The sequence below is a fragment of the Neoarius graeffei genome, chromosome 20 (genome assembly GCF_027579695.1).
Source record: "Neoarius graeffei isolate fNeoGra1 chromosome 20, fNeoGra1.pri, whole genome shotgun sequence".
NCBI lineage: Eukaryota > Metazoa > Chordata > Actinopteri > Siluriformes > Ariidae > Neoarius > Neoarius graeffei.
Genome location: NC_083588.1, coordinates 63,784,545 through 63,856,633, shown reverse-complemented (window position 1 = coordinate 63,856,633; position 72,089 = coordinate 63,784,545). Strand labels below are relative to the sequence as shown.

The 72,089-nt window shown below is 41.3% G+C and overlaps 2 protein-coding genes and 1 pseudogene across 2 annotated transcripts; all 3 read right to left on the bottom strand.

The window, feature by feature from the left end:
• Positions 1–18,434: 18,434 nt before the first annotated feature.
• Positions 18,435–19,634, bottom strand: LOC132869094 (zona pellucida sperm-binding protein 3-like; annotated as a pseudogene).
• Positions 19,635–21,594: 1,960 nt separating this feature from the next.
• LOC132868912 (aspartate and serine-rich protein-like) lies at positions 21,595–28,316 on the bottom strand. Its single transcript, XM_060902214.1, has 4 exons — positions 28,057–28,316; positions 27,543–27,890; positions 27,334–27,465; positions 21,595–22,306 (listed from the first exon to the last, which is right to left on the bottom strand). The coding sequence occupies exons 1-4, from the start codon at positions 28,241–28,243 to the stop codon at positions 21,879–21,881; spliced, it is 1,095 nt and encodes a 364-aa protein (XP_060758197.1). The 5' UTR covers positions 28,244–28,316; the 3' UTR covers positions 21,595–21,878.
• Positions 28,317–31,150: 2,834 nt separating this feature from the next.
• On the bottom strand, positions 31,151–69,791 carry LOC132868913 (deleted in malignant brain tumors 1 protein-like). The gene is made up of 5 exons (XM_060902215.1): positions 69,656–69,791; positions 47,292–47,321; positions 41,252–41,566; positions 37,264–37,578; positions 31,151–32,696 (listed from the first exon to the last, which is right to left on the bottom strand). Exons 1-5 carry the CDS (start codon positions 69,684–69,686, stop codon positions 32,350–32,352), a joined length of 1,038 nt encoding a protein of 345 aa, XP_060758198.1. The 5' UTR covers positions 69,687–69,791; the 3' UTR covers positions 31,151–32,349.
• Positions 69,792–72,089: the final 2,298 nt, after the last annotated feature.

Sequence of the window (72,089 nt, the reverse complement as noted above, 5' to 3'; positions counted from 1 at the left end):
AGAGCAGCATTCAGAACAGACAGGACGACAGAGAGAAGAGCAGGAGACAGGACAGACAGAAGAGCCGCAACAGACACCATCCCCCCCAGAACAGCAGCCCAGACATGGCCCAAAGGGTCGCGCATTGTCTGGGGCAGCATCATATCGGTGTGCTTTTAAAAATGAGTGGACCTCTACATGGCCATTCATTACCAGAGGGAGCCTCAACACGCATTACTGGTGTGCAGTATGCCGTGTGGAGAACACGTGTTGCCACCAGGGTGTAGCGGATGTAGTGCACCACATAAAAAGCAAAAGCCATCAGGACAAGCAACAGGCTCTTCAGTCCACAGCCTCAATATCCCAATATGCAGTGTCTGCTCCCTTTGTTGGGGGGGATGTCTGACCAAGAGGTTAAGGTATGCTGTGTGTCATGGTCCTGTCAAGGTTAGTTTTTGTGTCAGGTTGATCATGGTATCATCATGATTGATAGTCTTGACTAATTCTGTTTTTTTTTTTTAAAATCTCTGCATTGTTTTACAGTTGAGTTTTCTTAGTTCTATGTCTTAAGAGCTCAATAGGGCACCTGTGCTGTATTTTTTTCTGGTGTCTCTTTAAACTAAACTATGTTCTTTTAGGAGTGCTAATAACTTCTTTTCTTACAGACAAGGAGGGCTGAGGTCAAAATGACTGCAACTTTAGTTGAGCACAATGTCCCACTGGCATTTTCCGACCACCTGGGGCCTGTACTGAGAGTGTTTCAAAGACTCCAAAACAGCTCAAGAATGTGTGCGCGCTCGAACAAAAGCTTCACGTATAGTCAATGAAGCACTGGCCCCATACTTTACAGAGGAGTTAGTGGCAAAAATGAAGGAAGCACCCTACACCTTGATAACAGATGGCTCTAATGACACAGGTATTTCCAAAATTATTGGATATATTTTTTCCTCCATTATGATCTTGCCTGATTTTAGTTTTTAAACATCTATGAAAACGCAAGCATTTTATGCTTTCATGCTGTCATTACAGGAGTAGAGAAGATGAACCCATTAACTGTCCACATTTATGAACAACAAAGTTGTCCATCACTTTCTCAGTATGTGCACAACCAGCGGGAAGAACTGTGGGGCAGCTGACATGATTTTCTCAAAAATAAATGCTACCCTCGAAGAGAAGGATATTCCTTGACGGTACTGTGTGGGTCTGTTGGTAGACAATGCCGCCATGAACATTGGTCCACACAACTCCATCGCCTCCAGAGTCCGAGAGAAGCACCCAGGCATTTACATCCATGGCTGCCCGTGTCATGTAATTCATAACACTGCAAAATCAGCAGGGGCAGGCTTTTTTGACGTGAGTATTGGCCTGATGGAACTTTGGATGTAACTTTATTTCACTGTACTGATGACATGCAATGTTTTTACAGTTTAATTCATGTATTGCAGGTGTCCAGTTTGATCTGGAGGACCTGGTAGTCAATATCGGATACTGGTTCAAGGGTAGTACAAATCAAAAAGGGTACTTGACAGGTGTGCATTTGGTAGTACCAAATTATAAATATTGAAAATACAGGGCATTAGAATACATATGATTTATAATGAAATGTCTATAACAGTTTTGTGAGCTCCGTGAAACAGAGTACAGTGGTGCTTGAAAGTTTGTGAACCCTTTAGAATTTTCAATATTTCTGCATAAATCTGACCTAAAACATCAGATTTTTGCACAAGTCCTAAAAGTAGATAAAGAGAACCCAGTTAAACAAATGAGACAAAAATATTATACTCGGTCATTTATTTATTGAGGAAAATGATCCAATATTACATATCTGTGAGTGGCAAAATTATGTGAACCTTTGCTTTCAGTATCTGGTGTGACCCCCTTGTGCAGCAGTAACTGCAACTAAACGTCTGCGGTAACTGTTGATCAGTCCTGCACACCGGCTTGGAGGAATTTTAGCCCGTTCCTCCATACAGAACAGCTTCAACTCTGGGATGTTGGTGGGTTTCCTCACATGAACTGCTCGCTTCAGGTCCTTCCACAACATTTCCATTGGATTAAGGTCAGGACTTTGACTTGGCCATTCCAAAACATTAACTTTATTTTCTTTAACCATTCTTTGGTAGAACGACTTGTGTGCTTAGGGTCGTTGTCTTGCTGCATGACCCACCTTCTCTTGAGATTCAGTTCATGGACAGATGTCCTGACATTTTCCTTTAGAATTCGCTGGTATAATTCAGAATTCATTGTTCCATCAATGATGGCAAGCCATCCTGGCCCAGATGCAGCCAAACGGCCCAAACCATGATACTACCACCACCATGTTTCACAGAAGGGATAAGGTTCTTGTGCTGGAATGCAGTGTTTTCCTTTCTCCAAGCATAACACTTCTCATTTAAACCAAAAAGTTCTATTTTGATCTCATCCATCCACAAAACATTTTTCCAATAGCCTTCTGGCTTGTCCATGTGATCTTTAGCAAACTGTAGACGAGCAGCAATGTTCTTTGAGAGCAGTGGCTTTCTCCTTGCAACCCTGCCATGCACACCATTGTTGTTCAGTGTTCTTCTGATGGTGGACTCATAAATATTAACATTAGCCAATGTGAGAGAGGCCTTCAGTTGCTTAAAAGTTACCCTGGGGTCCTTTGTCTCCTCGCCGACTATTACACGCCTTGCTCTTGGAGTGATCTTTGTTGGTCGACCATTCCTGGGGAGGGTAACAATCCCAGCTAACAAAATTGTTCTGAGAACGTTCTAAGAACTTTATTCAAATGTTACGGGAACGTTATATGGTAACGTTCTGAGAACGTTATTTAGGAAAGTTTTTATTTAGTTCTTAGAACATTACACAATAACGTTAGTGTGTAACGTTCTAAGAACGTTACATCATAACGTTAGTATAGTGTTAATACAATGTTAGTACAGTAATGTTCTAAGAACGTTGTCAATAACGTTCTAAGAACGTTATTTAGGAAAGTTTTGTAAAAGTTCTTAGAACGTTACACATTAACGTTAGTGTGTAACATTCTAAATGTTACATCATAACGTTAGTTTAATGTTAGTACAGTAATGTTCTAAGAACGTTGTCAATAACGTTCTAAGAACGTTTTTTAGGAAAGTTTTGTAAAGTTCTTAGAACGTTATTTGCTAACCTTCTTTCAATCCATATAAAACAAAAAGAAATGCTACATTCATGCAACTTTTATTGAATGCTGATGAACTTAAGATCCTCATTCTGCAACTGTTTCTCATAAAATACATTATAATTATTTTATCCAGGAAACTATTTGGAAATGTCCGAGCAGTCTGTGTGTGTGTGTGTATATATATATATATATATATATATATATATATATATATAAGTGTGTGTATATGTATGTATGTATGTATATATGTGTGTGTATATGACAAATGAACTTACCTTGACAGTTTTCTTTCCACGATGAGGTGCATATTTTAGTGTTTGAGCTATCAGCTCCTCCACCTCAAACACCTTGACGAGCCGCGTGCAGGCTTCTGTAAGAAAAAAATATAATTTTGTCAGAATTCAATTTATCTGTCAAGGCAATTTCACCAGCTTTCAAGGCAACTTGACAGCATATCTTTATGTAATCTTTTACTTATAAGTTATACTTGTAAGAGGGGTAAAGTTAACAATGAAATATTTGCCCAATGCCAGCCTTCTCCCTGTCCGAACACTTTCTCCCCTCACATTTAAAAAAATCAATGTGACTTCAGTTCACTTACTGATCAGCACGCTGCATATGGCCAGATCTCTGAAGTTCTTTTTCTTCTTCATGCCCTTCATGCTGTAGGCAGCCAGGACTTCATTTGTGGCAATTCGCCTGAGCATGCGACGCACTTGGTCGCCTGCATGAGCACCTCCTAATGAGCTGATGGCAAATCTACACTTCATGTGCGTCCAAATAAACCGTGTTAACAGCATAACTTGAACAACAAATAACACTAAGAATTTCTTTGATGCTTCATTCAAACCGTGATATATAGTTTGTGGATGGTATGATTTAGTTACCTTTTAGGAGTAGATTTTTCCACACCTCTGAAATAGCTTCGACCGTTGACTTCTCGCTTGCACAAACAGGAATGACATCACATCCGCATGACCAACGAGAACAAGATTTGTCTTTTAAAAAGGTAGCGCCATTTTTAGTATGTAGGCTCGCATGCAGTAATAAAACAAAGAGTGGTCCGAGAAAACATCCGAGAAACATGGATATCGGTTTACATATAAAAACATGTCAATAGTGATATAGATTGACAGTGGCAAGTGGGTTATTTAGCCTAGATGTACGGGGTTTTCTTCCCAAGGTTCTTGGGAACTCAATTAAAAAAAAAAAGTGATTAGTTTAAACATTTTTATTTGCAATTGGGAAACAGGCGCATTGCCTATACAAATCTGTGATTACGGGTTAACAGGAAACACTTTTCATCAAAACTTTAGGGATTTTAACCCAGCTTCCAGCCTTGATATGGGATTTTAATGTACCTTAAGGTTGAATGTAGATCTTAAGCACTCGAAAGGCTGAAAATAAATAATGAAACACGCTCAATTTTATATTAAAGCAAGATTTCATAAACGAAAAAGACTTCATACTCCAAACTGGTCAAAATATAACAGAATAAAAACAAAATATAAATGAATAACCTACACACAACGTCCCCAGGACGTTAATAGAACGTTACCTATAACCCTGGGGAAGGGGATGGCGGGGGTTCTTCCCCATAAGCTGGTACCGGGGTGGGGTGGGGGTCGTCATACCCATAAATATACGCTGGTGCTGAGGGGGAGGGGTGGGGATGCCACACAGGAACCTTAGGGCAAGGGGCAATCAGAAGGAAATTTAGCCAGGGGTCAATGAGAGAGGCAGGCACTTAGTGCTTGAGAACAGGAAGAGAAATTTGACTGTGTTGAAGAACATTTGATTTAATCAAATACAGAAAATGACTTCTTGATACTTTAATTCTTAAAACGTTATAACAAATGATTATTGAATCAGTTCACATGACTAACCTACAACGTCCCCCGGACGTTTGTAGAACGTTACCTATAACCTCCACATAACGTTACTAGAACATTCTTAGAACGTTTTATGCAAAACACCCAGACAGTTCAGAGTGACAACAAATTATATATAAAATGAATCAATTTTACGATATTGAAACTACAACTGCTTCACAAGTAGTAATGGTGTTTATATTAACACAAATCAAATTTTATCGTTTCTTTTTACAATTGAGGCTAAACAAATGTCACTAAGGTAAATTTATATGTACTCCATAAACTTTATATTGGGAATAAATAAAGGCTCCTAGTGCTATATTTTGAAGAACATTGGATTCAATTCATGCAGAACTTTATGACTTATTCATACTCCAATGCTGAGAATGTTATAAAAATCCTACAAAGATACTTGGATCAGTTCATGAATTACCTACACACAACGTCCCCAGGACGTTAGTAGAACTTTAAACCTATAACCGCCACATAACGTTACTAGAACGTTCTTAAAACGTTGCAAAACTGGGCCAGTTCAAATTTATCAACTTTAAAAATACTTTCAACTTTAAAATACATAACTGTGAAAGTACACATTTACAAATATAAAGTCTTTAAATAAAAACTTTATACAATCTTCATTGAAATGAAAACATAGATGTCTTTCTTTGGGGTTTTTATGTAAACTATTAACTGATTGAGAATGAGCAAAAACGAGCCATGTTGTTTTGAAAAACATCTGATTTAATGTGGACAATAACTAAGTTCACACTAAAATGCTGAAAACATTATAAAATCATCCTTGGCACGTTGTGCATTAGGTCACATGAATAACCTACATACAACGTTCCCAGAACATTAGAACGTTAACAGAATACTTAGAAAAGAATCATTTAACCTTACAAGAAGTTGGGATACAGTGGAAAAATAATTCCCAAAGGTATTTTGATTAACTTGACTTGGCCACTGGGAAAATTGATTTCCATGAGCCTGAGATTGAAAACATTATAAAAATGTCCTGAGAACCATAACCTAGATATAACGTTATGAGAACGTTAGGTGTTAGCTGGGATGGTATTGAATTTCTTCCATTTGTACACAATCTGTCTGTGGATTGGTGGAGTCCAAACTCTTTAGAGATGGTTTTGTAACCTTTTCCAGCCTGATGAGCATCAACACTTTTTCTGAGGTCCTCAGAAACCTCCTTTGTTCATGCCATGATACACTTCCACAAACATGTTGTGAAGATCAGACTTTGATAGATCCCTGTTCTTTAAATAAAACAGGGTGCCCACTCACACCTGATTGTCATACCAATTGATTGAAAACACCGGACTCTAATTTCACCTTCAAATGAACTGCTAATCCTAGAGGTTCACATACTTTTGCCACTCACAGATATGTAATATTGGATCATTTTCCTCAATAAATAAATGACCAAGTATAATATTTTTGTCTCATTTGTTTAACTGGGTTCTCTTTATCTACTTTTAGGACTTGTGTGAAAATCTGATGATGTTTTAGGTCATATTTATGCAGAAATATAGAAAATTCTAAAGGGTTCACAAACTTTCAAGCACCACTGTACATGGAGATCCTCATGCCCATCTCCGTTCATTGGTTAAGTCTTGAGCACTGTGTAACACGGATCCTGAGACTTTATGAACCACTGGCCAGCTACTTCAAATCTGCTAGTATGGTGCCTTACATTGTTATGCAGTTACAAATGCCACTGAATAGTTAACTGTACACTTGTTACTGACAACCCTGTTTTTTTGTTGCTTGTTCTATTCAAGATGAAAAGCAGGTGAGGTTCAGGAGACTTCAGGCAGTGTTCACTGACCCCATGACTGAGGTATACCTACTGTTCTTCCAGGCCAGCATACCAACATTCACCTCATTTAACCACCTTCTCCAGCGAGAGCAGTCATCAATATTTTTGTTACATGATGAGGTACAATAGGAGAGCGGGATATGATTCTGCTGTCTTTTCCATTCTGGGTTTTGTTGCTGCTATCTGCTGGGAGCTTGTACAGCAGGTTTCACCCAGTGTTTTACAGCTATAAACATCTGTGTTGTAGATGCTAAAATTCATTCGCAAGCTGTGCATGAAGTTCATGGTGTCAACAGCGCTGCAGGGCTATGAACCGTCTCATGAAATTCCCTATAAAGAAAAGGCCAACCATTTACCAGGTCAGTGTTTGAAGATTAAAATCAATCAAATTGAAATTTCTAATATCAAAGTGATGAGGCCAGACTATAGGGGAACCTCATGTGATGCTTTGCCTTGAACCTAACCCTTTTTTTTGCCTCATAAGGAGAAACCTGGTAAGGTTATCCTAGTTCTTGTATTGACAATGAGCTTCTTGCAGATCATCAGCATAACTTAGCATTTCTGTTAACCTGATTTCTTGTATCTTTGGCAGGAAGAAAGCTGAACATGGGCTTCACCACCAGGGCTAAGCTCAACAGGTTACTGGATGATGGAGACATCACACCACAGCAGATGGAGAAATTCCAAGATGCTGCTTTGGCATTTCTGATCAACACTGTGGACTATTCTTTGAAGAAGCTGCCCCTCCAAGAGCCACTGCTCAAGCATGCCAAATTTTTAGATGTCCGACAAAAGTCGGAATGTGACAGATATCCTTTACTTTGTTGAGAGGTTAGGATCTTTCAGCAATTACTACTTATTTTATCTAAAATATCTTGAATTTGTGGCCAAGCTAATGGCAAGGCATTTTAACCATAGAATTTTGCCTCTTAGAATGAGCTGTCCCTAAGTGGCATCTCTTTTTAAGTGTGTGTTTGTACTGCTGTTGGTTGATGACCATATATCGAAAACAAGTAACTTGTAACTGTACTTTCATAAGTTTCCCCACCTGCTCCCATATCATGGACCATGACCTACTGGCAGAGGAGTTTCTGGTGTACCAGACAATGCCATTGCCACCACTCAGGAATTTGAAATCGAAAGCTTCTGGGCTGAAATGGCTACATGGAAAGATAATGTAAAGCTTATTTTTGTACATCAAGAAAACAGGTAGAAACAACCTCTTGAGCATTATTAGTACCAGTACATATAAAGCATCATGGTAGATGTATGTATTTTGTCTATGCATCAACCTATACTCATTTGTCAAAAGAGATAAAAGGAAACATCACATGAGGGCATATTTCCATTGTGGTCTTGACTCATTTGGCACAGGTGACAGGAGTAAGCCAATTTCAGAGGCTTGCTGTGATTTCGAAGCTGGTCCTTTTCCTCCCACATTCCAATGCAGATAGGATGTTTTCTGTGGTGGGCCTTAACAAAACATAAGTTTGGCCCTAAATGGTACCCTTTCCTCAATCATGACTAAAGATGGCAGACTTTAAGCCCTTGTCCATGATCATCAAGGAAGGCAGCCACAGGCCTGTACAATCAAGTGCACAAAACTTAGGACTTCTCTAGCTTTTTGTGAACATGCTGTTGAAACATTGTTCAAATTCAGTTTTTTGCAGCACATCTGCTCACTGTTGACCTGGCTACTTGTCCAGGGTGTACCCCACCTCTTGCCCGTAGTCAGCCTGGATAGGCTCCAGCTTGCCTGCAACCCTGTAGAACAGGATAAAGCAGTTAGAGATAATGAGATCTGCTCACTATTTAAGCACTTGTGTATTGCTGTTTATGTAAATGTTCTGCTAAACCCAGTGCTGTGAAAATGCCTTGAATGAAGATTGGAGGTCTCTGAAAGACTAATCATTTTTTGAAGAAACCTAATGCTCTTCAGAATGCAACAGTTATTCAAAACATCAAGGACAGGATGCAAAAGGCACATAGGCAGTGAAAACGCAAGGGCACACATTTTGGTACAAATAAGTAGCTTAATTCAGCCAGAATTTGACCTTGCATAGTCTTCAAGTCAATCCAAAAAGACTTAAGGTGTCAGTTAAGAAACTGAAGTTTGCACAAATTATGCCACATTCAGTTTGTCCTAAATGGACATATTTGCTAGCCTCTTTCATGAACATGACCAAAAACATGTAGGCTATGATTTAATAACCTATACAAGTCAGTTGTGAATTTAAAAAAAAAAAAAAAAAAAAAAAAAAAAAAAAAAAAAAACACACACACCTGATACAGGGTTTCAAGGAGAGCAAGACAGGTAGAGAAGATTTGTCAGATAACAGGCCCTGATGAATGCTCTATTACTAAGAAATAAATTAATATAGCTTAAGTATGACAAATTTAAGCCCAACTTTGTGTGCACATTCCCACCTATGGCCAAGGTTCAGCTTTGTGTTTCAATACTGTTCAAACTTGATCATTTTAATGTTTCTTGTAGCACATGCACATTTTGCTTACTGTTTAAGAATTGTCCTTTTGCTGATATTTTTCCCCATGCCAGTCTTCTGCTGAACCCAGTGGTGGGGAAAGCCCTTAAATGCATAATGAATGGTCAGTGAGAGACTCTTATTTTTGCAACAGTTATTAAAAACATTGTTTCAATTCAGAAGGTGTTTAGGCTTAGCTGATGAAATATTTTCAAACATGAACTTGCCTTTAAATCTGAAACAGGTCTATAGGGCTACAGGAACATTGGCAGTCATCTGTAGTTTTCTAGCGTGGGGGCTTTTAAGCCAAAACTTGCTTTTGTTGGCCACAAGCTGAAGGCCTGGCAAGTCAGGGTGTCAATGTAGGTATGGTACAGCAGGCCCCTCCAAAAATCCACCAGAATGCAGGAACATCTAAATCCAAAATCTCAACCCCCTTTTCATTGTCCATCTCCAGCTGGATGACCCACAAACAAACACCAGAATGCAGGGGGACAAGTGAAGATCAAACTGAATACAAAATTCCCCACTTACTGCGTGGAAAAATTGCCATCGACCCCCCCCCCCCCAAAAAAAAAAAACCTCACTCCAAGGAATTGAAAAGTTGGCAGCCCTGGATTGGACAGTTATAAATGTTGACTTCAAATTATTAACCCTGAAACAAGTGAACAATGTTCTCCTCAAGTATTTCAAATAAGATCCTGGTTAACTCAGTTTGAATTGGCATCAAAAATCCACCCTTTATGTTCCATAAACAGGGCATCAACATACAACAGACCTGAAAACAGTATAGAACCCCAAGCTGAAGTTTGGTATCAAGTGGCTATAACTTGTGGTTGTTGAGAAAGATGGTGTTTGACAGAGGTAACCCAGTACTGCCTTCCAAACAGGGGTATAATAAAAAGGATCTGGTTTAGCTTTTGTCTGCAAGGGCTAAAAGCTGGAAAGTAAGATGTTAACCTGTGTGGGTGTACCAGGGTTCCTTAGGGAATATCAGCCCCATTAGTTATTCCATCACAGTAAAGCCCCGTTTACACATAGCCAAATATCTATGAAGACATTTATGCGGTTGCACCTCTCATTTACACAAAGAGGTTTCAGCCACTGAAAATGGATATCTTTGAAAACTCTGGGCAAAGTGGAGACTTCTGAAAACTCCATTTTCATGCCTGCTTGTAATTCATGGAAAACAGTTTTAGGTTTTCCCGATATGCATCACAGAACAATATTTGCAGCAGGCACTCAATATTTTGGTTTGATGGTCTCATGGATGCAACACGGGTGGTTGTCCTTTTTACATATTTACAAACACTTTGCTTGCATTTGGAAATAGAACTACAACTGCTTTATGAGGAGCAGAGGAGAAGGACTGAGGAGGGCTGCAGTTTTTCAGGCACTTTTCCTCCCACCAAGACAAAGGCTTGCTACTTACCAACGTTGCCATCATGTCATTTGTATTTTCATGATTCTGATAGGCTAATATGGCTTTATACTTTTCTGCCACCTATGTTTGGCATGCTCATAATAGCACTTGGCTGCATATCTATGCAGATCCATGTAAATGCAGATATTTTGGAGAACAGTCTGGTGCAATTGTGGATATTTTTGAAAACTGAGAGGCAGGGTTCTGTTTCTATACATACCCGGGTATGTGTAAACTAAGCATAAGAGGGCTGGCTTGCATTCTGCCCACAAGACAAGAGATTGTACCCAACCAGCTCAGAAGGGGGAAAAGCCCTCAGATTTGTAACACTAGAAACCTACCCATGTTCAAGCAAAGGATGCTAAAGGTAATAAGGAATCACAAGATGAGCTGCAAGTCAGATAGTCTCCAGAAATTGCGTGAGATCAGGCTGAGAGGCTGCACAGGAGTGGGCCAAGAGTTACCTGCAGGCTGCGTAACAAATGCAATGCCCCTGAAGAGAGCTCCTATGGTTGAGGAGATGGACATCAAAAAAAAAAAAATAATAATCCCTCGACTTTCTGGGTGAGGAAACCTCTGCTGTCAGGATGCAGCAGAAGACCATCTTGGACCTGGTGGAAGAGGTCAAAGTTCTGCGGCTGCAGAACATGGAGAACGCAAAGAGGATCGCCTTTCTCGAGAACAGAGTGGAGGATCGGGAGCAATACACCTGGATAAATAACATCATTGTGACTGGACTGCAGATTAAACCCCGGTCATATGCTGGAGCAGTGGTGAGAGGAGATAGAGGAGCAGAACGAGGAGGATGCCAACTCTGGAGCAACAGGTGACCGCATTCCTGCACTCCAAAGGGATAGAGGTAAAAAGCACAAACATTGAAGCATGTCACCCTCTCCCAAGCAGAAGCAACACAGACAAACCAGCTTTAATAAGATTTGCCAACAGAAAGTATAAAATGCAACTGTTAAAGCAAGGGAGGAAACTGAAAAGCTCAGACATTTTTCTAAATGAGCACTAACCCCCCCCCCCCCCCAAAAAAAAAAAGTGTAGACGCTGCAAGAAAGGTGAGACTCCTGAGGAAACAGGGGAAAATCCAAGACACTGACACAAAACTGCAAAATATTCATAAAGCTGAAGGGATCTCCAGAAGAGGCCAAGATCCTGGTCATCTGAGAAACTGGACAAATTCTGAGGGAGTCAAAGCAACTTACAATCATGACACAAGGATGGGACACTGGACACAAGAACTGGACACTTTCCTTTATACTGAGCATAAAACAAGATATGGAAAATATTGATCCAGAAAATCTTTCAGCATCAATATCAGCTGCTGGTATTACAATGCAACAATCAGAAGGAAATAAGATATCAATTATTCATTTCAATACTAGGAGTCTGTATGCCAGTTTCCATAAAATGAAGGAATCTTAGTGAGTTCAATACTCACTTCAATATAATAGCCATATCAGAAACTGATCAAATGATGAGATGGGAGTAGATTGAGCTAAACGGGTATAAACTATCAAAGAACAAAAGAGGGGGAGTGGCAATACATGATAGTTTGGAATATAAAGTTAAAGTGATGGTAGCTGTTGATTGGATGGAGTGCATTACAGTAGAAATGTGTTGTGAAAAAAATGAACACTAACTGAACACACTAATTTTATATATATATATATATATATATATATATATATATATATACACACACACACCCCACACCCCTCCTGGATCAAGCATAGAAGTTTATAGATTGGATGGAAAGTATGTTTATAAAAACACAGGTGTCATGTACATCTGTGGTGATTTTAACATCGACCTCTTAAATCATAAAATGACAAGAGTTCATTAACTCAATGAACAGTATGGGACTGTATCTAACTATTACTAGACTAAGCAGGATCACTTCTCACAGCACCACTTTAGATATATTTACTAATATCCTGGAAAATATAGAGAGTCCCCTCCTAGAACTGCCACCTTTTTGTGGTGGAGGAGTTTGTGTGCTTGAATGATCCTAGGAGCCATGTTGTCAGGGGCATTATGCCCCTGTCAGGGTTTCCCAAGGCAGACAGGTCCTAGGTGACAGGCCAGACCAAGAGCAGTTCACTAAAACCCTTATGGAGAAACAATTGAGGACCGTGACATCACCTGGTATGGTGCAGCCGGGGCCCCACCCTGGAGCCAGGCCTAGGGCTCGTATGTGAGCGCTCGGTGGCTGGGCCTTTGCCCATGGGGCCTGGCTCAGCCCGAAGAGGTGATGTGGGCCTGACCTCCTGTGGGTTCACCACCCACAGAGGTAGCAGTAGGGGACTGGTGCAGTGTGGATTGGGCAGCAGTCAAAGGCAGGGGCCTTGACAACCCGATCCCTGGACACAGCGGCTAGCTGTTGGGACATGGAATGTCACTTCGCTGGGGGGGAGCCTGAGAGGTACTGGCTGGAGATAGTTGGGCTCACCTCCACACACAGCTTGGGCTCTGGAACCCAGCTCCTTGAGAGGGGCTGGACTCTCCACTTCTCTGGAGTTGCCCATGGTGAGCAGTGGCAGGCTGGTGTGGGCTTGCTTATAGCTCCCCAGCTCAGCTGCCATGTGTTGGAGTTTACCCCAGTGAACGAGAGAGTTGCCTCTCTGTGCCTTTGGATTGGGGAGAGGGCTCTTGCTGTTTGTGCCTACGGGCCAAATAGCAGTAGAGTATCTGGCCTTCTTGGAGTCCCTGGGAGAGGTATTGAGGGGTGCTCAGACTGGGGACTCCATTGTGCTACTAGGGGACTTCAATGCTCATGTGGGTGACGACAGTGGCACCTGGAAGGGCGTGGTTGGGAGGAACGGCCTCCCCAATCTGAACCCGAGTGGGTTTTTTTTATTGGACTTCTGTGCGAGTCAGTTTGTCCATAACAAACACCATGTTTGAGCATAGGGGTGTCCATAAGTGCAGTTGGCACCAGGACACCTTAGGGTGGAGGTCGATGATAGACTTTGTCGTCATTTCATCTGATCTCTGGCCCCAAGTCTTGGACACTCAGGTGAAGAGAGGGGCTGAGCTGTCAACTGATCACCACCTGGTGGTGAGTTGGATCCACTGGCAGAGGAAGAAGCTGGACAGACCTGGCAGGCCCAAACATATGGTGAGGGTCTGCTGGCGGAACACTGTCAGGGAGGTCTTTAACTCCCACCTCCAGGAGAGCTTTTCCCAGCTTCCGAGGGAGGTGGGGACATTTGAGTCTGAGTGGACCATGTTTTCTACCTCCATTGTGGCCGCAATGGTTTGGAGCTGTGGCTGCAAGGTCTCTGGTGCCCGTCGTGGTGGCAATTCCCAAACCTGGTGGTGGACACCAGAAGGGATGCCATCAAGCTGAAGGAGTCCTATCAGGCCATGTTGACCTCTGGGACTCCTGAGGCAGCTGATGGGTATCGGCAGGCCAGGCATGCTGCAGCTCTGGCAGTTGTGGAGGCAAAAAACTCAGAACTGGGAGGAGTTTGGGGAGGCCATGGAAAAGGACTACCGGTCGGCCTCAAAGAAATTCTGGCAAACCGTCCGGTGCCTCGGGGGGGGGGGGGGGGGGGGGGAAGCAGTACTCTGCCAATACTGTTTACAGTGTGGGGCTGTTGACCTCAACTGGGGACATTGTCAGGCAGTGGAAGGAATACTTTGAGGATCTCAATCCCACCGTCATGTCTTCCATTGAGGAGACTGAGGCTAATGACTCAGAGGTAGGCTCATCCATTACCCAAGCCGAAGTCACTGAGGTGGTTTGCAAGCTCCTCGGTGGCAAGGCACCAGGGTGGATGAGATCCGCCCTGAGTATCTCAAGTCTCTGGCTGTTGTGGGGCTGTCTTGGTTGACACGCCTCTGCAACATTGCGTGGCGGTCAGGGACAGTGCCTCTGGAGTGGCAGACTGGGGTGGTGGTCCCTCTTTTTAAGAAAGGGGACCGGAAAGTGTGTTCCAATTATAAGGGGGGGGGGAACCCACCACACTTCTCAGCCTCCCAGGGAAGGTTTTCTCCAGTACCCTGGAATGGAGAATTCGACCAATAGTTGAACCTCAGCTCCATAGGAAGAATGCAGTTTTCGTCCTGGTCATGGAACACTGGACCAGCTCTATACCCTTCATAGGGTGCTTGAGGGGTCATGGGAGTTGGCCCAACCAGTCCACATGTGCTTTGTGGACCTGGAGAAGGCATTCAACCATGTCCCCTGTGGTATTCTGTGGGGGGTGCTTTGGGAGTATGGGGCTCTTTGCTAAGGGCTGTCTGGTCCCTGTACGAATGGAGCAGGAGTCTGGTTTGCATTGCCAGCAGTAAGTCAGACCTGTTCCCAGTGCATGTTGGACTCTGGCAGGGCTGCCCTTTGTCACCGGTTCTGTTCATAATTTTTAGGTGCAGCCAGGGGCCGGAAGGAATCCTGTTTGGGAACCACAGGATTTCATCTGCAAAAAGCAGAGATGTCCTGTTGGCTTCTTCAAACCAGGACCTTCAGCATGCACTGGGGCAGTTTGCAGTTGAGTGTGAAGCAGCTGGGATGAGAATCAACACCTCCAAGTCTGAGGCCATGGTTCTCAACCAGAAAAGGGTGGCTTGCCCTCTCCAGGTTGGTGGAGAAGTCCTGCCTCAAGTGGAGGAGTTCAAGTATCTCGGGATCTTGTTCACGAGTGAGGGAAGGATGGAGCATGAGCTTGACAGGTGGATTGGTGCAGCCTCTGCAGTGATGCGGTCACTTTACCGGTCTGTTGTGGTGAAAGAGCTGAGCCAAAAGGCGAAGCTCTCAATTTACCAGTCAATCTACGTTCTGACTGTACCCAAAGCTCATGACCATAGGTGAATGACCAAAAGAACAAGATCACAGATACAAGCGGCCAAAATGAGTTTCCTTCGCAGGGTGACTGGGCATTCCCTTAGAGATAGGGTGAGAAGCAGAGTCACTCGGGCGGAGCTCGGAGTAGAGCTACTGCTCCTCCACATTGAGAGGAATCAGCTAAGGTGGCTCGGGCATCTTTTTCGGATGCCTCCTGGACGCCTCCCTGGGGAGGTGTTCCAGGCATGTCCCCCTGGGAAGAGGCCCCAGGGAAGACCCAGGACATGCTGGAGGGACTATGTCTCTCGGCTGGCCTGGGAACGCCTCGATGTTCTTCCTGAGGAGCTGGCCGAGGTGTCTGGGGAAAGGGAAGTTTGGGTCTCCATGCTTAGACTGCTGCCTCTGCAACCCGGTCCCAGATAAAGCAGATGAGACAATAGAGTGGACTACTATTAACAGACATCAGTGACCACCTACCTATTTTTAATGTACATTACTGTAATTATAGCAAGAAAAAGGATACTAAAAATAAGGGTGAAAACCATGATTGCACTAAAAAATGACTTGATACAGGACTGGAATGCAGTTTATAAAGAAAAATAGATGATAAAGCATGAGGAATTTAATATTCAATTAACTATAAATTGTCATAGAAATACAGTAATATACATAAATATACTAGTAGTCCGTGGGTCACCAAGGGGCTACAAAATGCCTGCAAAAAGAATACATTATACAGACAATTCTTAAAGCATCAAACTAGAGGCAGAGGAACAAAAAAAAAATAAGTTAACTAATTATGAGGATATGTAAGAAAGACTTAATAAATTAGTGGAGAAAAATTAATGGTATATGGACTGTACTAAAAATGGTATTGTGAGAAATGGATCCAAAACTACAAATTACCCGGAGTACTACACTGAAAGTGATAAGACCATAAATATGGAGGATGTGGTGAACGGTTTTTGTAAATGTGGGACCAGATTTAGCAGCAAAAATAAAGGAACCCGAGACAACACAATGTGGGGACATAGATATGGGGGACAGAAATCCAAGTACAATTTTTCTAACTGCAACAGATGAAGAAATTATGCAAATTGTAAGAAAATGTAAGAACAAAACCTCTGCAGACTGGAATGACAGACATGTTAACAGTAAAGACAGTTATTGAGGGAATTGTGAAACCACTCACCCACATCTGCAATTTCTCTCATCAGGTACATTTCCAGACAAAATGAAAATTGCAAAAGTGATACCATTGTTTAAAACTGGAGATAGACACCATTTCACAAACTACAGGCCCGTTTCTTTACTCCCCCAATTCTCCAAAATACTTAACTTTCAGATAGACTGGACAAATTCATTGAAAAACAACCTCCTTACAGACAGTCAATATGGATTCAGAACAGACAGATCAACATCGATGGCACTAATGAAACTAGAGGAAATAAACTGTACAGACAATAAAAAATAGCAATTGGAGTATTTGTGAACGTAAAAAAAAAAAAGCATTCGATACCATTGATCATAGTATATTAAGTAAACTAGAAAAGTGTGGTGTTAGGGGAGTTGGGTGGAGCTGGCTGTCGAGCTATCTAAGAAACAGGCAACAGTTTGTGCAGATAGGTGACCATAAATCTGATTCCATGAACATTACATGCAGGGTACCACAGGGGTCAATATTAGGTCTGAAATTATTCATGTTATGCATCAATGACATGTAGAATTTTGCAAGTACTGAAATTTGTTTTGTCTGCAGACACCAATATTTGTGTTCTGGTGAGAATTTGCAGCAGACTTGAGACAATCACAACTGAAATAAAGGTTTGACAAAAATCATTAAATCTAAGCAAAACAAAGATCATGTTTGGGAGACAAAATAGATTGTAATGTAGAATTGATAGACAATACTAAGATAGAAATGGTACAGGAAATTAAATTCCTTGGTGTGATTTTGGATCATAAAGTCTGCTGGAAACCTCATGTAGGATACATACAAGCAAAACTGGCAAAGTGCTCAGCGATTCTGTGGAAAACATTCTTGATTGCAAATCTTTGCATACTCTTATTTTTGCCTATCTGACTTACTGTGTTGAAGTCTGGGGAAACACCTACAAAACCACTCTGCAGCCAATATGTACAATACAGAAAAGAGCAATAAGGACAATAAACAAAACAGGATACAGAGATCACACAAACCCACTATTCATAAAAAACCCCACATGTTGAAGTTTATGGATCTGGTCAAATTCAGAACAGCACAAATAATCCATTGCCAAAAAATATACAAGGAATGTTTAGTGAGAGAGAGGGATATAATCTAAGGGGAGACCTAAATTTTAAAAAACCAAAGGTTCGAAGCAAATATGAAAAGCATGTGCATATCGAGCTGTGGGGTGACTTCATGGAATAGACTGGAGACAGAAATAAAACAAAGCGCAAATATAAATCTGTTTAAAAAAAAAAAGGCTACAAAATATCTTTAAACAAGTATATAGAAGAGGAAGTATGTTAACAGAGGACGATGAGGGATAAATAGAATAGGGTTGATTGTTATATTAGAACTTAGTATATAGTATATTTATGGGGATAGTTTATTTTCATATTTACAGGGATAGGTATGTAGTAGATATTTATTTTTGTAATTATATTAGATATTCATGAAGTGTATATGGTATACATTTGTGCATTAATGTAGTTTGGATTTCGGGGTAGTTAAAAAGGGGTGGGAAATTAAAAAGTATTGTACTTCCCACTCCTTTTTCAAACAATGTGCAGTGTTTTGTAATGTCAGCTCTTTGCCATCTTTTGTCAATTTCTCATTTTCTCTCTTTTGTATATACAAATAGTTATACATTTTTTATATACATGTTGAAAAAAATAAATTCATTCAAGTTGTGCTTTTTATATTATAGAGACACTGAGAACCACAATTGGGCCCAGGCTAACTTTTCTCCAGCTGCAAGCCTGAAAATAGACAAGCTGTATGGTCCAAAATCAAAAGCCACACCACAAGATGTCTATGGTACCTATTCAGGTCTGAAGAGTACAGAGAGCCAAGTTACATGAAGGCCAACATGGTTCCCCCACATACCTTGTTCTAGTGACAGATCACATCCCTTCCTCATGCTTCCACACCTACTGCTGCAACAACTGCACACCTGGTCAGCACCATATGCAGCAGTCCACCTAGGACAACACAGTAATGCTTTAGTGGTCACAGCTCTGTAGCACTGAGCAAATCATTGTCATCGCAATATACCTATTCTCAGAGAATGAACAAGCCTTATGCTCAGCATCAACAGATGCTGTTGCCTTCAACCTGCAGGCAATACAAACCTGGCACAAAACAGTATACATCAAAATCTGACAGCTGAACAGGCCAGTCAACCCTGGTACACCATGCATTACCTTCCAAGCTACTGTTCCCTTGTTGAAATCAAAGCTTCCAGCTGAAACCTCAGCTTAGTTGCTTGAGTGTTAGACATGAAGTGGGAACTGGACTGGGTAAGCTTGGCATCAATCAGGCACCTGGAAGGAGTCAGTTAAGACAGTTCAAGTCAGCTTACAGAGGCTCCAAAGAAGCTCACACCCATGGTTATCAATGAAGTAATATCTTGGGACAGCATTCATGTCAGGGACAGGCATGGCCACACAGCTGTCTACAAGGACATGCAGGGGCACATGGTGGAACTGCAGTACTGAAGCCTCAATATTTATAAGCTCACCCAGATACTGGTTGGAGGGCCTTTGGAATAGCCAGTCCTCTACAACAAGAGAGATCTCATTAGTAGATTCCTCAAACAAACTACAACCTAACCAGGACACAAACCAATCATGATCCTCAAGGAAAAAAGACAAGGGGCTCCTCAGCAGCTGGGGCTGAAGCATGTGGGATCCAAGCAGGCATGAGACCACTACTACTCACATTGTGGAGCCTGGAAAGCAGTGGAACAAGGCCATCACAACCAAGTACAGCCTCCCAAGGAAGTCCAAGCAGATTTTTGTATGGGGCCACACTTACCTTGGATAGAGACACTCCATGAGGACCTGAGCACCAGCACTTCTCAGAAGTGAAGAGCCACTTGGAGGCACTAGAGCCATACATGGAGCAACATATAGACCATCTCATTTGCAGTCACCTGAAAGAGGTAAATGTGTAAAGCCATCCAGAAAAGCTGAAGAAAAACTAAAAGGTACTTATGCAAAAGAAGACTTGATCAACTTGCTGTTGCAGTCATGCATTGCTGATTCATAGATGAGGAATCAGGAAGCATCCATCCCTTTAGCAGCACAACCTCCCAGTGTGTTAAGAGCTACATCAAAGGATGCATCAGCCCCAAGTAGATCTTTCAATCACCTCAACATACACTGCATTCTCACTGCACCTTGTTATTACCCTCCGAGAGAACAGGACAAGGTAGTCTTATAAAATACATTGGGGTTGGGATTTGTGGTGCTACTAGAAAACACCAAGTCAGTTGTCTCACCAGTTACCAAGTTACTTGCTGGCCTTCAGCAGCTGAAGGATTTTGAAGTTGCAGTCCAAGTGGGGCTACTGCAGAGCTTCCAGCTTGAAAGCTACCTTGAGTCTATTGAGAAGGCAACCCAGCATTAATTTACACTGAAAGATGCTCTAAAACATCAGTGTCAAGTCTAGCAAGAGCTTGGCTATTCCCCAAACTTTGCCACTATGCTGCTGATAAACCAACTACAAAGACTACCAGCACACCTACTCTTACTTGTTTATAATCCATTCCTATTAACAAATGATTGCAAGGACACCACTACTGCCAGAGCACTTCCTATTTATGCAGTAATTCAGGCTTCTAGGCCTGTTGAGTTACTAATTAGACTACCTAACAGATGACAGCAATTAGAAGTTTACTACCCCCTACTTTTGATTGGACCAATTATTGTCCACAATTGTCTTAATTATCTAGGACACATGACCTCGCAAAGCAATTTGGTAAACACAGAAATAAAATATAATTATAGTCCTTGTTTGAGGACTTTTTTCTTTTTTCCTTTGATACCTTATTGAACACCTGACCTTTCTGGCTTTTTTTTTTCTTTTCTGGCCCTCAATATTGTCTCTTGTTTTGGGCCTGTCTGTTTGTGCAGCTTTTAACAAAAACTTTAACCTGCATTTGTATCCTGCAGTCTGTTTTTATAACATGTATCTTGGTTTCATTTCTCACATCAGAAAACATGCAATTTTCACAAGGATGGGTAGAATTTTTTATATCCACTGTAGAGTGAATGTATATTAATACAAAACAAATTATAAGTCATAGAGCAAGCATGAATAGAAAATAATACAACAAAATGCAATTTGTGGCAAGGCTATAAAGAGATCTTATGAGAAACATTGTGCATAATGGTGAATAAAGAACATTGCACTGTGTTGCATTTTATTCACTGGTTGTAATTAAAAAAAAATCATGCAACTCACATTAATTCATCTATCTATCTATCTATCTATCTATCTATCTATCTATCTATCTATCTTCAGGAACTGGTTAACTTTGAATGGGGAATTCCAGGTTTTTTAGTGAATCAGATCATTATACTTTTATTTATATAAATCTTCAATGCTTTGTTGTCACAAACATACAAATGATTAATTTAAAAAATCATACATGCTCTTCATAGCAAAAGGAGCATATACATACCACCACAAGTTCTTTAACATACATTTCTAACAATTTTAAATAGGTAATAAAACTAATTGCATTTTTATCACAAATAAATACTTGTATAATTATTTGCACCAAAATTTCAATTTTTGATCCAAAATCTACAAAATCTCAATGTGCTATTCATAATACTGATTATTTATGACAGAAATGTAAGAGAGTCAATAGATTAAACAGAATGTAATAAAACCCAATAATAATTTGACTATACAAAAATAGTTTATTAAATTAAAATTTTAATTATATTTTTTAAAAGATTGGCCCAAATCCACTAAAAAAAAAAATTTATATATATAAACAGGTTCTGTATGGCTGTAAAACATCTAAACACTGTACAATGCTGACTGTTGATTTTAATCTTCAATATTTAACATTAAAATAACCAATTTATTTGCTCTCTAAATTATTTCAATGTTAAGGAGTCGTAACATAAATGTGTATGAAACCGGTAAGAAAATTAAATTAAAAGTTTTTAATCTTGTTACATCTGAAAAGATTAATGAGTAAAGAACAAACTGATTCTGAAGTGTGTGTAATTTAAACCATGTATAATTAACAATAATGATATCTTAACGATGGAAAATTACCTCATTTAACCATGTTATTGTTTCTGGACTGTGAATATTGGACAATTTTTTAGTTCTTCACACTATGCTACACAGTTTGCATAAATTTCTTCATCCTCATAGTCATTGTCCACGTTACTTCTATGCTCATCAGCATCAACATTGAGGTAGTCATTATCCGAGTCCTCTTCATCCTCATAGTCATTGTTCATGTCCATTCTTTGTTCATCAGCATCAACATTGAGGTAGTCATTATCTGAATCCTCTTCATCCTCATAGTCATTGTTCATGTCCATTCTTTGTTCATCAGCATCAACATTGAGGTAGTCATTATCTGAATCCTCTTCATCCTCATAGTCATTGTTCATGTCCATTCTTTGTTCATCAGCATCAACATTGTGGTAGTCATTATCCGAATCCTCTGAATCTTCCTTCCGGTAGAAAGTGGTTTCATAAACACCATCATCCATCTCAATCTCTCCTTGGGGACTCTCGTATGTGTTTTTGGGCCCTACAAGTTGATTAAGTCAAAATACACAAACATTTCCAGGTCATTTTTCAATATCAAGATATATTCAATTTAAACAAGAATAATACATGTAACCCACGACCCTGCACAGGATAAGCGGTTACAGACAATGGATGGATGGATAATACAAGTCATAAATAAAACTGTCATGCTGTTACAAGAAAATAATCAACAATGATGATTCCCTTCTTGTGCCTAAGAAATTTGCCATTGATTAATTTTTTCCATGAATGAAATATAGATTGCATGGCCAAAAAAAAAAAAGTCTCACACACTAATATTTCTGTGGACCACCTTTAGATTTGATTATGGTGCAATTTCACCATGGCATTGTTTCAACAATCTTATGCAACATTGCGAAATTTATTTCCATCCAGAGTTGCATTAATTGTTTGTCATGATCTTGTCTTGACAACAGGAGAGTTGAACCTCTCTGTAAAGTCTTCTCCAGCATCCCAAAGACATTCAGTGGGGTCAAGGTTGGGACTCTGTGGTGGTTAATTCACGTGTGAAAATGATTCCTCATGCTTCCTGAACCACTCTGGAAAATACCACCTGTGAGTTCTCATTGCATTGTGAATGTGGAAATGCTCTTACATTCACTATTAAACATAGCCATGAGTTCTGCTGTTGATTTTTATGATTCAGCTTCACTAAGTGATTAAGTGATCTCCGATCATGGTCAGTCAGGAGTTTTTTCTGACCACATTCCTTCTGCAAAGTTGATGGTTCACCACTATCCTTCCAGGTTTTAATAATGCGTTGGACAACATTGGACTTAACCCAATTCCAGACACTTCAGCAATCTCCTAAACTGTTTTCTTTGCTTAATGCAGGGCAGCATGGTGGTGTAGTGGTTAGCACGGTCACCTCACAGCAAGAAGGTTCTGGGTTCAAGCCCAGTGGCTGACAGGGGCCTTTCTGTGCAAAGTTTGCATGTTCTCCCTGTGTTTGCATGGGTTTTCCCTGGGTGCTCCGGTTTCCCCCACAGTCCAAAGACATGCAGGTTAGGTCAATTGTTGGCTCTAAATTGACTGTAGGTGTGAATGAGTGTGTGAATGGTTGGTTGTCTCCATGTGCCAGCCCTGTGATGACCTGGTGACTTGTCCAGGGTGAACCCCGCCCCTTGCCCATAGTCAGCTTGAATAGGCTCCAGCTTGCCCGCAACCCTGCACAAGATAAGCCATTACGGATAATGGATGTTTGCTGCAGGTCAATAATTTGACCTTCTGAAACACAGTCACATCTTTTCCATGGCCATGGGATGCATCTTCCGATATGTTTGTTTGTTTAAGAAATGAGAAGCTACTGACTGCTTCAGTTAAAAGAATTGTTGCAGCTGAAATATTAATCGCTGCAGTAATTATCCAATCAAAGGCTCTTATGTGTTTATTTAAATCCAAATGACAAGGTTTTTTTGGCCAGGCAGTGTACTTTTTATCCATTTATATTGACTTGTTTTGCAAGGTCTGCAACACAAGTTAGTTCCTGCTCTCACTTATGTTATAGCAGCCATAAACAGCTGTTCCCTCACCAGCCTCTTTTTTCTCTTTCTTGAAGTGAAAAAAACAAATACAGCAGCAGCTTGTCATGTAACTGAGAAACTACAAAGTGTTTCTCTGCAAACTCTTCTGCGGTGAAGGCATTCCCTTGTTGAAAAAATTATAGCTTTACCTCTGACTTTTTAAAAGTGCTGACACTAAAAACTCCTTCCAGAAATACTTAAAGCTCATAGGCAAAGGTTTTAATTTTATGCACATTTGAAACTTTATACAATCAATCTACGTTCCGACTTTCACCTATGGTTATGAGCTTTGGGTAATGACCAAAAGAACAAGACTGCGGATAAAAGCGGCCGAAATGAGTTTCCTTCGCAGGGTGGCTGGGCACTCCCTTAGAGATAGGGTGAGAAGCACAGTCACTCGGGAGGAGCTCGGAGTAGAGCCGCTGCTCCTCCACACCGAGAGGAATCACTTGAGGTGGCTTGGGCATCTCTTTTGGATGCCTCCTGGACGCCTCCCTGGGGAGATGTTCCAGGCATGTCCCCCCAGGAGGAGGCCCCAGGGAAGACCCAGGACATGCTGGAGGGACCATGTCTCTCGGCTAGCCTGGGAATGCCTCGATGTTCTTCCCGAGGTGTCTGGGGAGAGGGAAGTTTGGGCTTCCATGCTCAGACTGCTGCCTCCGCGACCTGGCCCCGGATAAGCGGATGAAAATGAGATGAGTGAGTGAAACTTTATATGTTAAAAAACCCTCTGTAATTTTCTTCTGGTCCCAAGAAGTATTTTAATTATTACTTATTAACAATAAGTTAGTGCGAGGGTGGCACGGTGGTCTAGTGGTTAGCACTGTCGCCTCACAGCAAGAAGGTCTGAGTTCGAGCCCCGTGGTCGACGAGGGCCTTTCTGTGCAGAGTTTGCATGTTCTCCCCGTGTCCGCGTGGGTTTCCTCCGGGTGCTCCGGTTTCCCCCACAGTCCAAAGACATGCAGGTTAGGTTAACTGGTGACTCTAAATTGACCGTAGGTGTGAATGTGAGTGTGAATGGTTGTCTGTGTCTATGTGTCAGCCCTGCGATGACCTGGCGACTTGTCCAGGGTTTACCCCGCCTTTCGCCCGTAGTCAGCTGGGATAGGCTCCAGCTTGCCTGCGACCCTGTAGAACAGGATAAAGTGGCTAGAGATAATGAGATGAGATGAAGTTAGCGCGGATCGCGGTTAATTTCTGTTCGGCTATTTTCGTGACCACTCGGTGCGTGATGTCATTTAAGACAAACAAACAGCTTGAGTTGAGTCCACTTCTGTTTACTTACATTGCCATTCGGCTTGAGTGCAGATGTGCGTTCAGGAATTTCCAAAGAAAAAACATGCCTTATTGTTGTGCAGTGAGCTGTAACAATGGGACCGGTTCAGGAAGAAGTTTTTACCTTTTTCCGAGAGAGGAGAAGAGGCAGAGAGAGTGGCTTGGCTTTTTCCGAAAAAGGAAAAAGAGGCGGAGCGAGAGGGTTGGCTTTTTCCAAAAAAGGAGAAGAGGCGGAGTGAGTGGATTGGCTTTTTCCGAAAAAGGAGAAGAGGCAGAGCGAGTAGGTTGGCTTTTTCCGAAAGAGGAGACGAAGAAAAATCATGCCTTATTGTTGTGCAGTGAACTGTCGCAATAGGACCAGTTCAGGAAGAAGTTTTTCCAAGAGAGAAGAGGCAGAGAGAGTGGATTGTGCACGTGAAGCCAGAGGGTTGTTTTTTTCTGGAAGAGGAGGAGATGAGGTGGAGAGAGTGGATTGTGCACGTGAAACAAAATCAAGCAGTCAAAGAAGAAACAGAGCAGCAACGCTCAAGCAAAAATAAGATTGGAGGTAAACATTTTTACTTTTGCTTGCAATTGACAGTCAAGAATCCTGAGGGATCCTGTACAAATCGTTGTGGAATTTCCAAAGGAATTTCCAAAGAAAAAACATGCCTTATTGTTGTGCAGTGAACTGTAACAATGGGACCGGTTCAGGAAGAAGTTTACATTTTTCTGAGAGAGTGGATTGTGCACGTGAAGCCAGAGGGTTTTTTTTTTTTTTTCCGGAAGAGGAGACAAGATGGAGAGTGGATTGTGCGTGTGAAACAAAATCAAGCAGTCAAAGAAGAAATGGAGCAGCAATGCTCAAGCAAAAAGGAGAAGATTGGAGGTAAACATTTTTTACTTTTGCTTGCAATTGACAGTCAAGAATCCTGAGGGATCCTGTACAATCATTGTGGAAACGAGACAAAGGGATATTTCCTCGTTTAGAGTCGGCTATAAATAGTATAATGCCGTGGATGGCAGGCTAATGTGGCCTACCGGCGCACTGTCCAGTAATCGTTCCCTATATCCACTAGGGAGGGCGGTTTAATTACTCTTCAAAAGGGCTCTTATTTAGTATTACGACAAAAGTAGGAATTTATCATAACTACCAGGATAAATCGTTTGGGCGCGAGTCTTGTTGAGGTCTGGGGTCACCGCGATCAGAGTCGGCCGAGTCGCTGTCCGATTCCAAGGCCGCACGGTCAAACCAGTGAGACACATTCACCGATTGCTTCCGGCCATAGGTTCATACATATATGGTTTCACCTCTCAATATTCAATTTGGAGAGTTCCTACTTCAAAATCGCTATCGCTTTCAGACATTTTACACAACCTCTCACAACCAAAGTCCGTACACGTGTGCTCGGTTCGCAAGTAAACACAGAACTGCTCCCAGTCTGTTTGGCTTAAATGACGTCACAACGATGGTCACCTGGTGGTGAAAGTGTGGAAATTGGGCAAAACAGTATATTTTAACCGTTTTATTCAATTTTAGGGTACAAATTAGACACTAAGGAAACTGAATTCCCTTTTTGGGTTGTTCTTCTAGACAATAAAGTTGATATTCTACATTTCACCTCTGACCATTGCCTATGACCTTTAAGAAACATGTCCTTGTAGAAACTTACACCATGTCAGCAATACATCCATCCATCTATTATCCGTAACCACTTATCCTGTGCAGGGTCACAGGCAAGCTGGAGCCTATCCTAGCCGACTATGGGTGAGAGGCGGGGTACACCCTGGACAAGTTGCCATAATCATTGCAGGGCTGACACATACACATAAACAACAATTCACAGCCACATCTACAGTTGATTTAGAGCCACCAATTATCCTAACCTGCATGTCTTTGGACTGTGAGGTAAACCGGAGCACCTGGAGGAAACCCACACAGACATGGGGAGAACATGCAAACTCCACACAGAAAGGCCCCCGTTGATTGCTGGGCTCGAACCCAGAACCTTCTTGTTGTGAAGCGACAGTGCTAACCACTATGTCGCCGCTTGTAAATATAAACCTGTGATCTGTAGCTGCACTACTGTCAGAACTGTTGTTCAAGAAAATTAATCAGATTTACAGATGCAACAGGGCTGTGATATAAACCAAAGTGATATTAGTTCCATCTTCAATGGGACTTTTTTTAAAAATATATAATTAAATGTTTGTGACTTTCGCAACTCACGCTGTGAATCCTTCTTCTTATCCAGCTGAAATTTCCATCCTTTCTGTGTCTTTACAAAGCAAATGATGACTGGAACTAAGATGAGAAGCAATCCTGCCGTCACTCCAACACCAATGTAGGGAGCCAGAGATGCTGAGAGAAACCATCATCAAGCTTTTGAAATATTAAACCGCAGAACACAAAAACAGAGCTAGTTTATTTTACTATACCTTTCACAACAATGACCAAGGGTTCAGTGGCAGTGGAGGTAAAGATGCGTGTAGACACGTTCACTTCATAAGTACAGCTGTAATTTCCCTGATGGACAAAATCTGATTCAGGAAAAAGGAAGACGGCTGAGTGGTTAACAGATGTCTGAGTCCAGGTGATGTTGGATTCACTGAACTCCAAGTGGAAGGAACCTCCTGGATACTGAGGTTCAGTGGAGCAGATGATGGAGAAGCCATAGCCCTTTGTCACTTCTGGTCCATCAGACTCCCTATGGAACCATCTGTTTAACCCCCGATGGAAGCCTTCATCATCAGCATGGAAGGAGATATTGGGCTGCTGCAAGTTCACTAGAAAACAACAGTGAGGTTTTTTTTTTTTTTTTTGAATTTCAAATATAAAAGCCAGTTAGTGTGAGTCTTACTGAAAATGAAGAAATTAACAAAACTAGACTGCAATCAGAGCTTGAAAATGTGTCTGGTACTGGTTAAAAAAAGTCCAGAAAATGTTACTTACCCACAGTGATGGGAATGGAGCTGCTCCTGGGTGATATGGAGTTACTTTCCCTGTATGAGTAGTCACAGGTGTACTGACCCTGATGTGAGGCATCTACAGTCAGCGAAAATGTTGCTGTGGACTCTGCAGTTTGCTTCTTTATTAATGTCCCAGTTTTATATAAACTGAAGGCTACAGAGATGCGCATTGGGCTGGGTGTGGTACATCTGAACTGAAGGACTTCTCCAGGTGAGACCCCAGAGCTTGGGGAGATCCGAGTCAATGTGGGAGCCTGCAAGTCTAATCATAAAGAAATATATTAAACCATAAGATGAGAAAAAAAATCCAAAGTGCTCAGGAATTGATGAAAAAAGAAATAATTTCGTGCTCATATGGACTTAACCTAAGGGATATTGCCATCTAGTGGCTTTTTCTTGAGCAGCATATCTGTGAATTCATTACCAGTTTGCATTCAGGTGTTTAAAATTAGTTTACCTCTTAAGAGGAAATTGTTTGTTGGAGCAGCATGCCCTGAAGAAGGCTGTCTGTGCCGCTACGCGTGGGTTGCTGCTTAGCTCATGTTTTCTGGATGAAATAGCCATGTAAAATAAAGGCTTTTTATCTAGTTGGATACGAAGAGTGCCTTGGATTCCTTCTTTTTTCATATATTAAACCATGCTTGTGCAGAATACAAAGTGATGCCAATACTGACAGGGCATGCCTACCTGGCAGAACCAGAACCCAATCTGGAGTCACAAATGGACAGGGATGACAATGGAATAAAACCAGAGTAAAAGGAAAGTGCTTGGATGACTTAGATATGGCAAAACAGGAAGCTATGATACTAAAGCAGAAGCCACAGACAGAATAATCCCATGACTGCTGGAGGACAAGGAAGCTGTAGTGGCTGCATATGGAAGGCTCTTTAGGTTCAACAGGGAATTGTCAACTGAGTCACAGTCATCATCCACATCTCTGCCAAAAACCACAAGCAAAAAATCTCTAAATAAACTATATTATTAATATAAGCACAGGGCACTTTGTCCATGGAATAAAACATGTATTCTGTTCCCTTCTAGTGGATTTATTGATAGCATGCAATATTGTTAGCATATCGCTTATCCTCCATGTATTACTCCACTCTACCCAATGGCGAATGAGCGTGCAATATTCATACACTATTGCACGTTGTCAAGACAACACGACGTCACGCATCGGAGACGTACAACTTCTGCATTAGCGAGTGGCAGTGGCAATTTGTAAACAAACATGGCCGCCAGGTTTGCTTTGTTAAAAAAGAAAGATTTTGAGAGAATTTTGGTTGCCAGGTCACTCTGTTGTGTGTAGCTGTCAATGTTGATTTTAAAAGTAACTAAATAAATTACACAGGGAAAATAATAATAATAATATTCAGCTTGACTGTGCTAGCTTTGGCCTACACTACACTGGCTGGAAGGTAACTGGACTGCCACACTAACAGCACCAAATCGCAGGTCAGCTAGCGTTAGCCTTTGAGAATGCTGATATGAAGAGTGTGAATGTATTATAATAATAATAATAATAATGGCTTTTTTCTAGGTCTATGAGATATATTCCATTAAGCTACTAGTCTTTGACTTGTTCAATATCATGCTAGATGAATGGAATATATCTGATATACCACTCAATACCAGCCAATATTATTCAATATTATTAAAATAGCTAATCTAAAGATGGCAGTAACCCATACAAATCAATGTCAGCTAGCTGGCCAGGCAGCTGATGAGCAATACAGTCAGTACCAGTCAAAAGTTTGGACACACCTTCTAATTCAATGCTTTTTCTTTATTTTTATTAATTTAAAGTCACTTCATGTCTTAAAGTAATGATGGATGTCATTTCTCTTTAATTAGCTGAGCGGTTCTTGGCATAATATGGATTACTACAGTTGTGTTCTAGGGTTATTTATCTATGATTTACTGTTTGATCTTAAATGCATTAAGAAGGCAAGAAACTCGTCTACAAATTACCCGTTGACGAGACACACCTGTTAACTGAAATACATTCCAGGTGACTCCCTCATGAAGCTGGTTAAGAGGATGCCAATAATGTGCAAAGCATTATCAAGGTAAATGCTGGATATGCTGAAGAATCTAAAATAAACATTTTCAGGAAGGAAAATGTTATGTTAGGTTAACCTGGTTAACCTAACCAGGTTAGGTTAACTGGTGGCTCTAAATTGACCGTAGGTGTGAATGGTTGTCTGTGTCTAAGTGTCAGCCATGCGATGACCTGGCGACTTGTCCAGGGTGTACCCCGCCTTTCACCCGTAGTCAGCTGGGATAGGCTCCAGCTTGCCTGCGACCCTGTAGAACAGGATAAAGCGGCTAGAGATAATGAGATGAGAAAAACCTATGAATGAGTAGGGGTGCCAAAACTTTTGACTAGTACTGGAGGCACAGGTTTGGTTACCTGATTGGCCTGCTTGGACCATAAAAGAGCTACTTAGCTGATGTATGGTATTCTCTCCCTCTTTCTTTTCCAGCTTGCATTGTACGTTGTTCTTTGTTCTCTCACCCTTCCACTTACCCTGATATTAGTTCATCTCTGTGAGCACTCTTATTTCCTTCAAAAAAATTAGTTTCTTGAAAGATGTCTATGCATGGTCTCCTGTTCATGTTGTCTCACCAAGCAAGCCTTGTGGGTGTAACAGTAGTCAATGGCAATTATTTGAACAGCATGAATAAATAATTAATGACTTAATGCTGTTCAGTATACAACCCTGATTCCAAAAAAGTTGGGACAAAGTACAAATTGTAAATAAAAACGGAATACAATGATGTGGACGTTTCAAAATTCCATATTTTATTCAGAATAGAACATAGATGACATATCAAATGTTTAAACTGAGAAAATGTATCATTTAAAGAGAAAAATTAGGTGATTTTAAATATCATGACAACAACACATCTCAAAAAAGTTGGGACAAGGCCATGTTTCCCACTGTGAGACATCCCCTTTTCTCTTTACAACAGTCTGTAAACGTCTGGGGACTGAGGAGACAAGTTGCTCAAGTTTAGGGATAGGAATGTTAACCCATTCTTGTCTAATGTAGGATTCTAGTTGCTCAACTGTCTTAAAGGTCTTTTTTGTCATCTTCCGTTTTATGATGTGCCAAATGTTTTCTATGGGTGAAAGATCTGGACTGCAGGCTGGCCAGTTCAGTACCCGGACCCTTCTTCTACGCAGCCGTGATGCTGTAATTGCTGCAGTATGTGGTTTGGCATTGTCATGTTGGAAAATGCAAGGTCTTCCCTGAAAGAGACGTCGTCTGGATGGGAGCATATGTTGCTCTAGAACCTGGATATACCTTTCAGCATTGATGGTGTCTTTCCAGATGTGTAAGCTGCCCATGCCACACGCACTAATGCAACCCCATACCATCAGAGATGCAGGCTTCTGAACTGATTGCTGATAACAACTTGGGTCGTCCTTCTCCTCTTTAGTCTGAATGACACGGGGTCCCTGATTTCCATAAAGAACTTCAAATTTTGATTCGTCTGACCACAGAACAGTTTTCCACTTTGCCTACAGTCCATTTTAAATGAGCGTTGGCCCAGAGAAGACGTCTGCGCTTCTGGATCATGTTTAGATACGGCTTCTTCTTTGAACTATAGAGTTTTAGCTGGCAACGGCGGATGGCACGGTGAATTGTGTTCACAGATAATGTTCTCTGGAAATATTCCTGAGCCCATTTTGTGATTTCCAATACAGAAGCATGCCTGTATGTGATGCAGTGCCGTCTAAGGGCCCGAAGATCACGGGCACCCGGTATGGTTTTCCAGCCTTGACCCTTACGCACAAAGATTCTTCCAGATTCTCTGAATCTTTTGATGATATTATGCACTGTAGATGATGATATGTTCAAACTTTTTGCAATTTTACACTGTCGAACTCCTTTCTGATATTGCTCCACTATTTGTCGGCGCAGAATTAGGGGGATTGGTGATTCTCTTCCCATCTTTACTTCTGAGAGCCGCTGCCACTCCAAGATGCTCTTTTTATACCCAGTCATGTTAATGACCTATTGCCAATTGACCTAATGAGTTGCAATTTGGTCCTCCAGCTGTCCTTTTTTGTACCTTTAACTTTTCCAGCCTCTTATTGCCCCTGTCCCAACTTTTTTGAGATGTGTTGCTGTCCTGAAATTTCAAATGAGCCAATATTTGGCATGAAATTTCAAAATGTCTCACTTTCGACATTTGATATGTTGTCTATGTTCTATTGTGAATACAATATCAGTTTTTGAGATTTGTAAATTATTGCATTACGTTTTTATTTACAATTTGTACTTTGTCCCAACTTTTTTGGAATCGGGGTTGTAATATCCTCTCTGAACTTACCCACAGTGATGGGAATGGAGCTGCTCCTGGATGATATGGAGTTACTTTCCCTGTATGAGTAGTCACAGGTGTACTGACCCTGATGTGAGGCATCTACAGTCAGTCTAAATGTTGCTGTGGACTCTGCAGTTTGGTTTTTTATTAATGTCCCGGTTTTATATAGACTGAAGTCTACAGAGATGCGCATTGGGCTGGGTGTGGTACATCTGAACTGAAGGACTTCTCCAGGTGAGACCACAGAGTTTGGGGAGATCCGAGTCAATGTGGGAGCCTGCAAGTCTAATCATAAAGAAATATATTAAACCATAAGATGAGAAAAAAATCCAAAGTGCTCAGGAATTGATGAAAAAAGAAATTATTTCAAGCTCTTATGAACTTAACCTAAGGGGTATTGCCATCTAGTGGCTTTTTCTTGAACTGCATACCTGTGAATTCATTACCAGTTGGCATTCATTCTCATCTCATTATCTGTAGCAGCTTTATCCTGTTCTACAGGGTCGCAGGCAAGCTGGAGCCTATCCCAGTTGACTACGGGCGAAAGGCGGGGTTCACCCTGGACAAGTCGCCAGGTCATCACAGGGCTGACACATAGACACAGACAACCATTCACACTCACATTCACACCTATGGTCAAATTAGAGTCACCAGTTAACCTAACCTGCATGTCTTTGGACTGTGGGGGAAACCGGAGCACCCGGAGGAAACCCACGCGGACAACATGCAAACTCCACACAGAAAGGCCCTCGTCGGCCACGGGGCTCGAACCCGGACCTTCTTGCTGTGAGACGACAGTGATAACCACTACACCACCATGCCGCCCCAGTTTGCATTCAGGTATTTAAAATTAGTTTATCTCTTAAGAGGAAATTGTTTGTTGGAGCAGCATGCCCTGAAGAAGGCTGTCTGTGCCGCTACGCGTGGATTGCTGCTCAGCTCATGTTTTCTGGATGAAATAGCCATGTAAAATAAAGGCTTTTTAAACAGTTGGACATGAAGAGTGCCATGGATTCCATCTTTTTTCATATATTAAACCATGCTTGTGCAGAATACAAAGTGATGCCAATACTGACAGGGCATGCCTACCTGGCAGAACCAGAACCCAATCTGGAGTCACAAATGGACAGGGATGACAATGGAATAAAGCCAGAGTAAAAGGAAAGTACTTGGATGACTTAGATATGGCAAAACAGGAAGCTATGATACTAAAGCAGAAGCCACAGACAGAATAATCCCATGACTGCTGGAGGACAAGGAAGCTGTAGTGGCTGCATATGGAAGGATCTTTAGGTTCAACAGGGAATTGTCAACTGAGTCACAGTCATCATCCACATCTCTGCCAAAAACCACAAGCAAAAATCATCCACATCTCTGCCAAAAACCACAAGCAAATAATCTCTAAATAAACTATATTATTAATATAAGCACAGGGCACTTTGTCCATGGAATAAAACATGTATTCTGTTCCCTTCTAGTGGATTTATTGATAGCATGCAATATTGTTAGCATATCGCTTATCCTCCATGTATTACTCCACTCTACCCAATGGCGAATGAGCGTGCAATATTCTTACATTATTGCACGTTGTCAAGACAACACGATGTCACACATCGGAGATGTACAACTTCTGCATTAGCGAGTGGCAGTGACAATTTGTAAAGAAACATGGCCGCCAGGTTTGCTTTGTTAAAAAGGAAAGATTTTGAGAGAATTTTGGTTGCCAGGTCATTCTGTTGTGTGTAGCTGTCAATGTTGATTTTAAAAGTAATTAAATAAATTACACAGGGAAAATAATAATAATAATAATAATAATAATAATAATAATAATAATGGCTTTTTTCTAGGTCTATGAGATATATTCCATTCAGCTACTCGTCTTTGACTTGTTCAATATCATGCTAGCTGAATGGAATATATCTGATATACCACTCAATACCAGCCAATATTATTAAAATAGCTAATCTAAAGATGGCAGTAACCCATACAAATCAATGTCAGCTAGCTGGCCAGGCAGCTGATGAGCAATACAGTCAGTACCAGTCAAAAGTTTGGACACACCTTCTAATTCAATGCTTTTTCTTTATTTTTATTAATTTAAAGTCACTTAATGTCTTAAAGTAATGATGGATGTCATTTCTCTTTACTTAGCTGAGCGGTTCTTGGCATAATATGGATTACTACAGTTGTGTTCTAGGGTTATTTATCTATGATTTATTGTTTGATCTTAAATGCATTAAGAAGGCAAGAAACTCATCTACGAATTACCCGTTGACGAGACACACCTGTTAACTGAAATGCATTCCAGGTGAGTCCCTCATGAAGCTGGTTAAGAGGATGCCAATAATGTGCAAAGCATTATCAAGGTAAATGCTGGATATGCTGAAGAGTCTAAAATATCAAACATTTTCAAACACTTTTTTTGTTACCACGTAATTCCATCCATGTTCCAGATGCTATTTCATAGTTTTGATGTTTTCAGTTTTGTTCTACAATGAAGAAAATACAAAATACAGAAAAACCTGGGCGGCACAGTGGCGTAGTGGTAGCGCTGTCGCCTCACAGCAAGAAGGTCCTGGGTTCAAGCCCCGTGGCCGGCGAGGGCCTTTCTGTGCAGAGTTTGCGTGTTCTCCCCATGTCCGCGTGGGTTTCCTCCGGGTGCTCCGGTTTCCCCCACAGTCCAAAGACATGCAGGTTAGGTTAACTGGTGACTCTAAATTGACCGTAGGTGTGAATGTGAATGGTTGTCTGTGTCTACGTGTCAGCCCTGTGATGACCTGGTGACTTGTCCAGGGTGTACCCCGCCTTTCGCCCGTAGTCAGCTGGGATAGGCTCCAGCTTGCCTGCGACCCTGTAGAACAGGATAAAGCAGCTAGAGATAATGAGATGAGAAAAACCTATGAATTAGTAGGGATGCCAAAACTTGACTAGTACTGGAGGCACAGGTAGTTTACCCAATTGGCCTGCTTGGACCATAAAAGAGCTACCTAGCTGATGTATGGTATTCTCTCTCTCTTTCTTTTCCAGCTTGCACTGTACGTTGTTCTTTGTTCTCTCACCCTTCCACTTACCCTGATATTAGTTCATCTCTGTGAGCACTCTTATTTCCTTCAAAAAAAATTACTTTCTTGAAAGATGTCTATGCATGGTCTCCAAGGCCAGATTAACTACATGGGCCTGCGGCACAGTGCCCAGGGGCACTAACCACTCACAGCCAGTGGGGGGGCACCACATGACAGAAATTTTAAAAATATTTTTCGTGAATGTTTGTACACTTAAAATGGTTATACACTTGACATTGTTAAATAGTCATATATAATTAATTATGAACACTAATTTCATAAGAACAACAATAATCATAATTCTGAGCAAGAGTGGCCTATGTGACCATTAACCCCCCTTTCTTCAACCTGTCAGTTGAGCCAGTCCACCTACGGTGAAATGTATCAATTTTTTAAAAACCGCGGTAGAAATGAAAAATGGACAGACATCATTTGAGTGGTTGTGCGAAGAGAAAATTAAAAAAAGAGAAAGACTTCAGGCGTGTAGCTGCAATTAAAAATGTTCCAGTGTTAGATCGTTTTTTTTTATAAAAACATCGACAACTGCCGTCACTACCAGCGCTGAAGCCGAAGCTAGTGAAATCAGCGATGCTAGTCAGGGAGATGGCCCTGCTAGCACTAGCCGGGGAGATGCTACAACCACAGCCAGTGTTAGCCGAGGGGTCGGCGACGACGAAGATCCCCTTGAGGAAGATGGGAACGAGGGAGACCCCGGGGAGGAGGATATGTGAGAAGCCACTTTAAGCCAGGTAGAGATCAGTTCACTTAATAAATAACTTAATACATTTTCAATGAGGAATAATGACCTTGTTTAAGCCTAGGTCACAACCGGACGTACGATTTTTTGGCCGTGTGATTTTTGGCATTTCCCCAAATCGCTGCGTTTTTTTTTTTGTTCATGGAGAAAGATGCGTGTTGGCCGCAAGTTTGTCTTGCAACCTGAAAAAAAATGTAAGCGCCCGTAGAGTTTGTTGGACATGACAAAGAACCTCTGCGGCCAGTCTGCAGCTCGAAAATCAGCACGTCACACGCGCGCTCTCGTGCGTTTCACACGCGCCCTCCATGCGTTTCTTGCGTTTTTTGCATGTAGACCGGCCGTAAGAGCACGTACGGCCGGTTGTGACCGAGGCTTTATGTGTACTATTGTTTATGTATATGCTACTATTTTTGACAGCAAAGGGCAAGGTTTGTGAGTGTGTGCAGGAGGTTACTGAACGCGTGCCCGCAGAGTGGGGGGGGGGGGCACTTGACGTATAGTGCCCAGGGGCACCGCATTGGCTTAATACAGCACTGATGGTCTCCTGTTCATGTTGTCTCACCAAGCAAGCCTTGTGGGTGTAACAGTAGTCAATGGCAATTATTTGAACAGCATGAATAAATAATTAATGACTTAATGCTATTCAGTATAATATCCTCTCTGAACTTACCGACAGTGATGGGAATGGAGCTGCTCCTGGATGATATGGAGTTACTTTCCCTGTATGAGTAGTCACAGGTGTACTGACCCTGATGTGAGGCATCTACAGTCAGCGAAAATGTTGCTGTGGACTCTGCAGTTTGGTTCTTTATTAATGTCCCGGTTTTATATAAACTGAAGTCTACAGAGGTGCACGTTGGGCTGGGTGTGGTACATCTGAACTGAAGGACTTCTCCAGGTGAGACCACAGAGTTTAGGGAGATCCGAGTCAATGTGGGAGCCTGCAAGTCTGATCATAAAGAAATATATTTCATAATTTTGCAGTTGTGTTCATTGTAAACAGGATACGGTTCCAAAAACAATAACAACTTACTTGAGCATACGACTCCAGCATCTTCCCCATGTCCACAGTTCTCCTTTCCAAATCCACGGTGTGAGCAGCGATCTATGTAGCTCTCAGTTCCAGTACACTGAACATCATCCAGCCAGGTCGGTTCACGTCCCTGACCAAAGCGTGCACCACGAGGAGCGCTGACGGCTTTACCACATCCAAGCTGTCTACACACCACCTCTGCATCCTTTAAGTCCCAGTAATCATCACACACTGTTCCCCAACGCCTATTGTGCTGGATCTCCACTCGACCACAACAGATACTCGGTCCATTCACCAGCCTGACTGGATTACCTCCTGATTTGTTATACAAAAGGTAGAAGGTTTTACTAATGATGTACTATCAGCCACTAATAATGACTGATTTTTTTCTATCACTTTTACTCAGGAGCCATAAAATAAAATAATATTTAAAAAAACAGTTGAGGTTGAAGAAAAGCTTGAACTTTGAATTCTGAGAATTCTCAATTTGTTTTGACACCTAAAAGTCCATTTCATATCTGAAACACAAGAATCTCAGATGAACAAATATCAGAGTATTGAAGTTTTGCCCATTTTTCCTCAAAAAGATTGCCGTCAAATAAAGAGAAATAATATTAGAAATAAAATCAGTTGAGAAAACTTTGAAATACCCCGTTTTCAATCCTTATATGCTGAACAATATTGAATTTGTCTAATCTTGTAAATAACCAATTTTTTTTAATCCAAACTATATTCAAAACTTTATATTTTGCATGCTTTTTTCCCCTTAAAATGATTGTGGTTAATACAAAATATTTAAGCTTGATACAGTAAATTCAGGCCACAAAAGGATTGATGGAAAAATGGCAGTTCATTTTGCCTTGACTAAAGGGTACATGCACAATGAGGCATTTACATTCATGAAATGAACAGATATTAATCTGAACAATCTGCTACCATCCATTGGATTAAACAGCAGCTCATCGGAAAAGACTAAAATATAGTAATGTGTCTGTTCTAATGTGATCATTTCTATAGTTGTGAACAACACCTAGACCGTCAGCAATGTGCCAAACAAACTGCACGATGGTGATGGAACCACTGTGTAAAGCTACTATAACATATAGCATGATAACAGAAGCTAATTTCACAGACATTCCACAACATTAATTAAATGCCACTATAAATAGATGAAATGTATGAGGTGTTTTCCTTTAATTAATCAAAAAATAATAATTGCTGCCAAATCATTATAGTAGAAAACAGGCCTGGCGCATTAAGGAGGCAAGAGAAGGGTTTTAGTTGAAGGCCCTCAGTTGTTTTTTCTTCCCACCCCGACCCATTTAAGTTTTATGCAACCTTTGGAAAAAAAATAACAAAAACAACAAAAATATTACCTGAGATGCAAGTAACAGTAATGAAACACTGAGGAAAGATAAAACTGAATTTAGCTGGTTCTTTTACTTAAAGATCCTGACATTGTTGGCTATTATTTTGTTGATTTTATGAGTCATGTCTCAGTGGTTAGAATCGTCCCCAAATTCTATTATTTTGCATCATGTAGACCTACATTCCAAGTTTTCTGATTCTCTAAATTGTGCGAGAACGCTAAGGTTTAAAGCTAGACGGCCTTTCAATTTCATAAAATCAGTGAAATTTAGTTCCCTCTGAAATCTGGTCATTGTGATATATGTTTATTTCTGGAATATCTCAAAAAAAAATATCAGGCCATTCTGTGGCTGGGAAGTTATTTAATTTGAGGGGAGTAAAGCAAATAATGTGCATGAAATCACTCGCTTTGCGCAGTCAAGCAGACAGAGGAAGTCCGTGTGCGCACGCACAGGTTTACCTTCTTCTTCTTCTTTTGGGTTTTACGGCAGCTGGCATCCACAGTGTTGCATTACTGCCATCTACTAGCCTAGTAAACTAGACCCACCAGCCTAGCGGCCAAAAACATTTTTGCCTACGAGTGGGTCTAGCCTCGCACCATATCAACAACACACCCCGGGCATCAAATCGTGCCCGCCAATCACAACGCAAGGTTTTTGTTTGGATTCTTTGGGCGGGCTTTTGCAGGTGTGGCGACAAGGCTGCGCGACGCTGGAGAAAGCACAACAGGAAAGATGGCTACGGCTAGTGAACAGCGCTAGTTTGACACCGCTTTGGAATCAGTTTTAGAAGAATTAGACTTGGAGTTTTCGTTGAAACATGAGCAGGAAGAGGCTCTCCGCTCATTCCTTTTCAAGAAGGACGTTTTCGCTGTTTTGCCGACCGGCTATGGCAAAAGTCTGATCTACCAGCTGGCTCCGCTCGTAGCCAAAAGGATGGGGCTAGTTTGTGCAGTACGAAGAATTAATAAACAGCTTTGAAACATTACTTTTTGATTGTTTCTTATTTTCCCGTTATTTTAAATTTAAGGGAAATTATTTCACCAAACACCACTAAATAAAAACTCTCAAAAACAGTTTAAGCAAACCCTTGAAAAACACTTGAAAAATAAATGAGTGTATGTTAAGTATGTGGTACAGACTCCAAACTTGTGGTCATTATCTCCAAACTTGTTAAGATCTAGAACCTGTTTCAAGGCCTCCCCCACTGCTTTCTGTCGCTCTGACTACGTCACAGTCACTGTTGCGCTGATTGGTCAGAGCGTTGGCCTATACGCACAGAGACAGTTTGAAAGACAACGGGTTGTTCCTACCCACCCCCTTCGGAAATGTCTACGACCGAGACCAGACTAAATATTCACATTTAGTCTGGCTTGCCAGGCTAGCCATCTACAGGTTTCCCTTTGAGCGTGCACTGACAGTTCCATCATTCTGTCGCTAAACAAACAGCTGATCACACCGAGGTGCTCGCTGAGCACCCATATTTATTAGCTTGGTCCTGCGTTTCCTTTCCTTTATACATAACAAAACGTCTTTTCTTCTCGCTTTCTTTCCGTTACTATAGTCGCTCTTTCACGTTTCATTCGCACACTCACATCCTCCATTTTTCTCTGTTTCAAATTTGTATCCCACAATGCCTTGCGTGAACGGGGAAAGCCCACCACATGATGCATGATGTAGTATCTTGAATTGGGTCATGGTGAAGCAGGAAAACATAGCAGAGAATTTATGACCATGTGGAGATAAATTCATTAATTGTTCTGTTTAAAAAAAAACTAACAAAATTAGAAGTCTGTGATTCGAATTCAGCAACTTTCGGTCACTAAACAAAAATAATTGGGTGTTGGGAAAATTCTTTTATGAGCTACACTTGAAAAATCTTAAAGGCAATACAGCTTTAATATCGGCTTCACCACTGCTGTGAAATAAATGTACAGTGTATTTTATTTTGAAACAGTTGTCTTGTGTTATTGTTACTGAGCCTTTCAGAGGCTACTGCATGGTTAAATCAATTAATTTTATTAAACCTACAACCAGAACAATTGTAAGTGTTGACCTGGCAAACTGCCCCAAATATTCTTATTTCAGATTATAGGCATGGTGCATAAATGAATTGAAAGGGAATTGTTCGCATCTTGTCAAAATGCTGCTATATTGCTGCCCACAGGATGAAAAAAAAGCAGAAATAGGTATCGAAGGATGACAACGTACTGTTTTACTATGTAAAAAGATTCACCCTTCGCATTTTCAACTGCCCAGTCAGTCACTTTATCCTGTTGCCTATCTACAGAGGTTGGCAAGCAAAACAAACCAGTGGGTTTTTTTTTTTGGCATAACATGTAAAATATATTAGCTCACGTAATCTATCCAGATGCCAAAATGATAGCCAGCGACTTCAACACGGTGGAATTTGTAGCTCTTGTTCCCCAGTTCTGAAACTCTGTATCCACTTAAGTTGATTGACATTTATTAAACTCTCTAAGGTGTCAACAAAATAATTGCACTAGACTTCTAAGGGTTTTTGTTTGTTTGTTTGTTTTACTAAGTGATAAAAGTTAATCAGTGCAAAAAGAAATATAATTCATAACACATTCATGACAAGGTGATGAGTTTTTCTGTACCTGAGCAAGTAACACCAGCATCTTCACCATGGTTACAGTTGTGTGATCCGAATCCATTATGAGGGCACTGTGTGATGCTGCTTTCACTTCCAGAACACTGAACATTATCCAGCCATATTGGGCCACTTCCCTGACCAAAGTGTGCACCTTGATGAGCAGTGACAGCATTACCACATCCAAACTGTCGACACACCACCCGCGCATCATTCATGTCCCAGTCGTCATCACACACTGTTCCCCACTGGCTATTATAATATACTTCCACTCTACCAGAGCAGGAGTGACTGCCACCAGTGAGTCGTGTGTTAGCGCCATCTAAGACAAACAACAAAACACGTTAGTGTTAATTAATCATGATGAATCTCATTACTATATTACAGCACTTGAACTACTATGTGTTAAGCTAACATTTCTGTCTTTCCTAATCGTTTCTCAAAAAAAAAAAAGTCAGATCTTTTACAGAATAAACTAGAAAGGCACTCGGTAGAGTTCATACCTCCACCAAGCCACATATTTGGATTTGCATCAAAATCTGATCAATTGTTCCTTGGCCCATGGCTCACCTTTCTTCAAAATTTCATCAAAATCTGTTCACTACTTTGAGTTACATTGGGAAATGACAAACAAAACAGAGGCGAAAACGTAATCTCATCCAACAAAGTTGCCGTTGATAATAATGACTATTATTTGAATTAAGTAATTAAATGTTATACTGCATGTTAACACATTTTAAATCCAATTTCTTACTATTTTAACCCACCACCTCCAGATTTGGATCAGGATTTTCTTAGCAATATATTATAAAAAAATTCATTTTTATGGACAATTAAAGCTACTTGAAAGAGGGAAAAGGAAAGTAAAGGGAGAGAAAGAAAGAAAAATATACAGATTAGAAAATTAATAAAATACATTTGCATTCAAAATAAAATACAAAAGAGAACTAAATAACAGCACAAATAAAAACAAAACAAAACAGGACAAAACATGAGAGACAAAAACTAAGAGGAGGAAGAATGGAATGAAAAGAATTAAAAACATTTTCAAAGAACAAAAACAAATCAGAAAACAGGTAAATCAGTGAATACAGTATAAACCTTCCATTAAAGCAAAATGCAAAGTAAAATAAAAATTTCCAGCAGATTTTTACAAAAATGTTTAGCTGCCTGTAAAGTTGATTTCATCTAGTCTGAAATATTACATTGAATATTCCAGCTTTTTATAACCTTTTTAAAAATTATTTTAGCTTCTGCTCGCTCTTTTTTTCTACAGCTGGATGAGTCGACATCCCCATAGAGGAGATGAGTGAATAAATTAAATCAATAAGATTAGTCTATGCAAGACTTAAAGGTAGACTGCCTTTAAGATTTTAAGTGTGGGTCATTAAAAGAATTTTCCCAACACCCAATTATTTTTGTTTAGTGGACTGAAAGTTCCTGAATTTGAATCACAGACTTCCAATTTTATTAGTTTTTTTTAAACAGAACACTTAATGAATTTATCTCCACGTTGCCCTAAATTATCCGCTATTTTTCCTGCTTCACCATGACCCAATTCAAGATACTACATCATGCATCACGTGGTGGGCTTTCCCCGTTCATGCAAGGCATTGTAGGATACAAATTTGAAACAGGAGAGAAAAATGGAGGACGTGAGTGTGCGAATGAAATGTGAAAGAGCGACTACAGTAACGGAAAGTGAGAAGAAAAGACGTTATGTTATATACGAAGGAAAGGAAATGCAGGACCAAACTAATAAATATCAGCTGCTCAGCGAGCACCTCGGTGTGATCAGCTGTTCGTTTAGCGACAGAATGATGGAACTGTCAGTGCACGCTCAAAGGGAAACCTGTAGATGGCAGTAATGCAACACTGTGGATGCCAGCTGCCGTAAAACCCAAAAGAAGAAGAAGGTAAACCTGCACATGTGCACACGGACTTCCTCTGTCTGCTTGACTGCGTGAAGCGAGCGATTTCATGCACATTATTTGCTTTAATCCCCTCAAATTAAATAACTTCCCAGCCACAGAATTGCCTGATATTTTTAGATATTCCAGAAATAAACATCTCACAATGACCACATTTCAGAGAGAACTAAATTTCACTGATTTTATGAAATCGAAAGGCTGCCTAGCTTTAATATGCATAAAAAATATAAAGTTGTAAAAAAAAATATCAGTAAGCTGTTCCCCAAAGTATTGTAACCCCATTTAAAGAGTTCAGACAGTCAGGGTCTGTCACTAGTTGTAGATAAACTGTATATAAACAGACAGCTCTTTAAATATTCCAGCATTACTGCATGGCTTTTTGAAAGGGAAATTCAGCAGAGATGGATCAACTTGAATGAAATCCATGTCCATGTTTATGCCCAAGCCCATGCCAAGGTCAGAGTCTAAGTCAGAGTACAAACCCACATCCACGCCTGAGTCCATGCCCATGCTCAAGCCCATGTCTAGGCCTGAGTCCATGTCTGAGTCTATGCCTGAGCCTATGTTTAATGCCACACTCAAGCCCATATCTATGTCAGAGTCCACGCTCATGTCTATGCCTGAGCCCCTAGCCATCCTCTTGTCCATTTCCAAATTCAAGCCTGAAGCAAAGCCTCTACCTGTGTCCATACTCCCATTCAAAGCCCGATCAGAACCCAAGCCTTCGCCTAAGCCCAGTTTCCGGTGCCATGTCCATCCCGAGCTAGAGTGGAGCTCTGAGGGAACCTCGTCCAGCACCAGGTCCTCATTCCCAGGGCCAACCAAGGACGATTTTAACTCTGGGAGGAAGCTCCTTAGGGGGAGGTTCTGTCACATCCACGTGCATTTGTGGTCTGAACTTGCAGAGTGCGCCTCAAGGACTAATTACTATGCACCTGTTCCTGATCAGAGCACAATCACAGCGTGCACTTATAAGGACTCTCTAAGCACACAGACTTTGTGAAGTATATGCGTTGTAACCGGCATCTCTTGGTTACCAAGCCTTGTATTGTTTTTGCTTCTCTGGCTATCAGCTCTATTTTCTGTTTACCTCGAATCTGATTTATGATTGCCTCCATTACTCTGTTTGCACCTCAAAGGACCCTTGCTTGCTTCACAACCCTGCCCTTTTCTTATGGCTTTGTATTGTTTGCATGCCTATAAATAAACTCTTCTTCCACTTACATCTGTCTAACCACACCATTACTGACCAAAAAAAAAAAACCTTTTATCAATGAGTAGGTGTGTTCAAACTTTTGACTGGTACTGTATACGCATCACTGAATTCAGATTATATTTCATTCTCTTCTTCACTGTGTAAAGATTTTCGAGCCATAACTGGTCACAGTTTTGGGATCTGCTGCATTCTACAGGTTTATACCACTTGTACTCCAGGCCTGGAGGATTACAAACGAAGATGATGACGATGATAGTGGTGAAGAACAGTCAGTCAATCTATTTGATATTTTTGTGTTACTGTATTGCACAACATTTGTGTGTCTTGCTTTTTATTATACCATGTGCTTGCACAGTGTGTCAAAGTTAAAAATAGTTTTATCATAAAAGAAGATCTGAAAATGTCTTACTACAGCGTGATGTGCTTTGAGCACAGGAACTCATCTGTTTCCTGAAGGGAAGACCATTTATACACACTTTCATTCTGACTATTCTATTTGTATTCTCTAAACCAGGAGGTGTCTCCATCTGGTAAGAAGAGTTGAGACAAAGTGTGTCCAGATTTTCACTCTTTTCATGGGTTAAGAATTTTTTTTTTCCTTGAATGAGGAGACATGGCCAAAACTATTGGTTCTCTTTCATTTTAAGTATTTGAAAAACATTTGAAATTATTCTGAAATGTTTTTCCATCCAAATAAAAAACTTGAATCAGTAGGGAAGAAGTTAGATGCTGCCCCTTACAGTAACCTCCTTCCTTTGGAGCCATGAAGCTGAACACTCCAGTAAGGTTTGTGTAGTTCAATATTTTATTCAACCAAAACTTGTATTTTCTCCTTCGCCTCCACCTCCATTTTATGGTGTAATGTACGCTGGGGAATTGGCGATTTGTTAGGAATTAAAGTCTGTAGGCTCAAGTTACCATATTGAATTCATCTCATCATCTCATCATCTCAAGCCGCTTTATCCTTCTACAGGGTCGCAGGCGAGCTGGAGCCTATCCCAGCTGACTACAGGCGAAAGGCGGGGTACACCCTGGACAAGTCGCCACGTCATCACAGGGCTGACACATAGACACAGACAACCATTCACACTCACATTCACACCTACGCTCAATTTAGAGTCACCAGTTAACCTAACCTGCATGTCTTTGGACTGTGGGGGAAACCGGAGCACCCGGAGGAAACCCACGCGGACACGGGGAGAACATGCAAACTCCACACAGAAAGGCCCTCGCCGGCCACGGGGCTTGAACCCAGGACCTTCTTGCTGTGAGGCGACAGCGCTAACCACTACACCACCGTGCCGCCCCCATATTGAATTATTTATTCAAATTAAATTCTGAAGAAAAAACATTTAAGGATTTTTTTTTCCAAAATGTCCAGATGGGGAGAGTTGGGACAGTTCATCATGTTCTGGGTTTTTTCTTACGGTTTACAAATATAAAATAGTTTTAAAATGTTTGAGGATGGAACTGTTTTGTGGAGTCAGGTTTCGGGTAAACTGACATTTTCTATTGCTGTACCAGCATTGTGTGTTCATACAGTTCATACGGGACAAGTTTACAAGATAATAAATAAAAATTAAACATGTAGAATCAAGCTAGGTATTTTATTTTTGTCCCAAGTCTCCCAAAATAATGTCCCATATCTCCCCTCAATGTCTAAAAAATAATGAGAGAAAAAATGAAGCCTGAAGGCCAATATATGTGACACTCTGAGAAACTATCTTGTGGTAAGAGGGTAGAGTAAATCCTGTCTAATGCAATATGAATGTGATGCAACCTGCAAAGAATTTCGCACAATCTACAAAAGCTGAAAACTCATCCCAAGTCTCCTCACCTGCCCTATAATAAATGTTAATCATTCCAGTGTACTGCTGAATAATTTCTCTATACAAATTCCTTTTCCTGGATTCATCCTATTTTAATTTCTTAATTTAAGCCTTGGTTATTGGTGTCAATTAACAGGATAAATAATAATACTTTAAAAAATTAAAGCTAGTCATGTTGAAGTAGCCGTTTAAACCTTAGCCTAAGCACAAGTGTATTATATGGCTGAGAAAATCCATGTGTTATGGTCCAGAATGTCTGTTTGTGTTTACATGGAGCTCCTATCCGTCATTTAATAGACACTCCACTTCCCAAAATCCCATCATCTGCCTGACAATAAAAACAGCAGGGCTGAATCCGGTAAGTGCCCAGCACAGCAAGATAATTCTCCTGTGAGCCAAAAACATAATGATAAGAAATGCAGTCAAGCTAGAATAAACAATGGCAGTGCCTTTCCAAGATGGAGTATTTTACTCCCTCCCGGTGAAGGAGATGAAGCTGGAAGTAGAACGAACAACATTTACAGATACATCCGTAAACACAATCTACGGTATATGAAGCTCTGAAGTGTTCAAATGACTTGCTTTACACATAGAATCAAGTAAATATGTTTTTATACCTTAGAGAGCCAGGTGAGACAATGCTTCATATGAACTACCTTCAATGACATGTATGTAATGCTACCTAACTCACATGCAGCTAATAATGTTCACACATAAGCATAAAAACACATTAGAGATCATTACAAAGAAAAACAACACAGCAGTGGCATTCTGATAAATCAGTATAAGATGAATTTATTGTATTTATAGTGTTGTAACGTGGTTTTTAAGCAGTTGCATGGCCAAGCGTACTTAATAAGGATGTCATGACTGGGATTGTTAATGCTAACTGTAGTTGAACTATGGAGGTTCTGGAGGTGTGGCTTTGCATGCACTTGCTTAAGGAGTGGAAAAAAAAAGCATTTAAATGTTGCTGGACCCAACGACTTTACTGTTAGAGACCTAATCCTGAATAATTTTGAAGAATTTATTCAAATGCAAAAAAAAAAAAAAGAAAGAAAATGCACTTACCAGCCAGCAGTGAAGCGCTAAGAAGACTGACTATGGAGAGAAAACAAAGAGGAGGAATTTGATTAAACCGGTGATGCAAAATCTCAAAGCCGTCTTAAACTGAAATATAAATAAACCTCAGCTATATTTGAATATAATATATAGATTTAGGCACTGCCTAAAAGCAGAGCTCCCATCTGTTTCTGGGTTGTAGAATTTTCTTATATCATAGCCAGCCTCTTTTGTTTTATTTTTCTACCGTTATAGTTACTATACTGTTTCCTTATGTTGCACAAAATGTCGGGCGACAACAGTGACAAGTTACTCACTACTATACTGCCCAGACTACTACTCTACTTCACTAGTTGTTGGGTTTCCTGGGGTGGCAGGCACACACACACACATTACCGAAACCATCAGAACACAACTCGATGGGTCAGTGCTTACAATAAGTCGCAGCCGATTGGCCCTGGCCGCCATATCGGCCGCGACACCATATTGTCAGGGCCTTGAAATCGTCACGGCCGATTATAATGTCCAATTTTCAGAAAATCGGCAAGAATTTTAATATAAATAACTATCTATTTGGTGAAAAGGGCCATCACAACTATTTTCGTTCAATTCCGTATGTAATTTTATGAGTGATGATGTCATTTCCTCTGCCGGGCTAACCGGTGGTGCTCGAAAAAAAAACCAACCGGCAGTTCGAGGTGCACATTGATTTTGGGTAGATTTTGCGGAAGTTCACGGGGTTTACGTATGTGTGATTCATCCTAAGACTGATACATTCCCCAAGAAGCATAAATCGAACAAAAGTTTGGAAATTCAGGAACAGTCGACTACCAAATAGCCGGTCATTTTTTCTAGGCACCGCTTGTACATAGCAGAAATGAAATCTCAGGTAACGAAAATGAAACTAAAATAAACATGTCCAAATTCGGCAGTTCAAAGACAAGCACGCTCGCTACATTCAAAAAGTTCACGTTTTCTGACAACTTTTGATGCTGATACGAGGGAAGTTGACGGCAAAGTGCTTCTGGAGAGAGTTTCCTGCAAGTTATGCAAGGCACATGCCGATTTTACGAAGAAATCTTTGCCAAGTGGAAAGGTGAGAGAGTCAGCAATGAGGTTCATAGATGGCATTACAGGAAGCATTAGCAAGCACCACCTACTGAGACATTTGGATTCAGATATACACAAACGTGCTATTCAAGCTGAGACAATTGACCCATCAGGAGTTCAGTCTGAGTCAGCTGACTGTCAAGCTGGGCCATCGAGTTTGTCAACCCAACCCAAAATAAACAAATGCTTCGATACATACACAAAAGAATGTTATATGAAACTATTCAAGGCAGCATACAGATTAATCAATGAGAGAATGCCTTTCAAAAAGTACTATGTTCTTGTGAAGTGTATGAAGGATTCCAGTGCTAAGTTAGCTGAAGGAAAGAATATTGAGGACAGGAGGAATGCAAGGGAATTCAGTTCATACAGTACAACCCCGATTCCAAAAAAGTTAGGACAAAGTACAAATTGTAAATAAAAACGGAATGCAATAATTTACAAATCTCAAAAACTGATATTGTATTCACAATAGAACATAGACAACATATCAAATGTTGAAAGTGAGACATTTTGAAATTTCATGCCAAATATTGGCTCATTTGAAATCTCATTACAGCAACACATCTCAAAAAAGTTGGGACAGGGGCAATAAGAGGCTGGAAAAGTTAAAGGTACAAAAAAGGAACAGCTGAAGGACCAAATTGCAACTCATTAGGTCAATTGGCAATAGGTCATTAACATGACTGGGTATAAAAAGAGCATCTTGGAGTGGCAGCGGCTCTCAGAAGTAAAGATGGGAAGAGGATCACCGATCCCCCTAATTCTGCGCCGACAAATAGTGGAGCAATATCAGAAAGGAGTTCGACAGTGTAAAATTGCAAAGAGTTTGAACACATCATCATCTACAGTGCATAATATCATCAAAAGATTCAGAGAATCTGGAAGAATCTCTGTGCGTAAGGGTCAAGGCCAGAAAACCATACCGGGTGCCCGTGATCTTCGGGCCCTTAGACGGCACTGCATCACATACAGGCATGCTTCTGTATTGGAAATCACAAAATGGGCTCAGGAATATTTCCAGAGAACATTATCTGTGAACACAATTCACCGTGCCATCCGCCATTGCCAGCTAAAACTCTATAGTTCAAAGAAGAAGCCGTATCTAAACATGATCCAGAAGCGCAGACATCATCTCTGGGCCGAGGCTCATTTAAAATGGACTGTGGCAAAGTGGAAAACTGTTCTGTGGTCAGACGAATCAAAATTTGAAGTTCTTTATGGAAATCAGGGACGCCGTGTCATTCAGACTAAAGAGGAGAAGTACGACCCAAGTTGTTATCAGCGCTCAGTTCAGAAGCCTGCATCTCTGATGGTATGGGGTTGCATTAGTGTGTGTGGCATGGGCAGCTTACACATCTGGAAAGACACCATCAATGCTGAAAGGTATATCCAGGTTCTAGAGCAACATATGCTCCCATCCAGACGACGTCTCTTTCAGGGAAGACCTTGCGTTTTCCAGCATGACAATGCCAAACCACATACTGCATCAGTTACAGCACCATGGCTGCGTAGAAGAAGGGTCCGGGTACTGAACTGGCCAGCCTGCAGTCCAGATCTTTCACCCATAGAAAACATTTGGCGCATCATAAAACGGAAGATACGACAAAAAAGACCTAAGACAGTTGAGCAACTAGAATCCTACATTAGACAAGAATGGGTTAACATTCCTATCCCTAAACTTGAGCAACTTGTCTCCTCAGTCCCCAGACATTTACAGACTGTTGTAAAGAGAAAAGGGGATGTCTCACAGTGGTAAACATGGCCTTGTCCCAACTTTTTTGAAATGTGTTGTCATGAAATTTAAAATCACCTAATTTTTCTCTTTAAATGATACATTTTCTCAGTTTAAACATTTGATATGTCATCTATGTTCTATTCTGAATAAAATATGGAATTTTGAAACTTCCACATCATTGCATTCCGTTTTTATTTACAATTTGTACTTTGTCCCAACTTTTTTGGAATCGGGGTTGTACATAGCTGATGCTATTCGAGAGAAAATAGCAGTATTATTGTGCACAGAGGGGACTTTCGGCATTTTGACAGATGGTAGTGAGCCCAAAAAAACAGGTTCCGAGAAAGAATTGGTGTTTGTGAGGACTGTTAAAGATGGCTTGCTGGTATATTATTGTGTTGGACTTGAAAATGTCAAGGACCATGGTGGGGCAGATGCAGAAGGGCTAAAATCTTGTCTCGATCAATCATTCCACGACCTGGGCATCTCCAATACAGATTAACTGAAATGTATGGTCTCAGCTACATCAGATGGAGCGAGTATAAATACTGGCATACACACCGGTCTTCTCACCAGATTGAAAAATGAAAGATCATGGATATTGACAATTCATTGTGTTAACCATCGGGCAGAATTGGCTTTGAAAGATGTTCTACTTGCTAACAGTCAAATCAAGGCGGTGGACGATTTTATGATACAAATATATAAACTGCACAAGAAGTCAGGAAAACTCCGCAGAATGTATAGCAATGCATGTCAATCATTAGACATTGATTCTTATACATTTCCTAGAACGTATGGGACAAGATTCATTAGCCACCGTCTCCGAGGACTAAGGATTCTACTACATGGATGGATACCCCTGACTCAAAGTCTATGTGAGGGATTGGAGATGAAAACTATAAAAGGGGCTGGTCTACAAGGGAAAGTTCAAGGCTTCATTAAGAAGCTCAAATCATATCAGTTCTTGAAAACAGTTGCTGTTTACAAAGATTTCATTCAGGCACCTGCAGCAATTTCTCTGGCTTTTGAGAAAGAACATGTATTGGCTTGGACAGTCGTCGATACGTTGAATACTGCTATCAATAAGTTGTCTGAGTTTGGCGATACACCGGATATACATTCTTCTGCTGACTGTTATAAACTGGAGAAAGATAATGATGAATCTGCCACTGGATTTTCTATAAAATGTGATTATACACAGAAGAGGTCATCGACTTCGAAAAGCACACAACAGAGAGTATGTAACACCCAGTCTGGATCACATTACGGACTGTGAGAAAAACCCTGCAGAGACTATAAAATCTCAAATCATCCCTTCATTGGTGTCCAAAATGACTGAACGATTTAGATCATTCAATGAAGATATCTTCTCCCACATGCAGACGTTCATGGACAGCCGGGACTGGATCTCATCTCATCTCATTATCTCTAGCCGCTTTATCCTTCTACAGGGTCGCAGGCAAGCTGGAGCCTATCCCAGCTGACTACGGGCGAAAGGCGGGGTACACCCTGGACAAGTCGCCAGGTCATCACAGGGCTGACACATAGACACAGACAACCATTCACACTCACATTCACACCTACGGTCAATTTAGAGTCACCAGTTAACCTAACCTGCATGTCTTTGGACTGTGGGGGAAACCGGAGCACCCGGAGGAAACCCACGCGGACACGGGGAGAACATGCAAACTCCGCACAGAAAGGCCCTCGCCGGCCACGGGGCTCGAACCCGGACCTTCTTGCTGTGAGGCGACAGCGCTAACCACTACACCACCGTGCCGCCTGCCGGGACTGGATTTCATCAGATAAAACATTTGGCACCGATGCAATCACGTGGTTGTCAGAACATTTCAAGGAGACATTGGAACACCAGAACTTCAATGCAAAAAGAGTTTTCATAGAGTGGACAGAGTTGAAGAGACTTAAAAAATCCAAATATGTCGGAGTGGAAGCCCTTGAGTTCTGGAGCAATATCTTAACTGACAGGAAGAAGGAGTTTAGTAATTTGTGTATGCTAGCCAAGATTTGCCTGAGTATTCCAGTCTCCAATAGCACCACAGAAAGAGGTTTTTCAATCCTTCTGAACATTCTAACTGATAAAAGGCTTGCTATGGGACACAAAGTGCTCCAAAATCAGATGCTTATTGCTGTGAACTATCATGTGTGGAGCCAAAAGGAACTTGCAGAAATTTTGAATACTGCAGTTGGTAAATACTTATCTACAAGACGCCGAAAAAGCAAGGGGACAGAAAAAGACTCAGATGAAAAATCGTCTGGGATACCAAAGAAGAGAACCAGAAGACTGTTCATACTAGACGAAGAACTACAAATTGAAAAACCTGGAAGACCATCTCAAGATGACGAAAGTGAATTGAACTTCAGCTATGTTTCAGGGTCCGATGATTCTGATGAACATTGACAGTGACTGCCACTCAGAACTTAGTCTATCGGATGATTCTGACTAAATACCAGTAATGCTCTGCCTTGATGTTGATCCTATCCTGCCATTGACTTTAGCTACTTAGTTCAGGGACGAGAACTAGTTTCATTTTCAAAAAAGTTTATTTTACAAAATTTTTATACATTTTAAATTTGCCTTGATGTTGATTCTATCCTACCATTGACATTGTTCAGGGATGAGAACTAGTCTTTTTTTCCGAAAAAGTTTATTTTTACAAAGTTCTTATACAGTCTTTTAGTTTGCCTTGATGTTGATTCTATCCTACCATTGACATTGTTCAGGGATGAGAACTAGTTTTATTTTCAAAAAAGTTTATTTTTACCATGTCTTTATATATTTTAGTTTATGTTTACTGTTGAGACATTCCAATAAATATTCATTATATAGAGTCATTATTGTCAGGTAGGGCTCGGCGGTATGACCCAAAATTCATATCACAGTATAAACTGAATCTATTCACGGTAACAGTATATATCGCGGTATAAATGTTGCGGTGTAAAACTTATAATGGAAGTGTTTCTGAATGGGTTTTGTAGTCCCTTAGCAAAGCTAAATTGATTTAAACAACAACAAAAAAGCAAAGATATAATGTAATTTTTTGAGCATTTATTGTGCAGAACAACAGAAGTAAGGATAGCGCCTCAGAAGTACAAAATTCTTACAAAAATAAAGTGGATATTGTAAACAGTACTTCAAGTAAGAGAGGTTTTCTATCAGGCAAATGGCAAAAACAGTGAAAAGGTTCTGCAATCCAAAATAGTGCAAAAGACACCAAACATTAAATTTTCCACATCTTAAAGAACACAAAAAATAAATAGATATTCTAATAACACTACTTCAAGTACACAGACAGAACAGGCTTTTGTTCTCTTGTGCAAAAACTGTCACTGAACATCTGGTTTCATATCTCAAATTACAATCAAGCTACAAACACTGAACTTTGGTTGCCAACAATAGAGTAGAGTGGGGGAAAAGCCCCCCTTAAGGAAAATTCAGTTTTTCTCCAAGTTGAAATGAACCATGTGTTTAGTTTTAATCATAGTTGACAACAGTGACATGAACAATAATGCCACCTAAAGTTTGCCTAAAGTTAATACTTAATTTTTTTTTTATAACAAAAACAAACATTGTGCCAAGGGGGCCTTTTACACCCCCCCCCCCCCCCCCCCCCAGTGGGGCAATAGGCCTCCTCACTCAAAAAAAGCTGTTTGGATAGCAAAAGTGTTTACTTAAGCCTATAATGTGAAAGAAACAAGAAAATATACCTGAATTAATGAATAGATGCATTATTTTATTATATTTCGCATTTTAATTTCAATTTTTTTAAATTTCAATTATTTTTAATATTAAGTTCAAATTACTTGCTTTACTCAACCAGGTAAGCGAGATGTTATTAAAAACTATGTATCTGCTATTTAGAAATGTATGAAATACAGTAATTATGATAAAAGGAAACGATGCCCCCTGGGGGCCATTTACCCCGCCATTAAGGGGGCGTTTTACCCCACAGACTACACTTTTACAAAAAAGGATCTTACTTTCAAAATGTGATTCAACTTTTTATACCTAATGTATTTTAACGTACTGACTTGTCTACTCATACCACATACACAGCTGTGATATCTGCCGAAATAGCAGCTATCTAAATACAGTTTTACTGATATCTGAAAATTATATCACCATGAAATTTGATTTCTCTCCGCTGCGTTGCTGATATGCGATCCACAGTGGATATTTGTATATCCCCGTTGTCAAGCCAGTCCATAGCAACAATAGAAATGTAACTTTGCGCCATCTGGTGGTTATTTTGGGTAAAACAGGCCGGGGGCGTATTACCCCACGGGGGCTTTTTCCCCCACTCTACTCTAAGGTTTTCTTCTCTAATCCAAAATAGTGCAAAAGTTACCAAACAAATTTTCCACATCTTAAAGAACACAAAAATACAATTCTAAATAACACTACTTCAAGTACACAGAACAGACTTTTATTTTGTTTTGTCTGTTGTGCAAAAGTGTCACTGACTAATTGAACAATATATTTTTAAGAGAGTAGCACTTACAGTACACTTAGCATCTTTTCAGTAAAAAACAACAATAACAAAAAGCAGCATATTTCAAATTAAAATCACAAGCTGCAACACTGAACTTTAGACCCTGTCCACACGTAGCCGGGTATCTGCTAAATCGAAGATATTTTTCTACGTTTTGGCCTGTCATCCACATGAAAACACATCAAAAACGAATATTTAAAAAAAACTCCGGGCAAAGTGAAGATTTTTGAAAACTCCGTGTATGCCTTTTCGTGTAGACAGAGATAACCGGAGTTTTGCGTTTTAGAACGTCACAATCTGCGCCAAAAAAAATGACAACAAATCTGCCCTGACGTCAAACGTGCGACCTTTGTTTACTGCAGAAGCCAGATTAAGCATGGACAAAGAGTAATGGATCGGAGTAGTGCCTTGAAAGTGTTAATTATTGTGCAGGTACTATTTACATGTTTAATTTTAGAAGCCCAACTACTGATAAGATTCCCAATCAACGTTTTCTTGCGTCTTTTGAAGTTTATACTCCAAAATTGTGTTTAGAAGCAATTCTGTCTCCGAGTCTGTCCAGACGAACGAGCTTGGCGCCATGTTTTATGTTTAGGCGGAAGTGACGCCAACAGAGGGCTATTCTGATGTGATTAGGGGGTAGGATTTGGGGAAATAATGCCATCTACAGGTTTGGAATGCTTATGAATGTGATTGAAAATGCAGATGTTCGGTTATGTGTGGAAGGGATTTTTTTCGAAGACGAGGTGGTGTGGATAAAACATTTTTATAAACGGAGGGGGGGGGGAAATGTTCGGTTTTAAAAATACCCGGCTACGTGTGTACATGGCCTTAGTGTTTACTCCAGTTCACTTGCTTCCCAAGTTCCCAAACTCTTTTATAGGTTGTTAACCAGAAACACAAGCTTGTCCACAGTCTCTGGCTTTAATGCAGACCAGTGGCATGTGACAATGTTGCCACCAGTGCTAAATGCCCTCTCTGAAGGGGCACTGGTGGCAGGAATGCAAAGATATTTTTTTGCGAGGTTTGCCACCCTTGGGAAATTAGCCTGGTGCAGCTTCCACCACTCTAGTGGGTTAGCTTCTCCGTCAACTTCCACTGACTGCAGGTAGCTTTTTATCTCCACTTCAATGGCATCTCTATCAGAGAGAGCAGCTGGGCCAGGCTGAGTGGATGCTTTTTTGAAAAAAACTGCCCAGACTTCGTTTCACCTTCTTTGCCTCTCTCTCCACAGCTCCACCAGCACCTCCACCAGTGCTTGTTTGTGGGGGTGACTCTGTGGCAGGTATAGCTTCAGCTTGCTTCTCAAGCAGTGCTTGAATTTCTGCTGCTGCTCTGGTCTTGATGTAGTGCTTTCTGTCATCAGCTATGTAGGAGTCTTTAAAGCGTGGATCAGCAAAGGACACCATGTCCAGCAGGTCATTGGCAGCAGGGTCAGAGTATTTATCATTAAGATACTGGAGGATGGCCGTCGTCATTTGTTTTGTCAGGTCTGTCTCATCATCAGAGTGAGGAAGAACTGTATTGTTCAGTAGATGGAGCACAGGTTTGAGGTATGACACACTGACGTACTCCTCCCCAGACAGTGCATCGGTGAACTCCATCAGAGGGCTGAGGGTCTTGTTCACAGATTCCCAAACATCAATGTCCTGCCAAGTAGGTACCAGATGTCTGGTCTTTTTATCTGTTTTCAGGACCTGTGATATGGCCGCCTCCTGTTCAAGAACCCGCTCTATCATTTGTTCTCGTGACCCCCACCTTGTTGGTGTTCTGATGATGAGCCTGTGAGGAGGCAGGTGTAGGTCAGCCTGGGCAGCAGCCAATTCTCTCTTCCTTTTCCATGTATATGAAAAAGCACTCACGATCTTTTTACACACGCCAACAGCTCGCTCCACACGGGGATCTTTCACACTTTTCTCTGTTAACAAAGATAAAGGTTATTCATTTAGTTTCACCTACAGAGCATCAGACATCTCTTCAACAAAACATAAAAATACTATACAGTTATCTAATAACAGATTAAATTAATGAATCTGAATAATTTTACATCATGGAGGTGTGAAACTTAAAATTATCTTTATCAGTGTCCACATTGTGAATCACCCTAGGAGGCTGACTGACACACACACACACACACACACACACACACACACACACACACACACACACACACTATTGAAAATTGGAAATGCAAATTATAGTATATAATGTTACACTTTAACCTACCAATGGCGAGATGCAGCCTGTGGCCGAAGCATTGCAGTCTTCTCCAGTCATTTAGCGTCACTGCCTTCACCACATTTGCGCCGTTGTCAGTGGTAATACAGACTTGGGATTCTTCCCTGAGGCCCCATGACTCCTCCAGCGCATCCTTTAATCCTTCTGCTATTGCCTCACCCGTATGGTCATTAGGGAAATACGAAGTCTGCAAGCACCTGCTGGCCAGTTTCCACTCATCTGTTATGTAATGAATCGTGAGGCTGATATAAGGCTTCATTGTGCGACTCGACCACAGGTCGACAAAAGGTCTTTTGTCCTCATTGCTTGGGCCAGATCAAACCATTAAACAAGCTTAAATTATTCTTACTCTTGCCACATACAGGATTTTTTTTCAAAACTGACGATATTCAGTTCAAACACCATTAAAAGTAATTTCAGGAATAGATCTCTTGTGTGATGTGTAATTCACCCTCTCATTTAAATATGGCGGAAATGTTTCGGCGAGTGCTTTGCGCATCACGGACCTCGGTGATTTTAAAATGCTGCTCCGGCCCTGATCATCTCTGCCCCTTTTCCCCTGAGCAGCAGGGTTTGAAACTCCAGCTATATGCCACCACATAGTGCACTTGTCAGTCGTCAGCAACTTTGTTGCTTCGTTCATTAACCGCAGGTTACCGTATCACTGATTTTATCTGAGACGTTAACGAACGTTCTAAACAATTCTAAAATGTTGTCAGAATGTTTATGCAGGTGCTCATGGGAGTTGTAGGCACGTAATATTACATTGCAATTAGGGCTGTGTGATATGGGAAAAAAATGAACATCCCGATACATTTTCTCCATTTCACGATATATATCTCGATATATTGAAATCTCCTCTAAAAGACCCCATGAAATCTAACTTTTACTCTCTACTGTTTTCACTACAATCCCTGCAGATTAAATAACATTCTTGGTTAACTTTACAGGTGGTTTTCAACAACACATTTTAAATTTTCATGTTATTGATTAATCACAGGGCGGCATGGTGGTGTAGTGGTTAGCGCTGTCGCCTCACAGCAAGAAGTTCCTGGGTTCGAGCCCCAGGGCCGGCAAGGGCCTTTCTGTGTGGAGTTTGCATGTTCTCCCCGTGTCCGCGTGGGTTTCCTCCGGGTGCTCCGGTTTCCCCCACAGTCCAAAGACATGCAGGTTAGGTTAACTGGTGACTCTAAATTGAGCGTAGGTGTGAATGTGAGTGTGAATGGTTGTCTGTGTCTATGTGTCAGCCCTGTGATGACCTGGCGACTTGTCCAGGGTGAACCCCGCCTTTTGCCCGTAGTCAGCTGGGATAGGCTCCAGCTTGCCTGCGACCCTGTAGAAGGATAAAGCGGCTAGAGATAATGAGATGAGATGATTAATCACAATTGAATTGAAATAAGACTATTTTTATTCAACAAAGATGTGGCACAAACTGAAAAAACAAACAATCTTGAAAATTGCAACAAAGGGGCAACACAATACAGAGCTGCTCAGAGCTCAAATCAATAAAGTGCAAGCTCAACACTGAGAAAGACATTTAGCCTAAATAAGAAAAGTGCTCATTCATTAAATTATTTTAAAAAAATAGATCTCCAAGCTATTAACCTGACTACTGAGAACCACTGGAACATTCACAATAGAGAGAGAGATTGAGAGAGAGAGAAGAGAGAGATCTGCAAAACATTTTTCTCTTTGCACACTTTTGAACTGAATGTTTTCTGGCTCTGCCTCTCAGATGTGTATAATTCTGGTATTGCCTTCTCTGTAAAATGTCTGCGACCAGGCAACTCATATTTGGGATCGAGTGTGTTTAGTAATTTTTGGAAGCCTGGTTTTTCCACTATACTAATCGGGATCATGTCTTCGGCAATGACGTTAGTGATTGCATCCGTTATAGCTCTCCATCTCTGACTCGTTTTCTCATATGGGGGGGGCTTTGGAGAACGAGGCCGCTATGGTCATTTGTTTAGCTCGTGGGGGGTTTAGCTTGTGGGCAAGTAGTTCGGAGTTTAAGAGACTCTGCATACTGTACCGGGTGAGTTTTCAGGTGATGGAACATATTTGTAGTGCTGCTGTCTTTCGTGATGACAGGTTTTTTTTGCACACTTTACAAATTGGCATTTACTCTTCCACGTCCTCCTCACGATATCCAAAAAAAACGCCAGATGACTGACCCCTTACTAGTTCTTTTAGGAACATAGGCGGTTTTAAACGGGGGCCGGGGGGGCCAGTGCCCCTGTAAAATTGCTCCTGGCCCCTGTTGTGGCCCCTGTGCTGAACAGATAATAAGCTTTATTAATTTTGACGTGCGCTGGCTCGAAGATCGGAACTGACATGACGGAGTGTTCTACACGGACTCCTTAAAGCGCTACACGCACACTGTTACCTGCAGCAGAAAGACCAGCAGCAGCGCGAATTGTAAACTTCGGATGTGAGAGATAACAGCTGCAGCCCTGCAAGGACTAGGCTATTGCGAAGGTAAGGAAAATTATTCAATTTTGTAACATCAGTGTTTGCACATATCCGTGTTTTACTGTTGTTGTTCACTACAATAATAAATCCGTTTTATTGCGCTTTCTTAAAAGTGCGTTGCACAGCAATAAGTAGCCTAACTTTTAATATTTTTGGGAAATGGGTAAAATAACCGACAGTGTTTAACCTTCTTGTAAAACTCGAATGGCCTTGTGATATGTAGAGGCTACATTCCTCTCCGTTTACTTTTTAGTATAGACCTACTGTAGGCTATCATCATGAAAAGGAGCAAGAAGGACATTATGTCCTTTTTTGTCCCTGTTGGCAAAAAGCAACATAGAGAGAGTAAGGAAGATGAAGATTATGAAAGAGGAGAGAGAGCCAGAGGTGGAGAGAGAGCCAGAGGTGGTGGTTGGAGAGGTGGAAAGTGAGGCATCTGAAAGGCAATCTGAGAGTGAGGATGAAGACATTCAGGATCAGATTGAGGGACAGAATGAGGGACAACCCAACGAGTCATTGGGACAACCAGATTCACCATGCATATCAAGTACAGCACCATCAGGTTTGTGATGTTGAACAAATGTATGTGTGAGCAGTGTTGACCTACAATTCATATAGCCTACCCTGAAAGTGTGAAGTCTGAATAATAATTAATAAATATAAAATATAAATAATAATAAATTAATAATGATAAATAAATGTTGTTTTCAGTAGCACTCTCATATTTACTGTATTCATCTTTCTCCAGATATCAGCAAGTGCTTGGACGACACTCCAGTGCAGCCACATCTGAAGAAAAGATTCATTGTATGCAAAAATAGAAATCTTATTTTACAAAAAAGAGAAACATGGTTTAAAGATTTATTGAGCACAATTTATTTTATGTTTAGGCTATTGAGACAGAATGTTTATCTCATTGTATTTATGCTCAATGTATTTTGTTTTGGTTTTAAATAAACTAAACAAAACATTTTGAACGCTTAAATATTGCCATGTTTTGTCCATATGTGCCCCCCTGAAAAAACACTGGCCCCACCTCGGCCCCCCCTAGTAATTTTGGTCTAGAACCGCCACTGTTTAGGAACCAATTCGTCCGCTTCCATTTTTAATTTGTCGCTGAAATTGACAGAGCTTACACGGTAGCCTATGCAACACCAGCAATTGCACGAACTGAGTCAGCGCTGTAAACCGAAACTAGAAAATCTTCCCGCAAGTTCCTTTCAGTACCGAGACGTTGCCCGGGATTGGTTGGCGAGTGCGTGACGTTATTGTTTTTTTTACCCTTAGGCAGCCTCTCGCGTTACTGCCTGAGGGACAGGGAGAAAACCACCGGGAAAGGTTTTAAACAAACGCAACAAACACGAAACAAACGCAAGTCGGCAGATGACCATAAAATACTCGATAGTTACGATCTGGGTGCGATTTGCTGGGGGGGATGGTGGGGATCATCCCCCCCTCTGGTTTTTATCTCTGCTGAAAAAAAATCCTCAGGGACAACCCCGTCAATAAAACAAACAAACCAAAAAAAAAGTTGACATGACAGGCATGTTGTGACACAGTTTTCTATGGTCTACATTGCACTCACTTTCAAAATGACCCGAAGTGGCAGCTTTGATGTTCACGAACGTCTAGGGTTGCCAATAACCGTCCCGTATTGGGCGGGACATCCCGTTTTTTGGGTAATTTTAATTTGTCCCGTCAGGGACAGATCCTGTCTCTCACTCCAATGCTGTGGTGTAAATCGCGTAATTGCCGTGAGAAGCGCTATTACCGCGAGTCGCGGTCATCTGCGATTTAAAACCATTCACTGTTGCCATATCCTGAATTTTTAAGCTATACTGACAAAATAGGCATCAAATTAAACTAGAGCAGATGGTGCAGCCAGTGGATACAGCCTAACTGTTCGATAAGGATAGCAGATAGCTTAAAAAAAACTTCCGAAACAGGATAGACCTCAGCCTATAGTAGGGGAGCTTTTCTGCCTCAGTCCTGCCTTTGTGAGGTCTTTCTCTCTTCTTCTGCTATGAAGCATTGCAGAAGGTTCTTAGGGTTTTCAAATGGACAATTAAGCAAATATCAGGGTTTTACAGCTACAGCAAATCATTTTTCAGTTTATGACATTGCCTTCATAAATATGGCCTGATGAATTATTTGGCCAAAGTTGAAAAGAGAAAAATGAGACAATAATATTAGAATTGTTTGTTATTTTGCATTAAGTTACTTAAAAATACCCATTAATTGGTCTATTAATTTTTAAAAGCTCTATTTTAGAAATGAATTTGTAGTGGCCTACATTTGAAACCCTCACCTAAAGGCGATTTGGTACTGTAACTATTTTGGGGCGCTGGGGTGCGTGTACAGGGCCTGTACCGGTACTTGTCCGCACCCGGAACAAATGGCCCTTTTCCACTACCCTTTTTCAGCTCACTTCAGCTCACTTCAGCCCGACACGGCTCGCGTTTCGACTACCAAAAACCAGCACGACTCAGCTCGCTTCAGCCCTGCTTAGCCCCTAAAACTCGCACGGTTTTGGAGTGGGGCTGAAGTGAGCCAAAGCGAGCCGAGTGAGGCTGGGGGCGTGAGCAGACACTCCCCTGTGCACTGATTGGTGAGGAGGAGTGTCCTCACATGCCCACACACGCCCCGCGAGCGCGCTGGGATCTGTAAACACCGCAAACCCGGAAGGAGAAGAATTACGAATTACGAGAATTTCTGAAGCCTTATGCGCCTCGCCTCATCTATACGCTCTTGCCAGTATCTGTCCGCGTTGTCAGTGACAAGCCACAGCACCAAAACCAGCAACACTAACGACTCCATGTCCTCCATGTTTATTGTTTACTATTCGGGTCGTGAGACTACCGCTTAAAAGCTCACTGATGTCACTGTTTGCGCTGCTTAACGACATCACCTGACGTCCACCCACTTTCGCTAACTCCACCCAATGTGTCCACCCACTTCCAGCCAGCACGGTTCAGCGCGGTTGTAGTCGAAATGCAACTCCAACAGCCCCGCTCAGCCCGACTCAGCACGGCACGGCTCAGCCCGACTCAGCCGTGTTTGTAGTGGAAAAGCGGCAAAAGTGTCCCTCATTTGGATATGAGAAAGTTGGCAACCCTATGAACATCCCCAGCAAATAGATACATTGTAGATAATCAGAGTGTGAACGTGGATTTAGCGCCATGAATCACATCCTTACTGATGAGCGCAACAGAATGAATGTATCCACACTGACCGCCTTCTTTTCCTCGCTGTCAATGGGCCAGACGTGCGTTCCTTCCCTGCTGAGAAATTCGCAGAAATGTGGATTAAAGAAGGGTGAAACGCGGCGGATAGCGCATCGACGGGAAAGCAGAAAAGGCCACATGAACTGCGCCATCAGAGCAAACTGTTCATTTAGTATTCATGTATTTCAGTGATTTTCGAGTCACTGTCCATTTAATCCGGAGGGAGAGAAACATCACAGCAACGCGACAAGCAATGCGAACTTTGTTGTGTGTGTTCATGTATTTAGTCAGAGAGATAGGAAGATGAATTTACTATCTCTGGTTTAGTGTTCGTTTTCATTTAGTGTTATTCATTTGATATCATCGGATGTTATTGAGCTGTTAGCCTATTGTTACCTTAATTTTGTGACGTTTCATGATTAAAAAAAAAACATCCCCCCTTCTGTTTTTTTGACAAATCGCACCCTGGTTACGATATAATAATTTTATGTATCTCACACAGAATTTTCGGAGATATATCGAGTATATTCGATATATCACACAGCCCTAATTGCAATGCGTTTATTATATCAGATGCCTTCAGTGAAAACTACAATTAAAATATATTGTCATACCACAGAATAAGCCACCCGCCAAAGTGGCTAGTGAGATTAAAGTTATTACCCACCAAAGCCAAATTTTACCCACATTTGGCGGGTGGGCGGGTGCTAATGTAATGTTCTCACACACACACAGGACCGAAACCATCAGAACACGACTCGATGGGTTTCTTTGTGTCTCCCCACTCTGTGCCTATGGGGCTCCAATAATATGGAGATTTAAACTGTAATGACAGGCAGGAGTGTCTCATCTCATTCATCTCATTATCTGTAGCCGCTTTATCCTTCTACAGGGTCGCAGGCAAGCTGGAGCCTATCCCAGCTGACTACGGGCGAAAGGCGGGGTACACCCTGGACAAGTCGCCAGGTCATCACAGGGCTGACACATAGACACAGACAACCATTCACACTCACATTCACACCTACGCTCAATTTAGAGTCACCCATTAACCTAACCTGCATGTCTTTGGACTGTGGGGGAAACCGGAGCACCCGGAGGAAACCCACGCGGACACGGGGAGAACATGCAAACTCCACACAGAAAGGCCCTCACCGGCCCCGGGGCTCGAACCCAGGACCTTCTTACTGTGAGGCGACAGCGCTAACCACTACACCACCGTGCCGCCCCAGGCAGGAGTGTGGTTCAGTTAAAGGTTAAACTGGTTTCCGTGGTGAGTAAATACTGATAGAGCTAGCTTTGGTGTGGGGATGTTCTAAAGCAGCCTGCAAAGCAGCTCATCTAGAATGATGAATCCGCACGACTTGCAGTTGCTGCTCTCTAACAGCTCCAATACAGCGAGTCAGCCGTTTGGCCCAGAACACGACACATCGGGAGTTTGTCATTTTCATCTTTGGCTCTGCGGCCATCTTAGAAACTCACTGCGCTCGCGGGATCATTTGCTCTCTGACGTCATTTCCAGGGCTTAATTTGAGCCGGAACATGACGGAACAAGATCCAGAACCTCCGTCGTTGGATCCGGCAGCTATTTTCATTTCATTCGGTGTTCCGGCAGCTATTTAAATGGATCAGATCACCTCCGTGACCATCACAAAGGGAAAAAAAATCAAACAATAAATTAAATAAATAAGTAAATAAAAATTTGTTTAGTGTTCGGTTTTGATTTTGATATCTGTTGTTGATTTCTCTCCTATGACATCCACAAAATCTATGCAAAAGGGGAAGGGGGGCGGACATGGGGTGTATACTTCCGCTCAATAGAATACCGGGTTTTTTGTAGCCGTTAGCTTGCGCTGTGGAAAAACTGGCAAAAAAACAAGAAAGCTTACTAAAATTTTTCAAAGTCCCAGGACAGCCGGATCCTAAACGACCTAAAATGGACGACGTTGGACACAGTGACACTGCACCAGCACCTGCTGCAAGTGTACCAGACCATGCACGCACACCAACGACAGCTCCGGTGCATCCTGAACCTGCCGACCACCTGCGAACAATCCCAGTTACATAACAAATCCTTGACTATAAGGGTGTAGGAGGATCGCTGCCCTGAAAAAAAAAAAAAAACGTTACATGTCAACTCGTTATTACTTAAGAAAAGAATTAACCGTGTTACTTGAAAAAGAAAAAATGGTTCACGTCACTTTTTAAAAACCCGTTATTACTGACCCATTACTTGAATCGATTGCACTTATGGCTGCTACTTGAATCCTTGGAATATAGTAAAACTTCTCATCTCATCTCATTATCTGTAGCCGCTTTATCCTTCTACAGGGTCGCAGGCAAGCTGGATCCTATCCCAGCTGACTACGGGTGAAAGGCGGGGTACACCCTGGACAAGTCGCCAGGTCATCACAGGGCTGACACATAGACACAGACAACCATTCACACTCACATTCACACCTACGCTCAATTTAGAGTCACCAGTTAACCTAACCTGCATGTCTTTGGACTGTGGGGGAAACCGGAGCACCCGGAGGAAACCCACGCGGACACGGGGAGAACATGCAAACTCCACACAGAAAGGCCCTCGCCGGCCACGGGGCTCGAACCCAGGACCTTCTTGCTGTGAGGCGACAGCGCTAACCACTACACCACCGTGCCGCCCATAGTAAAACTTGAATCCTTAAAATGAATTCTCCAACTTGTTTTGTAAACCCTTTATTTCTTAACTATTACTTGAATTGATTGCGCTTATGTTTGCTGGCACTGCTTTTAAACTTGAAATATGCTTGAAATCCGAGGCTATGCTTTTAAATACTCTACTTAAATCCTTAAAATGAGTCATTTAACTCATGTCTTGTGTGATCTGATCTCCAATGGTGAAATAAACCGGTTGTGATATGAGTACAGTCTGTTATTTTAGAAGATAAATTTAATATATAATTTAATATATAGCCTAATAAAAAATAATATTTTATAACATAATATCACAACATATTACTGTGTGTAACTGTTCGTCACTAAAGCGTTTTCTAAGATCATAATGTCTGATATTATTATTATTTTTTTTTGCCAAGCGGGGCCACTGCCAGGTCGGTCGACACGTGGTAGGTCTATTGTTCAAATGCGTTCTACGGTCTATGGGGCTGCGTTGTGGGTGCAAGTGCCAGGACCATTTTATTTATTTACTTTCTTTATAATCTCAGTCAGACACACAAGCAAGAGTAAGTCTTTACTCTGCTGTGTTTTATTATGGCCATCAATATATTGTAACCTGTGTTTCATTTGTTAATTGTTGATCCAGTTGTTGCCTTAACGCAGGGGTCTGCAATGGCTCGGGAGCCAGATGTGGCTCTTTTGGTAACTGCATCTGACTCGCAGATTAATCAGCTCACATTGAGATCAAGAAGTACACCTCCATTTAATGAAAAAGTCAGTTAGCTGTCCGCAAAGCAAAGCCTTTTGACAAAGAACATGGCGAAAAGGGAAAAAAGGTGACTGGTAGGCTACTGTACATTTCAACAGGAATGGACAGAGGAATTCGCCTTTGTGGGGTGACAGGGTTCTGCTTTGTGTCCAATAGGCCTATACAATGACAAGATTGCATTGATGAAACAATGAAATAAAGCGGCACTTCGAAACACGCCAAGCTACGTTTGCGTCAAAATATTCAGCGGGGGACAGGAGGAAGACGGCATGTCAAGAGCCTCTTCATTATGAAAAAGAATATATTACACTCAAATTGTTGGTCATACGTAAAAATGCATTTTAGTTGTATTCAGCGTCACTTTTTATATATGGCTCTCACGAAAATGTATTTGAAAATATGTGGCTTTCATGGCTCTCTCAGCCAAAAAGGTTCCCGACCCCTGCCTTAACGTATGTGTGGAGAGCGAGAGTGAACTTGAGTGCCTGTTTGGAGAACATTCTGAGCGTTGTCCATTGTTGTCCAGGATTTGATAACTGGTGCTGTTGCAATACATGTCATGCAATAGGCGTGTGCGTAAAGTTATAGTAAACCGCCCCCCGCCTTTTTTTTTTTTTTGAGTTGCCGGACCCACCCACCTTCTGCGTTCCGGGACCTCCCACTTCACAAATTAAGCACTGGTCATTTCCGTGGATTGAGCGGGACAGAAACCACCCCTCCCCCACCCAGTGTTTTCCTCTGCTCTACACCAAAATCATAGGGGACATACTTTCTTATTTTCAACACAGAATGGCAAATTTGGCTGAAAAGTGAGGGAAATATATAAAGTTTTCCAGGTGTTTGGTTGAAATGTTTCCCCTCGTGGGCCAAGCTGCAACAGGAGCCAAACCGTGCAGGCGATATTAAAGCTAAGCTAACGGAGCATGCGCAGTGGCAGGCAGCCTTTTGCCACCACTTTACCATCAGCTGCCCTGTTGCTAGTGTATTGCTGTTTGCTTTCCTCGTCCAGACTGTTTGAATTGATCGGTAGAACTGCTTTCATAAGCCATGCTCGGCATTAATCACTGTTTGCCATCACTTCATCTTCATGCATTTAACTGTGCTGTGGGGAGAGCGGGGAAAGGCCTAGCATTAACTGTGCTGTGGGGAGAGCGGGGAAAGGCCCAGCGCCATTTTTGGATCCCAAATGTTTGTCATGTCTCATTCAAAATGCTCATTTCATGCTCATTGTCATTTACATCTCTCATGTGCGTTCACTTTGGCTAATATCAAGAAATGCAAATGTACACACGGGCTGTGAAAAACACTCTCATTTATTGGGTAAAACTTTGTGATGACATTTCCGTATTCACTTTACTCACCGGCATTCAAACTCCGCTACTTCCAGGTTTAGGAGGAACCGAGGGACTGAACCACTTGGGTCAGATAGAGGGGTTTCGTGGGTTGAACCATTTTGACAGGGGTGGGATTTATAGCAAAATGTTTTGAAAACAAAAGACAGAGGATTCATGAAAACACTGAGTGGATTCAGGTCACCGTGTCAGATCCCCAAGGATTTCTCAGTGATTTCAAAATCAGCATCACTATTTAGAATTAAATTCCTACAACTCATCATTTCTATTCATTAATTTTTTAATCGTTTTCTTTCTCTTTCAGTTTGTGGCTTTTCTTGTGAAAGATTTCTTCGCCTTTCTCTCACTCTTTCACCGCTTCTTTCCTTTTCTTCCTCTGTCAGAACTCTCTCTTCCTGGTTTTGACTTCATGTTTCTCTCCTTGGTTCACTTGTTCTGACATCTTTTTAAAGTTTGTAAAAATGATTGTGGGGTGGCACGGCGGTGTAGTGGTTAGCGCTGTCGCCTCACAGCAAGAAGGTCCGGGTTCGAGCCCCGGGGCCGGCGAGGGCCTTTCTGTGCGGAGTTTGCATGTTCTCCCCGTGTCCGCATGGGTTTCCTCCAGGTGCTCCGGTTTCCCCCACAGTCCAAAGACATGCAGGTTAGGTTAACTGGTGACTCTAAATTGAGCGTAGGTGTGAATGTGAGTGTGAATGGTTGTCTGTGTCTATGTGTCAGCCCTGTGATGACCTGGCGACAGAGGTGGAAAAACTGGATTGACAAAGTAAAAGTCCTGCTTAGGTTTTCCTTCTGCCTGTGCTCTCAACACAGGTGATTTCACCAATTAGCTCATCAACCTGGCTTAGGGGATGTGGTAATTAGGATCAGCTGGTTCATTGAATTGGCTGGAGCAAAAATGTGGCAGGGTTTTTACTTTCTGCACCCGGGTTTTTCCACCTCTGCCTGGCGACTTGTCCAGGGTGTACCTCCATATGTTTTTTTTGTAGTTGACATGCCGCGTGCAGTCATCGCGACCACCATGAGTGATGTTAATGTCAGTTCTACACAGTTTGCAGTGCGCGTATCCATTGCCCTTTTGACTGGGTGTAATGCACGGCCATTCTACCGTATATCGTGGGAGGAACACCTGAGACCTGTGCTTCACTTGTCCCAATACTGAGCGTTTCAGTTCCACTATTGAGAAGCAGCACCATGCGTGTGTGATGTTGAGTGAAAATAGCGTGAACAAATGTGCTGTATCTGCGCATGTCACACACAGCATGTGCGGTTGTCGTAAAAATAAATAGCCATGAATCGCGCATGGATTGAAAAAGTCGCTTGGACATTTAAAAACAACTCACTGGAATTTTTTAAGACTTTATAATAATTCCGTACAGAATAACACTGTTTGCCGTAACATCATATTTACGTAACTTTTCCGTACAAAATACGGCCAATCCGTACTAGTAGGCATCTCTGCCTATATAAGGAGAGAGAGAGCAGAGGAAGGGGGCTCCCTCCCAACCATAATGCATGTGTGTGTAGAGTGTGTGATAGTGTGAGTGAGTAAAAGCTGAAAAGCAAAAATAAGTGGAATAAAAGAGTTTTGTTGTGGAACTTAACCCTGGCCTGCCGTCTTTCTGTGCTCCACCCATACCAACTGCTACAATATTATTAAAAAATAATCACGTGTTTGTTTGTTTTTATGAGGAACAGCAGAAATTCTGGAGACCACTGTATATTTGCGATATCCTTACCTGTACCTTCTGGTGAAAAGAGTTTCCTCTCAAATACCACAATAAATTAAAGAAGAAAAAAACTCTGACAACCGTTAACGATTATGGCCCAAACACAACTTTTGTCTTCAGTCCTGACCGCATTTTACTGAAATCAGCAATTCCTCAAACAAGAAGTGAAACACTTTGATGCATTTCACACATCTTAAAGTAAGATTATATTTTGTCTTTATCAACTTTATCAACCACACCAGCTAGAGTGGAAACACATGAAGCTCCATCGATTTTTCAAACCATTTTTCTCAACATCAGTTTTTCTAGATTCAGGAACTCAGTTTCAGAGTTGAGACTTCTCAGTTTCTAGGTTCATGAGAAACTTATTTATATTCCTGTTTAGAAAGATATTACATCAGCGTTTCCCAAAATGTTAATCTTTTATTGTATTAGAATCATGTTCGATTTCTAAATTCTAACATCATCCAAAGACTAGTTAATAATAAATACTTGTAAAAATATCTTCTATCAGTAATTACCGTATATAATAACATTAAGAACAAACCAGATGTATTGATAATGTTGAATTTACCAAGTGTTAAAGTGAGACGATCTCTCAGCATCCTGCTCCTTGAGGTGTTGTTCGCTTTGGCGCTAATTCCAGTGTCCACTGCTGCCGTCTTCTCATAACAAACCTTTTTTCTCAAACATCTCAAGAGGCGGAGTTTCTTTTTTGGCCAGTTTCAGTTCATAAAAGGCAAAAATAAAAAAAAAAACCTATTTCTGTTGCATGTACTTAACATTCGAAGAAGAGCCCAAAGCACCCTTGTAAGCAAAATTTCTTCAAACCCCCAGAGTACATGAAGTGTCAAAAATATTCACTTCCTCTTGTTACTTCCCTTCATCTTGTGTCCTAACAGATGAGTTACAAATAAAACAAAAGACGCAAAAAGCAATATAAAGGGTCCTAGTAAGGTGTCGGGCCATGCCAAGATGCCAGAACTGCTTCTCTGGAACTGGAATGAAGGGATGAACGCCATTCTTCCAAAAAATGTTCCCTTACTTGTTGTTTTGATGATGATCATGACCATGGTGATGGGGGTGGAGAGCTCGTTCTCATATGTTGCTCTAAAATTTCCCGTAAGTGTCAAATTAGGTTAAGATGTGTTGTGTTTAAAGGATATAGCATACAGTGTGTGAGTGTGTGTGTGTGTGTGGGGGGGGAAATAAGTATTCCACATGTCAACTATTCTTCTTTTAAACATATTTCCAGTGCAGCTATTCACATGAAATGTTGAACAGGCGTTGGTATTGACACACACACACAAAATAACTGCATAAAAAAAGAAATACTAATATTTCAATTCATTAAAAAAATTATGTGTAATAAAGTGGAATGAGGGCGGCACAGTGGTGTAGTGGTTAGCGCTGTCACCTCACAGCAAGAAGGTCCTGGGTTCGAGCCCCGTGGCCGGCGAGGGCCTTTCTGTGCGGAGTTTGCATGTTCTCCCCGTGTCCGCGTGGGTTTCCTCCGGGTGCTCCGGTTTCCCCCACAGTCCAAAGACATGCAGGTTAGGTTAACTGGTGACTCTAAATTGAGCGTAGGTGTGAATGTGAGTGTGAATGGTTGTCTGTGTCTATGTGTCAGCCCTGTGATGACCTGGCGACTTGTCCAGGGTGTACCCCGCCTTTCGCCCGTAGTCAGCTGGGATAGGCTCCAGCTTGCCTGCGACCCTGTAGAACAGGATAAAGTGGCTAGAGATAATGAGATGAGATGAGATAAAGTGGCATGACATTGATTGCACTAATTAGTTCTCCTACTTGTGCTAATTAGAATCAGCCGAGTAGATTTTATATTCAGAATTCAAAACAACAGACTTTTTTTTTATTATACTTTTTATTTGCACTGTCAGAAGAATATGCACAAGCAAGATGTCTTAATAGTGCACTCAAGAGTAAACAAAAACAAAAACAAAAAAGGCAGATCAAATAATAATAATATAAAAATTAAAGCCGCAAGCGGCCTTGACGGGCCCTCGCGCCAGCGGCCAGTGGGGGCGGGGGCATGCGTCCCCGCGAAATACCGTAAAGAGTCTGCTTGCCAAGTTTGACCAATCAGAAGCTGCAATATCATTTGTGCCATAACCAGCACCCCCAGGGGTGAAAGTGCACAAAATTTGGCGGATATGTCAGGAGAGCTATGAAGAGTTTGCGTATGAAGTTTGATGACAATTGAGTAAATAGAAGATGAGAGATAGATTTTTGAAGAATAAATTTTTTGGTTTTTCCCATGTCAGAAGGTGGCGCTATGCTGTACATGAGCGATTATGAGTTGGAGAAATAAGTGTCTACAACAGCAACGCACTATCACAAGGTAGTGGTGTGAAGGAAAAGCATTATGGAATTATTTACCAAAAACCCGTTTTGGAGAAATTGCGTCGGCCAAAAACAGCGCCCCCCATGGACGAAAATTCCCAAAATGTGGTGTACATGACATGGGCGGTAGTAAGAGGGTGGCCGTGAAGTTTGACCAAATTTGAGGAAAGATTGGATTGTTTGCCCAAAAATAGCGCCCCCAGTGGCGAAATATCACAGAAAATGGGGAACATGTCAGAAGCCCAATGAGGGATTTGCGTGTGAAGTATGAGCAGTTTTGAGCAATTAGAAGATTTGTTATGAATTTTTAAGCATGTAAAATTTTGCATTAAAAATTGATTGACGTATAACTTCTGAGCGGTTCAAGCTACGCGAAACTTATTTAGTAACTTTTGTCAGCCATGTCTGTAGATGATGTGTATCAATTTTGGTGACATTCCTATGAACAGTCTAGGAGGAGTTGCGCCGTCTTCGTGGCCATGCATTTCGCACAAAAGTGAAATTACCTCACTTCCTGTTGGGCGTGGCTAATGCATTGGCATTACATTTTTGTCCGGCTTAGTGAGATACATATGCGTACCAAATGGCACGCCACTCCTACAAACTACATGGCAACCAGGCACCTTAAAGCGGGAGGCCAAAATCACAAC

Coding starts and splice junctions, on each gene's coding strand:
- LOC132868912 (XM_060902214.1), bottom strand. CDS start 28,243: ATGCGCATCTCTGTAGCCTTCAGTTTATATAAAACTGGGACATTAATA. Junction 27,466..27,542: donor CTTGGTCATTGTTGTGAAAG/GTATAGTAAAAT, acceptor GGTTTCTCTCAG/CATCTCTGGCTCCCTACATT. Junction 22,307..27,333: donor TAAGAAGAAGGATTCACAGC/GTGAGTTGCGAA, acceptor ATCAACTTGTAG/GGCCCAAAAACACATACGAG.
- LOC132868913 (XM_060902215.1), bottom strand. CDS start 69,686: ATGCTGAGAGATCGTCTCACTTTAACACTTG. Junction 47,322..69,655: donor TCGTCTCACTTTAACACTTG/GTAAATTCAACA, acceptor TTCTCTCCATAG/TCAGTCTTCTTAGCGCTTCA. Junction 32,697..37,263: donor TGCTGGAGTCGTATGCTCAA/GTAAGTTGTTAT, acceptor CTTTATGATTAG/ACTTGCAGGCTCCCACATTG.